This window comes from Gopherus evgoodei, chromosome 21 (assembly GCF_007399415.2).
Source record: "Gopherus evgoodei ecotype Sinaloan lineage chromosome 21, rGopEvg1_v1.p, whole genome shotgun sequence".
NCBI lineage: Eukaryota > Metazoa > Chordata > Testudines > Testudinidae > Gopherus > Gopherus evgoodei.
In genome coordinates, this window is record NC_044342.1 from 388,154 (window position 1) to 442,500 (window position 54,347).

The 54,347-nt window shown below is 46.6% G+C and overlaps 3 protein-coding genes across 4 annotated transcripts; 2 read left to right on the top strand and 1 right to left on the bottom strand.

Moving 5' to 3' along the window:
- Positions 1-6,532: 6,532 nt before the first annotated feature.
- On the top strand, positions 6,533-7,489 carry LOC115638211 (olfactory receptor 14A16-like). The gene has a single exon (XM_030539785.1). It carries the CDS (start codon positions 6,533-6,535, stop codon positions 7,487-7,489), a length of 957 nt encoding a protein of 318 aa, XP_030395645.1.
- An 8,559-nt stretch (positions 7,490-16,048) lies between these two features.
- On the top strand, positions 16,049-21,231 carry LOC115638348 (olfactory receptor 14J1-like). The gene is made up of 2 exons (XM_030539954.1): positions 16,049-16,829; positions 21,116-21,231. The coding sequence occupies exons 1-2, from the start codon at positions 16,049-16,051 to the stop codon at positions 21,229-21,231; spliced, it is 897 nt and encodes a 298-aa protein (XP_030395814.1).
- An 8,185-nt stretch (positions 21,232-29,416) lies between these two features.
- LOC115638213 (Fc receptor-like protein 5) lies at positions 29,417-47,495 on the bottom strand. 2 transcript variants are annotated; one of them, XM_030539787.1, is made up of 7 exons: positions 47,391-47,495; positions 47,250-47,288; positions 42,386-42,679; positions 34,058-34,357; positions 32,374-32,703; positions 31,829-31,930; positions 29,417-29,491 (listed from the first exon to the last, which is right to left on the bottom strand). In XM_030539787.1, the coding sequence occupies exons 1-6, from the start codon at positions 47,419-47,421 to the stop codon at positions 31,836-31,838; spliced, it is 1,089 nt and encodes a 362-aa protein (XP_030395647.1). In that variant the 5' UTR covers positions 47,422-47,495; the 3' UTR covers positions 29,417-29,491; positions 31,829-31,835. The 2 variants fall into 2 exon arrangements, with proteins under 2 accessions (XP_030395647.1, XP_030395649.1); XM_030539789.1 differs by lacking the exon at positions 42,386-42,679.
- Positions 47,496-54,347: the final 6,852 nt, after the last annotated feature.

Consider the following 54,347-nt stretch of genomic DNA (forward strand, 5'->3'; position numbering starts at 1 on the left):
CTTGGCACAAGGCAGCAAAAGGGAATTGGGGTAGACAACGACAACTCAGGAACCCCGTGGTGCAATGACCCCAGATTTGGATCACTAATGCTCCCCTATCCCATGATGAGAGACACCAAATTTGAAAACAATCCGAGTGACTGTATGGATTTTAGAGCACTTACAAGAGTTAAGCTTTAAAGCATGTAACATGGTTGGAATGGAAAGCCAGGGCCCTTTCTCTGTGCTGGTGCATATGGACTGTTCACAGGGTACCTTTCCTTAAATACAGTGCGGGACCTGAAGCCTGAGGGAATAAACTGGGCAGATTGACCCGTATCACAGTAACAGTCTGAGCTCCAGCACTGTGCACAAAAACAGCCCTAGAAACCTTTTATCTCTGCAATCCCTTAGCTTAAATTACTTTATAAAAAATTGCTTTTTTCCCCAGGACTTTTATCTATGCGACTTCTAGTTCAAAGGACCCTAAATTTGGGTCACTAACCCTACCTTGAACCCAGCTGAAGACCACCAAAGGTCAAAGCATGAAGTGAAAAGAAAGCATGTCAATGGCAGTGTTCTTAGAATGGTCCAATCTTAACCTGTAGGCATGACACAACTGTGAGTATACTGAAGCTGCTATGCCGCCATATAAAGCAGTTCATTTCCCAGCCGGGTCACATCTCACAGATTTCTGCCTATTAACCATCATCTTGGAATATAAAACAGGATTTAGGTGTTAAAGAATGAGAACTGGGATGGAGGAATAAACATCAAACGAGATTTCGCAGTTCAGATGTTCAGCTCATGTAAATGGGCCCGGCTACACAGCAGTTTGCCAATTGACACCATCTGGGGATGTGGGCTTTTATGTTTGTTGAGCCTCTCTGCCATTCCTGCAACCAGTATGAATGAAACATTTCAAAAGGTCTTGCAGCATTGCACCTGCAGCCTAATGTGCCTTCAGGATTGTCTGAGGTAAGAAAATAATGCAATTGCTGAGAAAGCAAACAAGAAAGAGAAGTTGGATCATTCATCCCAATACAAACTGAAGGTCAGATAGAGAAAATCTTAACAACACTGAATTAATTCCTCCCAAGTTCTGCCCTAGTGGGAATGAATCACGGCATAACCTTTAAAAGTTACATTCTTGTAATTAATCCCATGGGACAAAGAACTAACAATGCACAAACTGAGTAGGTACTTGTGACTCATCTTTGGTTTAAACTCACAGGCAAAGAATATGGATTTAAAACTGGGTAATGGGCCAGTTTCCCAGTTAGAGTAAATCAGCCATTGCTCCATCAGAATCAAAGGGCCAGATCCCCAGCTGGTGAAAATAGCTGTAGGTACTACGAAGATGGTGGAACTTTGTCAATACACACCAGCTGAGGATCTGGTCCTTAGTTGTTAGTATGTGCTTACGGGTTCCTCCTAATAACCTAATTCAACCAACCAGGGCAGGCAGAGCTGTGGGTTCCTCTGCTGGCTGCATCCCAAGAGCTGTTGATGCAATGCAAGGGAGCATCATCTCTGCTCCGCAAGTGGTAATGATGTGGCTATGAACAGGCTATTCCAGGACAGCTGTGTTTCTGGTGTCACTGGGCTCTGAGTTATTCCAGGTCACATGATGCAACAGTAAATATATTTTTTAATTCTGCCAACCCCTCGGAACACCCTTTGCGCCTCAGACCTGCCTTGTTTTTCACCAAGAGTCTTTCCAGGGACCCTACCACTGTGTGAGATCCAGGGCAGGTGCTGTTCCCCTCTCGGGGATTGGGCTCAGCTAGGGCCGGTTGTCAGGGTAGTTTGCTCCAGAAGTGAAAGCAGAGCTGGGTTCATAGCCCTGGAGACCATTTCAGACATTTAGCCCCAGAGGAGGGACATCCTGCGCTGTGACCATCTCTGGAGCCTGCACAAGCTGCGATCAGCTCTAGAGATAGGAGGGGCTTTCAGTCTCTCATCCTATTTAGTCCATCACCTCTCAGCCAGGAGGGCAGCAGGGAGCTCCATCTGTGGAGTGGATCCCTGTCTGCTGGGAACTGCAGAGAGTCCCAGCAACTCCAATGGAAGGACATGGAAAGGGCTGTGGGCTAATACAGTGATGGGGGCATGAGAGACAGACAGCTTAATAATGACAAACTAATCAGAACCCTGGAGAATCAAATGCTTCGCTAGCTGTGAGAAATTCCACACAAATCTGCATCGTAAGTTTGCTTTTTCAACTGAACATGTTAGTGTGTTAATATACAGGGCAGATTTAAGAACATAAATGTCCATGACAGTCGGAACTCTTGAAGACTTTTACTATCTATTTAATATGGCACCAGGCAGACTTATTTATTTGCATATTTTGCAGCAGCAAAAATATACTTTTCATCTAAATTGGGAAAACCCAAACATCTTTTGTCATTCTGGGAAGTGAGAACAAACAATTTTAGGTAAGAGCTCTTGAAAACTGAAAAGCTTTAGCCTCTGTTATCCTTGAAAAACAAAATACCTATGGAGGATAGCAGAGATTTTCCATGAACATGTGTTCAATTGAAAAACCAATTTTCCTTTGCTATAATTAAAGCAGAAGAAGTCTGATTGCCCTTAAATGGAAACTTAGATTTGTGCTAGTATGTGCAAAATTAATATTTTCAATTCATATTAAAATTTCTCCCCCAAGTCCCTCTGCCCCATCCTCTATTATTTCTGTTACAAAGGGGTAGTTGCCGGTTGGTTAATCTGAGTGAGGAGAGAAGTTGACAGCCATAATATATTTTGAACATACTAAAGCCTTGAATCGAAAACACAGAGTCAAACCTCCCAGCCAAAACCTTTCCATCTTGGCTATGCCCTAGAACATACTCACTGTATTCTCTGTCCCACACTGCAGCCAGCTGAGCGGCAGTGCTGCCAAGCCGTGCTCAGAACATACTCATAGTATGACACTGGCCATCCACCCCACAGCTCCCAGTCCGAGAAGACAAGCCAGAGAAAGGGGTGTGGGGAATCAGTGGTACAGGGAGGGGAAGTGCCTGGTCCAAGGTCACACAGCAGGTCAGTGGCAGAAACCAGAACAGAACCCAAGTCTCCTATCTGTACAGACATAAAGTCGCAGAGGGAAAGGATACAACATAGCAGGAATGGAGGGATGCTACTAGTCCGTCATCACCCAGAGATGGAAATGAAGTGGGATATGGCACCTTAAATAATAAGACCATAAGACAGCCGCCTGGCTCAGATCAATGGTCCATCTAGTCCAGTATCCTGTCCGTGACACTGGCTGGTGCCTGAAGCTTCAGAGGGAATGAAGAGAACCGAGCAATTATCAAATGGTCCGTTCCCTGTCACCCATTACCAGCTTCGGGCAAACAGAGGTTTAGGGACACCCAAAGCACGGCGTTGCATCCTGACCATCTTGGCTATTAGCCATTGATAGACCTGTCCTTCATAGACTTGTCTAGTTCCTTTTCTAACCCAGTTATACTTTCAGCCCTCACAAAATCCCCTGGAAATGAGTTCAACAAGTTGATTGTGTGGTATGTGAAGAAATTATTTTTTTGTTTGTTTTAAACCTACTTCCTACTTATTTAATTGGGCAATGCCTGGTCCTTCTGTTCCATGAAGGGGTAAATACCACTTTCCTATTCACTCTTTCCACAACATGCATGATTTTATAGACATTTATCATATTCCCCCTTAGTCAGCTCTTTTCTAAGCTATACAATACCGGTCTCTTCATATCTCCTCATATGGAAGCTGTTCCTTGCCCCTAATCATTTTTGTTGCTCTTCTCTATATCTTTTTGAATTTGAATATATCTTTTTTTTTTAGATGAGGCAACCACAACTACACATAGTATTCAAGGTCTGGATGTACCATGGATTTATATGCTGGCGTTATATTTTCAGCTTTATTATCTATCCCTTTTCTAATGGTTCTTAACATCTTGTTTGCTTTTTTCACCGCTACTGAACAACAAGCAGATGTTTTCAGACAACGAACCACAATGCCTCTGACATCTTTCTTGAGTAGTAATGGCTAAATTAGACCCCATCATTTTGTATGGATAGTTAGGATTATTTTTCCAACGTGCATTACTTTGCATTTACCCATACTGAATTCCATCTGCCCTTGGATTACCCAGTCACTCAGTTTTGTGAGATCCCTTTGTAGCTTTTCAGTGTGCTTTGGACGTAACAATCCTGAGTAATTTTGTATTGTCTGCAAATTTTGCCACCTCACTGTTCTCTCCATTTATGAATATGTTGACCAGCACAGGTCTCAGGGAAGATCCTTGGGGAACCCAAGTATTTACCTCTCTCCATTGTGAAAACTGAATATTTATTCCTACCCTTTGTTCCCGATCTTTTAGCAAGTTACTAATTCATGAGAAGACCTTCCCTCTTATCCCATGACTGCTGACTTTGTTGTAGAGCTGGTAGTGAGGGACTTTGCTGAAAGCTTTCTGGAAGTCCAAGTACCGTACATCGCCTGGTTCACGTTACAGTAGCTACTCTGCAGTCATCTGGTCCAGAGGTTGATTTAAGTGTTGGTTTATTTACCACATTTAATAGTTTTTGTGATTTCATATTTCAGTTCCTTCAGAACTCTTGGGTGACTGCAGTCTGCACCCAGAGACTTATTACTGTTTAATTTATCAGTTTGTTCCCAAACCTCCACTACTGACGCCTCAATCTGGGACAGTTCTCAGAATTGTCACCTAAAAAGAATGGCTTGTGTGTGGGAATCTCCCTCACATCCTCTGCAGCAAAGACTGATGGAAAGAATTCAATTAGCTTCTCTGCAATGGCCTTGTCTTCCCTGATTGCTCCTGTTGCAACTTGACCATCCAGCAACCGCACTCATTGTTTGGTAATATTCCTGCTGTCGAAATACTTAAGCAAAATTGCTTAGCTTTTCTGTCTTTTGTTAGTTGCTTTTCGTGTTCTTTTCTGGCCTGCCTAATTACACTTTTACACTTCTCCTACCACAAATCAATGTGTAAATCGCTAGTTGGCCATTTACATAGTCTTGGGATGGAATCATTACAGACAAGCTGCCACACAGGAGGCTGAGTGAGTCAATGTTGAACTGCGCTAGAAAGTGGGAATCACTATTTCAGAACTGCTATCAGTATTAGCCATGTTAGTATTTACATTTCATGCCCAAATTTAGAGCCTTCTGTTTCTCACAATTGAGTACCATATTGGCTAGAAATGTTGGATTTAGTTGTACTTTGTCCCAGTCTTCATACCTCACTGGCCAGATCCTTAGATGGTGTTAACTGACCCACCACCCTTAGCTTTAAAGGCTATAATCCAGTATTCACCGATGTGATAGTGCATCTCACTAATGCTCTGACTCACAGGGGTAAGGAGCACTCTCAACTTCTAGTCAATGGAAGCAACAAGAACTGTGCACCCTTGACATTCCCATCACGAGATATTACGGAGAGAGAATTAGATCATTTTCTCTGCCACTCTATGTCATAAACAGATAGTTAAGGGTTAATAGAACAGGAGTACTTCATGTCTCTTTTGCCTGTAAAGGGTTAACAAGTTCAGTGAACCTGGCTGTCACCTGACCAGAGGACCAATCAGGGAACAGGATACTTTCAAATCTTGAGGAAGGGAAGTTTTTGTGTGTGCTGTTAGATTTTGGTTGTTGTTCTCTCTGGGTTCTGAGAGTGACCAGACGTGCAACCAGGTTTCTCTCCAATCTCTCCGATATAGGCTCTTATATGTCCAGAATAGTGAATACTAGGTAGATAAGGTGAGTTAGGCTTATGTTTGTTTTCTTTATTGGCAAATGTGTATTTGGCTGGAAGGAGTCAAATTTTGTATTTTGCTGAAAGGATTTTAATTTGTACTTGTATACTTAGGCTGGGAGGGTATTCCCAGAGTCTATAGCTGAAAGACCCTGTATCATATTCCATCTTAAATTTACAAAGATAATTTTTACTGTTTTTCATTCTTTAATTAAAAGCTTTTCTTGTTTAAGAACCTGATTGGTTTTTTTTTTTTATTCTGGTGAGACCCCAGGGGACGGGGTCTGGATCCACCAGGGAACTGGTGGGGAGAAAGGAGGGAAGGGGGAGAGAGAGGCTGATTTCTCTCTGTGTCAGGGTTACTTTCTCTCTCAGGGAGAGTCTGGGAGGGGGAGAGAGAAGGAGGGAGGAAGGTGAATTTTCCTCTCTGTTTTAAGATTCAAGGAGTTTGAATCACACAGTGATCTTCCAGGGTAACCCAGGGAGGGGAAGCCTGGGAGAGGCAATGGTGAAGGAAAGGGTTTACTTTCCTTGTGTTAAGATCCAGAGGGTCTGGGTCTTGGGGGTCCCTGGGCAAGGTTTTGGGGGGACCAGAGTGTACCAGGCACTGGAATTCCTGGTTGGTGGCAGCGCTACAAGTACTAAGCTGGTAATTGAGCTGAGAGGAATTCATGCTGGTACCCCATCTTTTGGACGCTAAGGTTCAGAGTGGGGGATTTATACCATGACACTCTAATCTTGCCCATTGCCCTTGTCCTCCCATCCACAGGCAGGACACAATGTATGGAGACGGAAATGTCCAACCGAACCACCGTGACCGAGTTCCTTCTCCTGGGATTCTCTGATGTTCGGGAGCTGCAGATTTTGCACTTTGTGGTGTTTCTGGTGATTTATCTGGCAGCCTTGATGGGGAATCTTCTCATCATCATAGTTATTGTCTTTGACCACCACCTTCACACGCCCATGTACTTCTTCCTGATGAATTTGTCCATTCTAGACATCGGCTCCATTTCTGTCCCAGTCCCCAAATCCATGGCCAACTCCCTCATGAACTCTAGGTCAATTTCTTATTCTGGATGTGTCACACAAGTCTTTTTCTTTATGTTCTTTGCTGTAACCGAGTACTCCTTACTCACCATCATGGCATATGACCGATACATCGCCATCTGTCAGCCATTGCACTACGAGAGAGTGATGAACAGGAGAGCATGTATCCAAATGGCAGCCAGTGCTTGGATGAGTGTTTTTGTCTACACTGCACTGCACACCGGAAACACCTTTGCACTATCCTTCTGTGGAGGCAACATGGTGGATCAGTTTTTCTGTGAAATCCCCCAGCTTCTCAAGCTCGCCTGCTCTGACTCATACCTCCGTGAAACTTGGGCTATTGTCTTTAGTACATGCTTAATTTTCAGCTGCTTTGTTTTTATAGTTGTGTCGTATGTTCAGATCTTCACCACAGTGCTGAGAATCCCCTCTGAGCAGGGCCGGCATAAAGCTCTATCCACCTGCCTCCCTCACCTCATTGTGGTCTCCTTGTTCTTTTACACTGCAGCCTTTGCCTACCTGAAGCCCTCCTCCAGTTCAACATCAGGTCTGGATCTCATAGTGGCTGTTCTCTATTCTGTGGTGCCTCCAATGATGAATCCGATCATCTACAGCATGAGGAACAAGAAGATCAAAGCTGCCGTGAGGAAACTGATGGCGGGGAGGTTATTCACCAAAAATGAACTGTCCATCTTTTATCTTTGATTGCAATTTCTTTCTGTGTTTCTTTTTAAATATAATCAAATGAAGGCATTATTGTCTCCTTGAAAACGTATTTTGAAATCTGCTTATGCAGAAACGGGCATTGACACTGGTTAAAAATACAGAGTCATGTCAATGGACTCATTATATATTTACAACTGTATATATGTAAGATCAGAATCAATCTATCTATCTGTCTATCTATTCTGTACTGCCACCCACCATCACACCATCTCAGCACCTTCCACCTAAAATGAATAGCCATTGTTGGTGTCACTAGGCATAGATCTAGGTAGCTTGGGAGGGTGGAAGATCACGAGTGCCGATGAAGCCCTCCTGCTCAGGCCTCAATGAACCATTGTTCCTCCATGTTAAACACTTTGTGTAACCTAGTGTAACCTAATGTACTAACAGCTGCAAAAATGTAGTGTTAGCAGTTAGTTTTTGGTTGTAACAACCAGTTTTCTGCTGTAACACGCTGAAGCGAGCTCAAGGTCATTTTTGAATACTGTATACATGTCTCAGCAGCGGAGGTGGGGAGCAAGCGGGAAGACAAAAGATTGAATGAGAAAAGATACTGCAGTTGGATGAGAAAGGAGGAGGGAGTGAGAGATCAGCTAGTCAGCAAGAAAAAATTTTGTAGTAAACAACTGGGATATAAAAGGAAGAAACTGCTTGTTTTAGGTGTGCAGGATTTGAGATTGTTATTTCTCCCTTGCACCTTATTTAAGCTCAAATAAACTTGGTTGTTTTGCTTCTCCACCCTGGTGTGTTCATTGGCGCTACGCACTCTGGGCAACGAACCGCTGTTGCTTGCCTTGGGCACCCTCTGTGTCGGCAACACCATGATCAAGTTCCTAATGGACTTGACGAGGTCTCTGACCCTTTTTCCTTTTGTGGGTATAAATGCTGCATTGGATGCCATGACTTTGGTGAATTGTTTGCTTGTGTGACAGTGGGGTGCAATGGTGTCATGTTGTGAACTTTGTTGTATATGTGGAAATATTGTCAGGGTGACAGGACAAGTCTGACCTGGCTCAATGGCAGTCTATTGTGCTGCATTCCAGTCAGCTGCCCTGCCTGGGAGAGGTCTTTGATACCTCACTGAAGGACCATCATTGAGAGCCCATCACGACTAGAGTCTGGGGCCTTCGATTTTTATTGTATCTCCGCTACTTGCCTGTCCCTAGGGGAAATGATTTTTCTATACAGGGGGCCCACAGGCATGGGAGTTGGAGATGGAACTTCACAGTTTGAACCCATGGCCACGAGACTGGGGCCTACTTAACAGTGTGATGCCCCTGTTGAGGTCCCATGGGGCCATCCCTGGCCACGTGCAGTAAAGACTTTCAGGAGGAAGATGGCAGAAGAGACTCTGCCCAGCTGGAAACACAGATGAACCCTGAACTCACAGATCAGGCCGGGGAAGGGGGTGTCCCAGAACAGTCTTGTTTTACAGATCTGTGTTTGTCCAGGGCTTACGGCATAAAGTTTCCCTTTGCTACCCCCGTGTTCCTTGCCTTCCTGACATGTTCTTCTTAAAGAGATTCAGCTAGAAGCCAAAAGGGACCACAGGCTAGGTGAAGCTCTGGTGGAGTATGTGAGTGACTAGGGGCTTGGGAGAACTCAGACACTGGTTTTGAGCTCAAAGGCAGCTGGACAATGGCCTCCCACAGTCAATGGAAGGGGATCAGAGTGTTCCCTAGAGCCCCAGAGCAAGAAACACTGATGAGATTCTACCCAAACGCATTTGCCTTGGAAGTATGTGGCTCCCACTGACTGGGCCCTCTTGCAAGAAACAGGTGATTGTACAGCTGGATAAAGGGCCACGTTCCAACACCCGGCTTAGCTGCCTTTTGTTTTGTTTTATTGATCAGTTGGTCAATTTGGTTTAGTTCTTTTATTCTTTTGGGGGAGAGGGGAGGAAAATTATTGTTACATGGGGATGTCATATTTGGTCTTGTCTTTGGGAAGCCAATGTGTGAACTTTGCTGTTTGTTCTTTCTCTGAACGAGATGAAGGTTTGCTTTCCACGGTGACCAAAGGTCAGAAAGGAGCCTCTGCAGCTTTCTGGATGGCCAAGTTCCTGCTGAAAGGATTATTTGGACAGTGCTGGGGGTGCATTGAATTAGTAATGATAGGTTGGGGACCTCAAGCCTTTGATTATTTTAAACCTAAACTAAAACTCCAGCCACACTCTAATTTGTTCTTTTAGATGGAATAAATGGGCTGAAGGTGTTAATATAACCCAGTCACCATCCAACACTTAAACAGTGTTAAGTTCTGGAGCTTGGTGTCCAGAGACCTCAGCCTGCTTCACACCATGGCAAACACACCTTTAAAAATACAGTTAACCTTTCACTAACTATCCAGACAGGAAAGAAAACCACTCAGAGTATTTGAAATGTAAAGTACTAAGTCAGGCTTTCATTTTAGGGACACCCCTTGTTCCCTTTCACATTAGCTGGAGGCAGTTTTTAGAAGGAACCCCCCCGGCTGTCTGGCAGTCTCTTAGAGGTATCAGAGATGGTAATAACCCTCCTCTTGGGGAGAAGAGAAGAAGTTAGTTGAGTTGGGCTGGAGCTGTCATTGTTGCTGTTCTTTTTACTGTCCAGTCTTAGAAGCAAAATCCACCTTGTTTGTCCATCACTTCAGTGGTATCAAAGATGGAAATATCTGTGATCCCAGGTGGTAGTTGGGATTCAGCTGGGGCCAGTAGGGGTGATGATGTCATCTGGGCCCTTCTCTGTTGCCCAGGCGCAGGATGAGGAAGACGTGGGGTCCCAGGAGATGGTAGAAGTGGCAGACAGGATGGTGAAGCTCAATCCGGAAGCCTCCATCTGTTCTTTTTTTTGTTCTTTCTGTACTTTTCTCACAATATTTCTTTCAGGACCCAGAAAGGGAGTGATGGGTGGAATAGTGTGATGTAGTGGGGATTTTCCCTTGTTATGTTGTATGTGAGTCTTACTATTTTGCATGAATGCTGCATGTGCCTCAGTTTCCCTGTGTATTTCATCAGTGTCTAGGTGGTGGGAAAAGGGTGTTGTGGGGGCTGCTCCAGCTGCCTGCACGGATGCTATGGCTGTCCCTTCCTAATCTGAGACCCAGGAGGGAGATATGACCAGGTTACTGCTCAGGAAGTGAGAAAAAGCCTGGAGGAGGAGCAATGGGCAGGGCAGGTGCCAGACAGTTTGAAGCGAGTCAATGTCAGCTGGCTTGGGGTGCAGGGAGAGGGCCAGAGCCCTGGCTCTGGGCTCCCCCACAACCAGAATGAACTTGGCTGAAAGTCACTGATTTCTGTGGTAAAAAGTTTTGTCCTATGCTGTGTCCCTGTCGACTGATAAATCTTCTGTTTTACCGGCAGGCTCAGAATCACTCTGACTGTGGACTTGGGATGTAGGGCCCTCTGGCAGACTCACCGTGGGAAGTGCATGGTGTGGAAGGGGATGCTGAATGCTTCAAGGTCAGACCCAGGAAGTTCAAAGCTGTGTAAGCTCATTCCTCTGGAGCCAGGGAGTAGTTTCAGATCATCGTCCTGATGACTCCAGGACAAACAGTCCATCTCCTCATTATTTTCTCCTCCAGTTAGGCTTCTGACATACCAATTTTGGCTCATTAAGGTCTCTTTTCAAAGAGAATTGGAGTTCGTTCTTTTATACAATGTTTTTCTATTTCTATATTCAGAGGTCAAACTTCAATTCTCTTTGGCTGTCGTTTCTCCAAATCCTGATAGAAAAGTGTGTTTGTAAGCAGAAATGCCCAATCTTTGTTAAGATGTACAAGTTAAGGTGGCTTTTTACTGACATTAGAAAAGAAAGTGAAAATTTGATCAGACAATTTCCAGAGTTTTGGGAGGATAAAAATAAAAAGTGGAAAACTGAATACATTTGCTCTTTAGAGTTTGCTTTTCTTCCACGTTTTCACCACCTCTCCTTCTTTTTGCCTTAGAAAAAGGGAAGAATATAAAAATAGAGAAAATGGTGACAGAAGTAGTAAAAAAAACAAAACCAAAAAAACCCGCCAAAACTACAAGCCTAATTATTTTAGTTAAAAATGTGATGGATACTAATTTTTTTTTAGTCAGCGCAATTCGTTTGGAAACTTTTGAAATGAAAATGCTTTTGAAATAGTTTTGTAGGTTTGTGAACTATTTTGTTTTTACCAATCAGCTTTATATTTCTAAGAAGTTAAATTTGTGAGCACCTGTTAGTTAATATTAAAACCTTTACTTCTTTCTTCCTGTTCATTTGATTAATTTCTATATTAGCGATGCTTTAGAATCTTTACCTTCAGCAAAGAGTATGTGTGACAAATCAGATAAACTCAGAATGTGTAGAACATCACAGCATACACTTCTGGGAGAATATTCTTGGCAATGAGGTTTCCTTTGTCGGACAATCTATATAATAATACTGGTTTGTAACTTAGTTTGGGGGAATGAAAACTGTGCATCCCTTCCAGATGCAGGAGAGACACACATCCAGCTCTTAGTCTGTCAACAAAAGGTGCATGGTATTCTCTTATCTTCTGTATTCTCCATAGTGCTGTATTAATCTCTAATTGATAATCTTAGATTAAGTAATTCCAACTGAGCCTGTTATTTTGACAATCTTGAGTCATTAACTTAGACACACAACAAATGGCTGTTCCACTGTGAAAACAAATTAAGGGAAAAAACCCTGCTCTTACTCAATGGATCTGCAGCCTTAGGGTATCAGAAATTTTAAAAGGGACGTATGCTCCTAAAGTTTTAAGTGCTTTAGAAACTCCAGTATAGGTGGGTCTATTCTATTCTATCCTACTCCACTAGTACAGGTGTGTCTCGTCTTGTCTCGTCTCGTCTCTTCTCTTCCACTAGTACAAGCTTATCTATTCTATTCTATTCTATTCTATTAGTACAGGTGTGTCTATTCTATTTTATTCTATTCATAGCAGAAACAGGGAGATATATTCTATTCTAGGCCTAGTCAGGTCTAGTACATGAGGGTCTAGTCTAGTCTATGCTAAACTAGTATAGGTGAGTCAATTCTATTCTATTCTATTCCAGTGGTCTCCAAACTTCTTTGATCGTGCACCTCCCTCAGTAACAATTTTTTGAGCATGCACCCCCAAGATATGTATATTTATTTATGTATAAATTATATACATGTCCTACTGTACTAATATATTATGGATGTTATAAAACATACATAAATATAAATTAAAAAAGGATGAGAGAAAGATGAAATAAAGAATATTTCTTAAATATCTTTATTGTATTTTGTTTATTAACAGTACAAAAAAACCTTTTTGCTCTCACAAAAATATTAATAATAATATTTTTAGTGAGAGCAATGTGATTTAATACCCTTCATTATTTCTGAAAATCTTGGTTTAACACTTTGCGATGCAGCAATTTGAAGGTCTGGATTAGGGTTAGGGTGCGGGAGGGCGCTCCAGGTGGGGTGCAGGGTTTAGGAGGGATTTAGGGTGCTCAGGGTGCTCAGGGTGGGATGAGGGATCTGGGAGAGAGTTAGGGTGCAGGTCAGGACCCTGGGGCCCCCTTAGCCCAGGGCCCTGCAGCCCCTAAAGTCCCTGCATTCGGGGTGGCCCTGCCTGTGGGGGAGGAGAGACAGCTTCCTCACTCACTCATTCCCTCCCTTCTCCGGCTGCCCTTTCCCCACCCCCGGTGGTGCTCCTCCTGCTGCGCCCCCCCGTGGATCCTCTTGCGCACCCTCTGGGATGTGCACACCCCTCTTTGGAGACCACTGATCTATTCAACTAGTACAGGTGGGTCTACTCTATTCTGTTCTAAAGAGGTACAGGTGGAGCTATTCCAAGGTTTTCCAAAGGGATTAAAAAAACATTTCACAGGAAATTTCAGACAAATCTTTCACTAAGATCTATGGAAACTCATTAAGAGTGCAAAGAGAATTGAATCCTGGGTCATCTCAAAATAAATCGTTCATTATGAATTATTCAGCCAGCCTCAGTCATAATCCTCTAGATTTTGGCAAAGTGAGGCACAGAAAGCTGAGCTGATATAGATGCATTGCTGGGTTTAGATCACGGGAGTTCCTGGCAGCTTTCTAGATGGCTGTCTCTACTTGTTATCATTTCAGGCTGGGGTTCTCAAGGGAGTCTAAGGGAGTTAGGAGCCCAAGATGTATGTGCCTTAATCCTGTAGGCGCCTTTGCAAACCCAGCCCTCGGTTTCTGAAATTCAAGACAAGCCCAGGCCATGGAAGTTAACAATAGAAACGTGAAGCCCGGATTATAAACGAGTTTAGGAACCTACAGAAGGAGAGAGGAGCCTGTTGAGATTTACAATAGCATCTAAGCAGGTTGGGCACCTAACTCCTGCTGAATGACCATGGGATTTAGCCACTTAGCTCACTTAGGAGCACTGATAATTCCCAGTAGGTGCCTGTCTCCCTGTTTGTAATCCTGGCCCATAGATAATGCAGAAGCTGGGCTGGAATCAGGGAACCCTGGGTGAGATCACAGGCTCTGTGCTATGTGGGGGTCAGACTAGAGGACCAGAATGACCCTTTTTAGCTTTATCCCCTGGATATCTATGCACTGGCCTCTGGGCCTCTGCTGCTGAGCTGTGCAGAGCTCCAGGGAGTGAGTCCCACTAGCCCCTAGGAAACAGACCTGGATAAATCACCTTCCCCCAGCATCAGTCCTTTAATGCCAGTGCAGCTCAAAGCCAGCTCCACATGGGTATCTGCAGAGACCAACAGGTGTGAGCCCAGTTTTGTCAGTTCTCTCTCAGAGTGAGGGGTGTAGGATTCTCAGATACCTGTGCCTTCAGCTTGTAGATTCTGGGATGCCGATGGATATTGAAGGGAGAATCCTGGTGCTGGATGACTGCATGCGTCATATATAGGGGAAAAATCCACAAAGAGCAATACAGTAGGTTTGTTGTTTCAATTAAGTATATTGGGGGATCAACATAAGGGGGAAATTAAGGTGATAAATACGAATTACAATACGAACTCATTACGACTTTTCTCAGTTTGATCAATACCTACTGTTGATTGGTATTTTCCCACCCTTCAGGAAAATTTTGACTTTTCATTGAAAACCCCAAATCTTCTTTTTCCCCCATTTTTTGGCAAATGAAAACAACTTTCTGCTGAAAACTGGATTTTTTAAAATCACAAAACCCAAACTCTTTGGTTTTTGAGTTTTCGTTTCTTTTCAAAGCAAACCAAAATGTTTGAGAGAAGCAGACAGATTCTGAGATTCGTTGTTGTTTAGCAGGAAAACCAATCTCCGTTTCAAAGAATGCAGCTGAAAATTCCCAACCTGCCATACACTTTAAATAAATTGGGGGATATTATTATTGCCTGGTTAGACCTTAATTCCAAACCCATTTATTCTGTTGCAACTGGGCAATTTCTCTTTCAATGAGATAGTTGTGCAGAAGTAACGACTAAATAACCATTAAAGTTGCCAGCACACACAATGTTTTGTAGAGATTAGCCCCTTTAAACCCTGAGTTAGAGTAGAGCCGAGCAGCCAACACCTGTCTATCCTGACCCCATTCAAGGGCATAAGGGAGCTCACTGGGAATGGATCCCAGAACTACTTGTCTAGCTCCACACTGGTGCTGGCTGAGTATAAATGGAGTAAATTACACATAACAAGATATGTGGCCATGTTTTCAAGGGGATTTAGGCACCTAGTGTGATTTTCAGAAGCACCAAGGAGGCTGGGGTTGGGTGCCTAAATGGTTTTGCAAACTCCATTAGGTTTCTCAATACCTTTAAAACTGCTGCACAGCCACTTTGCAAAAGACCTTACAGCCCTAGTAGACAAGGCAGAGAAAGGGAGGGAGGGGAAACAGAGGCAGAAAGAGGGGAAATGAATGGACCAAGGTCACACAGCAGAGCCCAAGTGTCCCGGCAACAACTGCACCGCACACGTAGAGTAATCGAAACCACATAGTGGTAATGGAGTGCTGCTGCTAGCCCCTTGTTACACGCCGGCAGAAGGGCAGCTGGGAGCTGGTGCCAGAAATCAATTTGAAAGCAGGCTGAAGGCCATTCAGGCCCAGAGCTTGGGGTAGAAAAGTTACAGATGAGTTGCCACTTACGACATAGGGTGAGTCTATGCGATATTGCCCGGCAAAGTGGGAATCAGGCTGTGCTGGCATTTTAGTAGACCAGTTTTGTTGCCAAGCTGTGAGCTTGGAGAGGGACGTTCTTTGAGAGAGGAGTTGGGTTTGGATTGTGCTTTGTTCCATCCTTCGTATTGCATTTTAACAACCTGCACCCTGGGCCAAATGCTCAGGTGCGGTAAAGTGGGGAAGCTCCGTTGAGTTTAAAGGAGCTGACCCAATTCACATTAGTGTGATAACAGAACTGATGGGATCATCAGAGGCGAGGAGCATTAACAGTACCTGGTCATTGCAAGTGATGAGTGCTGAGCACCTTGACATTCATACGAAGAGATGTAAGGAGAAGGGGAATCACTGCAATTCCCTCTGTCACTCTTATCCTGGCCATTGTCCTTCTTATTCCCCCTACAGCCATCACATGGTGTTAGGAAGAAGGAAATGTTCAACCAAACGACAATGACCCAGTTCCTTCTCCTGGGATTCTCTGATATTCGGAAGCTGCAGATTTTGCACTTTGTAGTGTTCCTGGTGATTTACCTGGCAGCCTTGGTGGGAAACCTTCTCATCATCACAGTCATAGTCCTCGATCTCCAACTTCACACCCCTATGTTCTTCTTCCTGATGAATCTGTCCATCCTAGACCTTGGCTCCATCTCCGTCACCATCCCCAAATCTATGGCCAACTCCCTCATGAACACCAGGGTGATTTCTTATCCTGGATGTGTCGCCCAAGTCTTTCTCTTCTTCTTCTTTGCTTCAGCAGATTTTGCCATACTGACCATCATGGCATATGACCGATATGTGGCGATCTGCCAACCACTGCACTATGAAAGAGTGATGAACAGGAGAGCTTGTATCCAAATGGCAACCAGTGCCTGGATCTGTGGTCTTCTCTACTCTGCCCTGCACACCGGGAATACGTTTGTAATAATCTTCTGTGGAGGCAACATGGTGGATCAGTTCTTCTGTGAAATCTCCCAGCTACTCAAGCTCGCCTGCTCTGACACATACCTCAGTGAAGTTGGGGTTATTGTCTTTAGTGTGTGCTTAGTCTTCAGCTGCTTAGTTTTCATAATTGTGTCATATGTTCAGATCTTCAGATCAGTGCTAAGAATCCGCTCTGAGCAGGGCCGGCAAAAAGCCTTCTCCACCTGCCTCCCTCACCTCATTGTGGTCTCCTTGTTCCTTTGTACTGCTACCTTTGCCTACCTGAAACCTACCTCCAGCTCAACCGCAGGTCTGAATCTCATGGTGGGTGTTCTCTATTCTGTGTTGCCACCAATAATGAATCCCATCATCTATAGCATGAGAAACAAGGAGATCAAAGGTGCAGTGAGTAAATGGATAGGTTGGAGGTTACCCACTAAGAGTAAAATGTCCATATTTCTCCTTCAGTAGCAATTTCATTCTGAGTTTCCTTATGAATATAATCAGTTGATGATATTATTGCCTCCATGAGAAAATAGTGTGCAAACTGTTTATGCAGAATTGGGTATTTACACTTGTAAGAGTCCAGAAAAACAAGACTCAGGATAAAAGGATTAACTGTAGGTTTACACCAATCTAAGTAAGAGTGGAATCTGTGTATCATATCCGGCTATCCATCACCATGTTATCTTGCCTATAAAATCAGTAGCCACAGCGTAGTCCGTACTGAGGTCTCTGGCTTGTCTTATTTTGGGGGATTGAGGTGTCAATGTATTTGTTATTTGTGTTTTTGTTTGTATGTTTGCCAGATTTTTCGATTATTTTTGTTCACCTGGTTGGTTGGCGATTTGGTTTTTTCTTTGTTCCAGGAGGTCTTGGAGGTGCAAAGGGGAGATGGTGAGCTTTTGGTTAGGCAGAATTTTCAATGTTTGTGCTTTCTTGAGGTGCTCATATGTCATCTCTCTGATGATGTTTTCCGAGCGAGCTGAAGGTTTGCTCCCTGCAATGATAAAAGGGGGCAAAAGAGGTTTCTGCATGGCTCAGTTCCCACTGAAATGATTGGGTGTGTACTGGGGTATTATTGTATTATTGATGGAAAGTTAGGGACATAAGAACCTCAGCTGGGCCTCTTTTTATTATTTTAACCTAAATGAATATGTAAAAACTGTGTCATTCTTGCTATGGTGGAAAGGCTGAATTGAGGAGAAATTTTTTCCAGAGTTTTCTAAGGAAAACCTGATTCAGATAACAAGGCCAAATTGGGATTCCATGGAAATCACTGTGGTTTAGAACTTCACTTTGAGGACATCAAGATCTCGCCAGTAGCACTACGCACAATGATCCAGATTTGGCTGACAGCACCCTGGAGAAAATGAGTGTGGCAGCGAGGTAAGGGTCAGATTTCCCAACTCAGCTAGACCATCCCCAGTGCAGAGATGACCCATTGACATCACCAGTTTAATAGTGAGGACGTTCTGGCCCAAAGTCTGTGGGCTGCATTCAGTAGGGACATGAAGACCGGTGTAATTTTCTTGTTTGGGGTAATTTTGTTCTAACCTTTGTGACGGGGCAAGGCCAGGTGGCTATAGTAAAATAGTGAGGAACAGGTATCTTAGTCCCAGGCTAAACAAATCCCTGGTACCATGGTAACCAAATGGCAGTTGCTCCAGGTTAATCAAGACACCTGGGGCCAATTAAGATCCTTCTAGAAAGCAATGGCGATAACTAGGATGATTGGGACACCTGAAGCCAATCAAGGGCTGGTTGGAACTAGTTAAAAGCCTCCCAGTTGGTCAGTGAGGTGTGTGTCAGCAGCTGTAGGAGAAAGCTGCGTTGTTGGAGGAAACAAGCAGTACAAAGCCATATCAGGTGCAAGGAAGGAGGCCCTGAGGTAATGGTGAAGGAGATAGTGAGTGGGGGCTGCTGTGGGGAAGTGGCCCAGGGAATTGTACACATCCTATTTCCAAAAAGTCAGCTACCTTAGCTGCTACTATTAGGATCCCTGGGCTGGAGCCCGGAGTAGAGAGCTGGCCTGGGCTCCCCCCATCCTTGATTAATCACTGAGACTGGGAGACAACAGAGACTGTGTGAAGGAGGGTTGCTTCTCCTCACCTCCCTTGCTGGCTTATGATGAAAATGCCTCAGTAGACTGTGACCCTTGTCTCTAGAGAGAGAAGGGCTATGTGGAGGGACACAGTGAGCCTTTGAGGCTAGCGAAATCCGCCAGGAAGCACAGGGTCCACTGAGTCAAGGACAGAACTTTGTCACACCTTGATGTAAGTAGAAAAGTGCCATCACATGCACTGATCTGGTGTTCCATACGCCATCCCATGGCAATCTACTCACCTCCAAGTGAGAAAAGGTCTCAGAAGTTGGCCTGTTGTTAGTACTGGAATACCATCTTTGTGCACGGCTGTGTACACGACATGTATGACAGACAAAAGCAGAGTATGTGATTAGATAGACACAGGAGCGGCGCCAGGGTTTTTGGCGCCCTAGGCGGGGGTCCTTCCGCACTCCCAGTCGTTGGCAATTCTGCGGCTGGGGGGATCCTTCCACGCTCCCGGTCTTCGGGGCACTTTGGCGGCGGGTCCAGGAGCGAGTGAAGGACCCGCCACAGAATTGCCGACGACGACCCAGAGCGCGGAAGGACCCCCCTCCGCCGAATTGCCGCCGAGGGTGGCCTGCCCTCCCAAATCCTGGTGCCCTAGGCAACCACCTAGGTCGCCTAAATGGAAGCACTGGCCCTGGATAGACAGGAAGGACCATTCCTTGTCCTAACACCCAACCTAATTTATTCATAATGACAGATTTCTATTTGATCATGAATTATGTCAGCTAGCTAGATAATGAGTAATCTGTGGAGATGATTGTGCAGATTATTATGCTTCTTTTCCTGTTAATGATTGTCTATGTCCAGATCATAATTTTCTTATAAGTACTCCGTATTAAACATTATTTATGACTACATCTTACTCCATTGCTGATTTACAAACTGTTTATCTTTAAGTATGTGGGGTTTGAACTTCGAGCTGTTTGACTGGATACATTTTTCACATGCTCTGGTTTGTTTCTCTGAACAAATGACAGTGTCACTCTTGGTATCCTTGAAAATCAAGGGGCCAATCGTCAGCTGGTTTAAAGTGTCATAGCTCCAATAAATCTTGGAGAATTTACACCAGCTGAGGATCTGCTCCAAACACTCATGATTATGAATACAAGACTCATTTCCTTTGAATATTCTGTACAGAGGCCCTGATTCCACAGCTGCTTCAGCACATTCTTAAATTTAATCATATGAGTGGCAACACTGAAGATTTAAATTTAAATTCATGATTAAGTCCCTGTTGGAAATGGGTTAGGAATATGGATAGGGTTTAAAGCTAACACCAAACTGGTGTCAAACCCTGATACTGTCTCCATTTCTTTCCTTTTCCAGTCAAATAAAGCCCTAAAATTGATGCATGGGAATTACTCTCCCCTTCTGGGGTCCGGATTATTAACATTAAATAAAAGAACAGGAGTTCTTGTGGCACCTTAGAGACTAAAATTTATTTGGGCATAAGCTTTCGTGGGCTACAGCCCACTTCATTGGATGCACAGAATGGAACATATAGAAAGGAGATATATGTACACATACAGAGAACATGGAAAGGTGGGAGTTGCCCAACCAATTTAAAGAGGCTAATTAAGAGAAATTTTTTTTGCAGTGATAACCATGATGGCCCATTACAGACAGTTTGACAAGAAGGTGTGAGAATGGGGAAATAGCTTCAAAGTGTGTAATGGCTCAGCCATTCCCAGTCTCTATTTGCAAATCAATTTAAGCTCAGCAGTTTCTCGTTAAAGTCTGTTTTTGAAGCTTTTCTGTTGCAAAATTTAAGTCTGTTGCACCTTTAAGTCTGTTACTGAGTGACCACAGGGGTTGAAGTGTTCTCCTACTGGTTTTTGAATGTTATGATTCCTGATGTCAGATTTGTGTCCATTTATTCTTTTGCATAGAGACTTGCCAGCAATGCCCCTCTGCAGGGCGGCTCTAGGGATTTTGCCGCCCCAAGCATGTCAGGCAGGCTGCTTCCGGCGGTTTGCCTGAGGATGGTCCGCTGGTCCCGCGGACCTTCTGCAGGCAAGTTGCCGAAGGCAACCTGCCTGCCGCCCTCGCAACGCTGGTAGAGCACCCCCCGCGACTTGCTGCCCCAAGCACGCGCTTGGCATGCTGGGGCCAGGAGCCACCCCTACCCCTCTGCCATGTACATTGTCCAAACCAGATAGTCTCTTATTTTGCAATGAGCTTCTGTAGAGGCAACATGGTGGATCAGTTCTTCTGTGAAATGCCTGAGCTGCTCAAGCTTGCCTGCTCTGATATGTACCTCAGGGAAGTTGAGTTATTCATCCTGAGTGCTTGCTTAGACTTAAGCTGTTTTGTTTTTATAATTGTGACATATGTTCAGATCTTCACCACTGTGCTGAGAATCCCCCCTGAGTAGGACCAGCATAAAGCCTTCTCCACCTGCATCACTCATCTCATTGTGGTCTCCTTGTTTGTTTCCACTGGCATCTTTGTCTACCTGAAACCCACCTCCAGCTCAACATCAGTTCTGGATCTCATGGTGGCCTTTCTCTACTCTGTGCTGCCACCAGTGAGGAATCCCATCATCTACAGCATGAGGAACAAGGAGATCAAAGCTGCCCTGAGGAAACTGACTGGGTAGAGGTTATTCACCAAGAATAAAATGTCCATATTTCTCTTATAAACATCATTTTATCCATGTTTCTTTACAACTACAATCAATTGATGACATTTTCCCCAATAAGAATATGGTGTGTGATTTTTTTTTAATGCAAAATGTTATATTTAAAGTGGTAAATCCAGGGTAACTCCACAAAGTCCATGAAGTTATTCTAGGTTTACATCACTATAAGAAAGATGAATATCTATATGTTTCCTGCTTTTATACCGCCACCCCTTGCCATGCTATCTGAGTGCCTTCCACATAAAATACCCAGTGGATTTCATGCAGTGTCTGGTTCTTCTGCTTTTCTGTGGTCAACACTTTGTTTGTGGTCTGATGGCTTTTGGGTTTTCTGTTCACTTGTGTGGCAGACTGAGATTTGACAGCATCAGATCATGATCTCTGTGTTTCACTATGTGTGGAAATATTGGCACAGCGACTGCACCAGCCTGGGTTTGCTCAATAGAAGCCTATTGCTCTTTATTCATTGCAGCTCTTCTACCTGAGAAAGGTGCATGTTACCTCACTGAAGGACCATCGCTCAGAGCCATCAGGAGTGAACTTTGATTGCCTTTCACCTACATGCCCTGCTGCATGGAATAAAGGTTTTGCTGTATAGGAAGTCTGCAAGTGGGGGTTGGGGGAGCATGACTGGTGGGCCTGGAAGTCTCACTTTTAGCACATGATCCTTATACAGTGGACCAAGTTATGTGGTCAACTGACTCAGGCTCACAGAGCTCACGCTACAGGGCTAGACATTCCCACTTGGGCTCCAAAACCCGGCAAAGGGGAGATGCGTCTCCAAGCCCGACTGGGACCATCTATACTGCTATTTTTAGCCCTGTAGTGCAGACTCAGGCTAAGGTGAACAAGTTTTCTCTCTCTTCCTTATGACACCTTTTAGATACCTGAAAACTGCTATCATGTCCCCTCTCAGTCTTCTCTTTTCCAAACTAAACAAACCCAATTCTTTCAGCCTTCCTTCATAGGTCAGGTTCTCTAGACCTTTAATCATTCTTGTTGCTCTTCTCTGGACCCTCTCCTATTTCTCCACATTTTTCTTGAAATGTGGTGCCCAGAACAGGACACAATACTCCAGCTGAGGCCTAACCAGCGCAGAGTAGAGCGGAAGAAGGACTTCTCGTGTCTTGTTTACAACACACCTGTTAATGCATCCCAGAATCACGTTCACTTTTTTTTTTGCAACAGTATCACACTGTTGACTCATATTTAGCTTGTGGTCCACTATAACCCCTAGATCCCTTTCTGCCGTACTCCTTCCTAGACAGTCTCTTCCCATTCTGTATGTGTGAAACTGATTGTTCCTTCCTAAGTAGAGCACTTTGCACTTGTCTATTAAACTTCATCCAGTTTACCTCAGACTATTTCTCCAATTTGTCTAGATCATTTTGAATTATGACCCTGTCCTCCAAAGCAGTTGCAATCCCTACCAGTTTGGTATCATCTGCAAATGTAATAAGCGTACTTTCTATGCCAACATCTAAGTCGTTGATGAAGATATTGAACAAAGCTGGTCCCAAAACAGACCCCTGCAGAACCCCACTTGTTATACCTTTCCAGCAGGATTGGGAACCATTAATAACTACTCTCTGAGTATGGTTATCCAACCAGTTATGCACCCACCTTATAGTAGCCCCATCTAAGGTGTATTTGCCTAGTTTACTGATAAGAATATCATGTGAGATCAAATCAAATGCCTTACTAAAGTCTAGGTATACCACATCCACCACTTCTCCCTTATCCACAAGGCTCGTTATCCTATCAAAGAAAGCTATCAGATTGGTTTGACATGATTTGTTTTTTACAAATCCATGCTGGCTATTCCCTATCACCTTACCACCTTCCAAGTGTTTGCAGATGATTTCCTTAATTACTTGCTCCAGTATCTTCCCTGGCACAGAAGTTAAACTAACTGGTCTGTAGTTTCCTGGGTTGTTTTTATTTCCCTTTTTATAGATGGGCTCTATATTTGCCCTTTTCCAGTCTTCTGGAATCTCTCCCGTCTCCCATGACTTTCCAAAGATAATAGCTAGAGGCTCAGATACCTCCTCTATTAGCTCCTTGAGTATTGTAGGATGCATTTCATCAGGCCCTGGTGACTTGCAGGCATCTAACTTTTCTAAGTGATTTTTAACTTGTTCTTTTTCTATTTTATCCTCTAAACCTATCCCCTTCCCATAAGCATTCACTATTTCAGGCATTCCTTCTGACTTCTCGGTGAAGACCGAAACAAAGAAGTCATTAAGCATCTCTGCCATTTCCAAGTTTCCTGTTACTGTTTCTCCCTCCTCACTGAGCAGTGGGCCTACCCTGTCCTTGGTCTTCCTCTTGCTTCTAATGTATTGAGAAAAAGTCTTCTTGTTTCCCTTTATTCCCATAGCTAGTTTGAGCTCATTTTGTGCCTTTGCCTTTCTAATCTTGCCCCTGCATTCCTGTGTTGTTTGCCTATATTCATCCTTTGTAATCTGTCCTAGTTTCCATTTTTTATATGACTCATTTTTATTTTTTAGATCATGCAAGATCTCGTGGATAAGCCAAGGTGGTCTTTTGCCACATTTTCTATCTTTCCTACCCAGCAGAATAGCTTGCTCTTGGGCCCTTAATAGTGTCCCTTTGAAAAACTGCCAACTCTCCTCAGTTGTTATTCCCCTCAGTCTTGATTCTCATGGGACCTTACATATCAGTTCTGAGCTTACCAAAATTCGCCTTCCTGAAATCCATTGTCTCTACTTTGCTGGACTCCCTTCTACCATTTCTTAGAATTGCAAACTCTATGATTTCATGATCACTTTCACCCAAGCTGCCTTCTACTTTCAGATTCTCAACGAGTTCCTTCCTATTTGTTAAAATCAAGTCTAGAACAGCTTCCCCCCAGTAGCTTTTTCAATCTTCTGAAATAAAAAGTTGTCTGCAATGCAGTCCAAGAACTTATTAGATAGTCTGTGCCCCGAGGTGTTATTTTCCCAACATATATCTGGATAGCTGAAGTCCCCCATCATCACCAAATCTTGGGCTTTGGATGAGTTTGTTAGTTGTTTAAAAAAAGCCTCATTCACCTCTTCCACCTGGTTAGTGGCCTGTAGTAGACTCCTAGCATGACATCACCCTTGTTTTTTATCCCTTTTAGCCTAACCCAGAGACTCTCAGCACTTCTGTCTCCTGTGTCCATCTCCACCTCAGTCCAAGTGTGTACATTATTAATATATAAGGCAACACCTCCTCCCTTTTCCCCGCCTATCCTTCCTGAGCAAACTATACCCATCCACACCAACATTCCAATCATGTGTATTATCCCACCAAGTTTCAGTGATGCCAACAATGTCATAGTTGTATTTATTTATTAGCACTTCCAGTTCTTCCTGCTTATTACCCATACTTCTCTCATTTGTATATAGGCATCTAAGATACTGGCTTGATCTTGCATCCTAGTTTTGCCCTGACCCTCCTTTCTCTCTGCCATTATAGCCCATGCTTTTTTTTATTTCTGACCCATCTCCCAGGTCTCCATGTTCCCCACTTACCTGTGGGCTTTGCTCACCTGTCCCCGTTGAATCTAGTTTAAAGCCCTCCTCATAAGGTTAGCCACTCTGTGTCCAAATAGGGATCGTTCCCCTCCTCAAAAGGTGAATGCCATCTCTGCCTAGCAGTCCTTCCTGGAATAGCATCCAGTGGTCGAGGAAGCCAAAGCCCTCCTGGCAACACCATCTTCGCAGACAGGCATTCACATCCGTGATGCACCTGTCTCTGCCTGGGCCTCACCATTGACAGGAAGGATCAAAGAGAATACCACCTGCGCTCCAAACTCCTTCACCCGTACTCAAATGAGTTCTGCAACCGTATGTTACTAGCTTGGGACTCTCTTCTAAATTTCTTCTCATCTTGGATACATTCACAGCATTGTCCATGACCAAGCTGCGTACTAGACATTTGAATTTTTTCCCACTGTTTGTTACAGCTTTTACTGCTACTTCTTGTAAGTGTTGCCTGATTTAAGAGGTTAATAAAATAGATTTGGATAGTACAGGTTTTAGGCTCGCCAGTCTGTTTGATCAGAAGATAAAGTTCTTGTCCTGAATCAGGCTTCATAGAATTTACAAAGGACCCTCGAGGGTATGACAGGAAGCTCACACTGAGACAGATATAGCCGTAAAGACATTAAAAAAAATGAAGTAATAATTAAATGGTAAATAATTAGAGTTACAATGTTACAGTTGTATGACTGCTATTCAGAAGGTACATATGGTATTATGGTATTTGTGGAAGGGTTCGGCCAAGTTCATCCCTCTCTGGGGGGGGGGGTGTGGAACCAGACCATCTCGCTACGTCTGTCGGGTTATCTCGGGGGAACTAGCCTGGCCATGGGGTTTCACACTGCGGCAACGGTAGAGACCAACAAACAGCTCAATTCCGCAGACCTAGGCCCTAGTTCAGTGCAGGGCAGAGATTCTGGCTCAGGCCCTTATACAGGGGCTGAGCAAACAAATGGGTTCAGGAGGCCCAGGCCCTGGCTTCATAGGGCCTGGGAGAGGGGGAGACGGCTGCCCACACATTGGGTGTCAGGGGGGACGCAGGGCCTCCCACTCCACGGCGTCTCAGCCCGGGGCCCTAGCAGCGGCAGAAGACCATTCCCTGACCCCTCTGCCACTATTCTAGTTCTGTGGCATTCCCCAGCACTCTCTTGGGATGCCTTCTGCAGAGTGTATCCCCAGAGTAGCAGGTCACTCTCAGGCGCATGGCTCCTTGGGATGAACTGGTGTTGGGGCACAGATCCTTCTGTCCAGAACACAGCAGCTCCCCAACATAGTCCCAAATGAAGGACCTGGCTTGAACGCACAGCTGAGAAGTCAAATGCTGGGTTGTACACTTGCATGTACTGGAGTTGGGAATCCAATCAAGAGATTCTATCTAGAGACAGCCTCCCCCCAGCCCCGTCTCCAACACGACAAGTGAGCCCCTATTTTCCTGGAGTATGATGGGAGATGTGGTGGGACTCTAAAGCCCACCCCAACAACCCAGCTTCTCCCCCTGTCTTTAGTCGGTGCCACTCTCAGTGTTTCAGATACTCTGTGGTGGCCTTGGGGGGTCCAAACTGATCGTCAAAGACTGGGCACCAGCTGGGCACTGCTGCGGAGAAGCTCATGGTGCTGGGATCCTGGCTGGGCACTGCTGCGGGGAAGCTTACGGTGCTGGGGTCCCGGCTGGGCACTGCTGTGGAGAAGCTCACGGCGCTGGGATCCTGGCTGGGCACTGCTGCAGGGAAACTCACAGTACTGGGGTCCCGGCTGGGCGGTGCTGGGGTCCCAGCTGGGCACTGCTGGGGGAAGCTCACAGTGCAGGAGTTCCACAGTTGATTTTGAAATATATTGTCAGGACAGTAAACCCAGGCAAAGTTCCCTTTTTTGTCAGGGTACATGAACTCTGCATCCTCAGGTTCATTTGCTTTCTCGATTGGCTGGTCCCTTTACCTTAGATGCAGATGTACCGCTGAGGTTCTTGGCCTGCAGACTCGCTGTCTGGAACGGCTCATCACCATGGGTCCCTGCCTCAGGTCAGCTTGTCACAAAGAGGGCAGACACCTGTAGTGGGTTAGTGATGGGCCCTCCCCTGCTGGCTCTGTGGGAGGCCACTCCGCCTCACCACACACCCCAACTAGTGGTTGGTTCTATAATTAGATTTCACCAAGCCAGCAACCAATATGGACTCCTGGATTACTATACTAGCCTTATCATGGAGTCATAGGACACACCCCTTAGGGGCTCCAGTCTATCTTGCCAGTCAGCCAAACTGGAATTTGGTAATTACACCGAAAATGCACATCACATTCAGGTTGCTTCCAGGTCCAAGATACCAGTCACTTAACCCAGATCATACACCAAAAACAACCCCTGTAGCCAATCCTGTGATAAACTAGCTAAAGGTTTATTAACTAGGAAAAAAGAATGAGAGAGTTATTGCAAGAAAACATTTACACGCCAATGAGTTACCATCTAAACCCAAAGAGTGACAGATTGTAGTGATCTGTCAATTCAAAGGGTCTTTCAGGGCAGCCCTAGGAGACAGCCTTATAGTCCTGCACTTAGGACAGAAGAATCCCATGCACTGCTACATACTAGGGACTGAGTGGCTAGGCAGCTGTTCTGCAGAAAAGGACCTAGCGGTTACTGTGGATGAGACGCTGGACATGAGTCAACAATGTGCCCTTGTTGCCAAGAAGGCTAACAGCATTTTGGGCTGTACAAGTAGGGGCATTGCCAGCAGATCGAGGGACATGATCATTCCCCTCTATTCGATATTAGTGAGGCCTCATCTGGAGTACTGTGTCCAGTTTTGGGCCCCACACTACAAGAAAGATGTGGAAAAATTGGAAAGAGTCCAGTGGAGGGCAACAAAAATGATTAGGGGGCTGGAGCACATGACTTATGAGGAGAGGCTGAGGGAACTGGGATTGTTTAGTCTGCAGAAGAGAAGAATGAGGGGGGATTTGATAGCTGCTTTCAACGACCTGAAAGCGGGTTCCAAGGAGGATGGATCTAGGCTGTTCTCAGTGGTAGCAGGTGACAGAACAAGGCGTACTGGTCTCAAGTTGCAGTGGGGGAGGTTTAAGTTGGATATTAGGAAAAACTTTTTCCCTAGGAGGGTGGTGAAGCACTGAAATGGGTTACCTAGGGAGGTGGTAGAATCTCCTTCCTTAGAGGTTTTTAAGGTCAGGACTGACAAAGCCCTGGCTGGGATGATTTAGTTGGGAATTGGTCCTGCCCTGCTTTGAGCAGGGGGTGGGACTTGATACTTCCTGAGGTCCCTTCCAACCCTGCTATTCTATGATCTCTGGCTTCAGTTCTGAGTCTCTGGCCCTTCCGAGTTCAGACAGCTGAAAAGATGCAATTTCTTCTTGTCAGGAATTTTTATTCCCTTCCCCTAGAGTTCAAGAGGCTAGGACGAGTTCACGTGCACCTCTCTTCTTCGTGGTGTGGGGACACAATCAATAAAGTGTCCCGTCCTCTCATGTTCCACAACAGTATCCCTGGTGTCTAGGGGCCTTCTTTTGCTGCAGGAAATAACACCTCCGGTGGCAAAGTTGTATTTCAAACTTGGTCATGGCTTCTCTCCAGACTGTGTGGGCGTTTACAATTTCAGAGGAAACACTTAAATATCACCTTCTAACCACAGTTGCCAACTTTCACGTGGTAAATAAGCAACCTGACTTTCATAATAAGCCCAAAATCAAGCTAATCCCATTTCAAAACAAAGCCAAGACAGGCCAGTCGCTAAGAACCCCAACACTCTATGTGAGTAAATCCCCCGGCGTGCAGTTTGGAACGGTGGTGGGCCTGACTCGCTCCCCTCTTGCCTCTCCTTGCCCCTGCTTGCCGGGAGCTGATAAAAAAGAAGCAAAAAGCTGCAACAAGCTACAAGCAAAGAAATAGCCAACAAGCAACTCACAAGCCAAGGAGGAAAAAACAAGCCCAGTTTCTGTGGGTTTTTTTTTTGAAGGTTTGGCATGTCTGCTCCTGAGCTGCTGGTGGCTCTGTGATGGGGGAAGGTGGGTTTCAATAGCAACCAGGCTTCTTGCCAGAGAGCAAAACAAAAGCAGCTCCAGGTGATGTGGTAAATGCACTGCCCACATGAAAGGAGCCCAGGCAGCCGTGGTGACAGAAGTAATAGATCACTGAGCAGCTATAAACACGGTTGCAAGTGGTTGGTGACAGAGCGAGGAAGGAGTCCCCAAAAGAGCCCAAGAGAATAACACTCCTTTCCCACAACCAGGGATAGAACCCAGGAGTCCTGGCTCCCAACCCCCTTCCTCTAACTCAGTAGACCCCCACACCCCTTCCAGAGCTGGGGACAGAACTGGGAATCCTGGTTCCCAGCCCCCCCTTGCTTCAACTGCTAGACTCCATTCCCTTCCCAGAGCTTGGACCACACCCAGGAGTCCTGGCTGCCAGCCCTGCCTGCTCTAGCCCAATAGACCCCCTTTCTGTCACAGAACTGGAAACAGATCCCAAGTGTCTTGCCTCCTGCTCTAACTCCTGGGCGTGCAGCCTCTGAAGAACTCTTTCACCCACGGAAGGACGCAGCTGGGAGCATGGAGAATTCTTGGACCTTGGCGTTCACCAAATAAATGGACTGTATCATGGAACGGAGAGACAGAGAACGGCTGGGAGCCTTTTATTGATCAAAAATCCCCTCCCCGATCCTGCCCGGGAGCATCATGCTGATCCTGGGAACACAAACACAAGAAGCAATGAGCATTCTTTAGCCTTCTCTGCCCCATCACTCAGTGCACTTCAGCTACTGCTCTCCTGCCCCAGAGTTGGGACCTCGTAAACACCCCTCAGCTAAACACCCTCCAGCTAGAGCCACACTCAGAGGCAAAAACTTGTAGAGAGGATGGTGTGGGAGGACTCACTAGGGGTGCTCTCTTCCTTCAGTCTGTTCTGGCCCCAATTCCCCCGTGCAGCTCTAGGGGGCTGTAGCAGGGTGGACCCCTGCTCCTGCCCTGAAGGGGTTAAAAACAGCCCTGGGGTCCTTCTGGAGGGACTGTCCAGGCCCAGGGAACACGATGCAGGGAAACCCAGGGGGGCTAGGCCCACGAAGAGACGGAGAAGTGAGGAGGCAGGGAGCCTGCTGGGGCTGCCAGAAGCCAGGCCACATTAGGAGGCACTGCCCCCTCAGGAGGGTTGAGGGTTGGCCGATGGAGGTGCCTGGAGGCCCGGAAGGGGCCATGCTGGATCTGGAGTAGGTGACACAGGCTGAGGTGGAGATCATGGGGACCCCGCAGGAGGCTGGGACCCAGGCCATCACCCCGCCTGTCAGGGAGAGAGGGACCCAGACGGGATGGGCCCAACAAGTGACGGGGGCCCAGAGGGGACGTATCCAAGAAACAAAATGGACCCAGGTGGTTGTGGGACAGAGCACCAAGGGGACCCAGACCCTGAGGGAAGAGGGTCTGGGGGACTCAAATCTATGGGCACGGCTTGAGGCAGCAGAGCGGGCCCTCCGTGAGTCTGAGGCGAGTGCGGTGGACCTCGCTGAGGAGTATGGGGCCGTCATGGATGAGGAGGTCCGCCTGCAGAAGCGATTGGAGGAATCGGAAAGGAAGCACGTGGCACTGGAGGCACATGGGCGGCTGGTCCAGGCGAAGAAGCCCTCCTATCCCCAGGGGTGGGGGTTTTGAGGGGGGAGGTGTGTAGCAGGGTAGACCCCTGCTCCTGCCCTGAAGGGTTAAAAAGAGCCCTGGGAAGGGGCTGTGGCTGGAGAAAGCAACCTTTAAGCTGGGCTGATTGGGGAAGTGGCTGCAGCTGGGGCCATGCCCCGAACTGAGCAATGGGTGCTCATAAGAAGGCCAGAGGAGCTAGAAGCGGTCAGTCTCTCTCTAGCGGTAGAGGGAGCAGGGCCTGGCTGCCGGGAGCTAGAGACAAAGTACCTGAAGGGAGCAGGGCTGAGGACAACCGAGGAGCGGGGGAGCTCTAGCCTAGAAAGCCCCAGGCTGTGGCTTAGCATTAGGCTAAAAGGTACTGGTGGTTGCAGAGGGCAGCCCAGGGGTAGGCAAGGGCAGCAGGTCCAAACCGCATTGCCTATGATGAGTGGCTGATCCTGCAGTCTGCCCCAGTGAACGGGAGCTAGATGGAGACTGGGCAGTAGCCATATACTGAGGCAAAGTGGGGATAGAGGGTGGGGGTCCCCCGGGAAGGGAAAACCCTCAGAGAAAGGGGTGACTGCTTGGGGGCAGCACTCCATGTAAAAGGGCACCGGATCCAGGGAGGGACACAGGGGCCAGCAGCGGACAGGTGGATCACTGGCCTGCAGAGGGTGCTCCGGGCTCGGACTGAGCTAATTCCCAGAAGTAACCAGCAGGAGGCGCCGCAGGGGTGAGTCCGCTCGTCTACAGGGGCGCTGTGGTGCAGGGAGCAGTGTGGGACCCTCAGGAGAGGTGCTGTCCTATTTGGAGTCAGTGGTGACTCCAGTACCCCACTGACGTGCAAGTTGGTGCTATGCTGCAAGGAATGTTGGGGGCTCAGTGTGGGGTGCTATCCCAGTTGAGTCCTTCCTGACTGTAATACCCCAGTGTGCTGCTGGGGGGCGCTTCACCATGCAAAACCACCTTCACCACCACTCATGGTCATTCTGGATCCCCTGGTATTTTTCATTCACAGCTTTCATCTCCCAACAATTCTGCCTCCAGGTTCCAGTGGATGAAAGAGTCTCCACGGCCCCATCTCATGCACAGCTGTTGCATGGTCCTGCTCCGATTCCTGGCCTTGGCTCTGCCCCTTGGCCTCTGACTCCAGTTCTGACCCTTGCCTCCAATTCCTGTTGGCTGCTCTAATCACTGGCCACAACTGCCCTTGTCTCAGTCATTGGCATTAGGATTGCCTGCAGCTCAGAGGGCTGATGATGTCTCACCGGTCCCAGACTTCCCCTGTAAACCCACTGTTCTGAGCTGAAATTCTGTAGGGGTACGGGGTGGGGGCTGGGGAGGGGACATTTGAGGCCCCTAAAGGGTTATTTTCTTAGGAACAGTCCGTGAATCAGAGCTGCCACCTTAACCAGTTACCTGAGTGCTACCAGCAGCAGTGGGACATGAGGAAGATGAGGCCATTGATGATGAAGAAGGAGCCACCCACTACCAGGAACCGGAGCAGGAAAACTTTATCCGCTGCAGAGACAGTAGAGAAAAGAATTCCCCTGTGAAATGATGCAGTGAATCTTGTATTTGGTTATCAGCTGCCCCCTAATGGAGGGATTGAGACTCTGTGTGTGTGTGTGTGTGTGTGTGTGTGTGTGTGTGTGTGTGTGTGTGTGTGTGTGTGTGTGTGTGTGTGTGCTGCCCCCTGGTGGAGGAAATGCCAGCAGCTCTCCAGGTGTGTGTCTCACTCTGTCGTGTGGATGGCCACACAGAATATATAAGCATTAACGCTACTGCAGTGACTTTCGTTGTTGTACAAGGGCAGGGGTCCATGCTGTGGGATCAGTGGGGGCCGCCGAGTTCTGCCCCGATACTGCACATTTCCGAGTACGCTCATTGTGTTCTCTGCTCTCCCTTTGCATCATGGCTTTGATGGGGAAGTCTTGGTAGTTAGGAAGCAGGAGTTTCCTCACCTGTCACGGTGATGTTCACAGCCTGGCTCCTCGGGGACTGGACCCACTTCTGGCACACCTTCTCCTCATACCCGCAGGTGAATTTCCCAGTGCTGTCAGGACCAGCCCGTGGGATGCTGAGCACAGAGACATTCATAGAGCCAGACCCTGGCCCCGTGGTGTTGATCTGAGACAGTGTGTTCCCAGGGATGAACTCAACTCCATCCTTGTAGAAGTGGAACCTTCGCTCACCGGTGTCCCTAGGGGCCATGCAGGTGATCAGCAGGGGGAACCCTTCCTTAATCACTCCAGACGGGGGATCCAGGCTCAGTGCCGGTTGGGAAGGAGGATCTGAGGGGAGCAGCAAAAGGAAGGGGTTAGCAGAGGCAGGTCTCATGTGGTGTGGGACACCAGGCTAGTGGAGGAGATTAAAGAGGTGAAATGGTTTTATTCAGAGGGACTTTGGGGTATCTGGGACCCAAGAGATTGGAAGTAAATTTCAATCCCTTCCGAGTCAGTTTTTCCATTGCCACCAGCATTGCCCAACTCCCTGGTGTCCCTGGAGACCTTCATCGGTGGGAAAGCACTGAGCACGTACATAAGGCCCACTCCCTGTGGCCAGGATGACTCTCAGTTGGAAGGTCCTATTGGATTCTGCAGTGAGCTGGAGTAGCCAATAATGGCCAGGTTAGACAGACCTATCTTTGGTATTATTGGAGAGCATATTGCTAGACATTGGCCAGCATACTGATCAGCAATGTTGCTGGAAATTGGATGCCAATCTTGGGCTGCTTGGTTTTGACTACTGTCCCTTTTGTCAGCCATATTGTTGGCTGTTGGGTTGCCATGTTGGCAATTGCGTTTCCATGATACTTCACTCACATTTTGATCATTGGCCATATTGAAAGGCCATGCTAGGTAGCAACATCGGTTGTTTGGCAATCATGTTGGCAGTTGGGTTGCCATGTTGAGTGGCTTGGACCTGCCCATTGGCCATATGGAAAGGTTGTTAGGTGGTCATGTTGTCTATTCTGGGCCCAATTTGATACTGAGAGAGACTCATCAGAGAATGGAAGGAGTGGGAAAAAATCACAGATCAGGAAAGAATTCTTACCAGGTTCTGGAGAGGAAAGAGGAGAAACTCTGGAGACAGGTTAATGAGCACAAACTAGTTCGGCAGGGTCAATTTCACCCCAACAACATGATCTCACCCTCTACGGCTATGGAGATAGGCTTACTCTGCTGGATGGGACATGTCCCCAGCTTAGTAACGTTCACTCCTACAGCTGGTCAGAAGAATTCCAACTAAACAGGGGTTTCATTGGAATCTGCCAATTTGTCGCAGTTTAAATGTTTCATGCAGACGGTTAGATTTCAACCGAGTTCTGATGGAACTCGGGCCTAGTTCCATGAGAAAAACATGGCTTCCTTCCAGCTTGCTCACCCAGCATGGGCTCCAGCTTCTTGGTAAATGAGGAGCTGAGGCCTTGGAAGATATAATTCCCAGGGCTTCCGGGCTCACCCGGTGGATTGCCCCAGAGTCGCGGCTCCATTCCCTTCAAGGGAGAACTTTGAAGTTCTTGGCTTTTGTTCCAAACTGGAATGAAACCAGATTTTGAACTATGGAAATCCTCAGTGAAACAGGATCAGCTTACCCAACCCATCATCCAGCTCCATCGAAGAGCAGCATGAATGGGGGACTCACCCAGCACTGAAACAGAGACCGGTTGGCTTCCCACCGACAGTATCTCTTGCCCATTCTGTGCTTTCCAGTATTTGCATGTATATGGTCCAGCATCAGCCATGTGGAGTGCAAGGAAGACCAGTTTGGCTCCCCCGCTTGGGTCAGGGGCATAGGTGGAGATGTCCCCACTTCTTTCATTGTAGAATCTGTATCCCGTCACCTCCCCGACTTTGGGATCTATGCAGCTGACCGTTGCCTGTTCCCCCAGCAGGTACTCGAGGCAGGGGGGGTCCAGAGAGAGTGAGGGAGGTGGTGGTCGGTCTGGAATAGGAGCAGAGGGGTTAGTGAAGAGAGAGTAACTCAAAGTGATACCCAATTCACTAGCACAAACAACCCCACATTTTGGTTCCCTCCTCCTAGCCAGTGAACTATCCCCAGTGTGAAAGCTGGCTGGCCCCCCCTTGATAGTTTACAAGCCGCCAGTATGGGGGGGAGCAGTACACAGTACTGCTCAGGGACACAGTAGCCTGAACTTTTGCACTATCTATTTTCTTCTGCCTCAAAGCAGGAAAATCCTGCTCCAAACCAGTCAGTACTACCCAAATAATGAAGGCATAAAATTTTACACTTAACACTTGATTGGTAACACGCAAGGGTCTTTGTCTAAATGTATATAAAAGGTTTATAAAATTTGTGTAAAAAAAAGTCTTTTGTAGCAAAGTACAGGCTCTCCTTTTTTTCTGCAGAATAAAGCATTTTTCCTTATCCCTGTCAGGCTGTTAATTGGCTCTCAGCTAGGCAGACCCAATATTTCGGTAACACCAAGACCACCCAAAGTGGGGGCAAGTGGGGCAATTTGTTCCAGGCCCCACAGAGACCCTGCGAGCCGCTCCAGGTTTTCAGTGTATTTCGGTGGCAGGCCCTTAACTCACTCCGAGTCTTTGGCGGCGGGTCCTTCAGTGCAGCCGAAGACTTGGAGCAAGTGAAGGACCCACCACAGAAGTGCTGCCGAAACCTCGGAGCACCGCCCGGTGAGTACAAGCACCGCAAGCGGTGGGGAGGGCGGAGAAAAAAAAAGAAGCCTCCATGATCGGCAGCACTTAGACTGCTCTACCTCCCCCGCTTCATTCTTTGGCGGCTCGTCCTTCCCTCCGTGAGGGACCTGCCGCTTAATTGCCGCCAAAGACCTGGCCCTGTCCCAGGCCCTCTGAATCCTGTGGGCGGCAGTGGCTATCCCCTAAGAAACAGATCTTGTGATAGCTCAACAGGAGCTGATCTTCTCCAAGGGATGTATCTCAAGAGGAGCGGCGATGTGGGGAGCATGAAGTTGTCTCTGAAAAATGTTCATCCCCAGTTCTCATTACCAGAGCGCTCCGTCTGAGATACAGTTAGTTAACAGATAAGACACCACTAGATGGCGCTCAAGAATATGCAGCATGGTTCTTGGTAGAACATTTTCCACTTAATGGATTTTTTTTTCCATTGGAAAATGAGATTGTTGTTTTTTATATAAATGGGAAAGGAAATAATTTCCAATTATTTTTTTCAGTTTCTGAAATTATTACATAGTAAGGAAAAAAACTGGAAATAAAACCTGAGGGTTTTCCCCAAAAAATGAAAAAAATCAGGTTTAAAAACATGCAACATTTTGAAAAATGTGTGTTTCAAAACCATTGAGTTTTCCTCCACATTTTCTTAACTCTCACCACTTTGTTATCATTTTCCATTGGGCAAAAGATGGGACACAAATGAATACTCTCATTTATAAGTATGGAGCAAGAATAATAGAATCATAGGACTGGAAGAGACCTCCAGAGGTCATCTAGTCCAGTCCCCTGCACTCATGGCAGGACGAAGTATTATTTAGACTATTCCTGACAGATGTTTGTCTAACCTGCTCTTAAAAATCTCCAACGATGGAGATTCCACAACCTTCCTAGGCAATTTATTCCAGTGTTTAACCACTATGACAGGTAGGAAGTATTTCTTAATGTCCAACCTAAACCTCCCTTCCTGCAATTTAAGCCCATTGTCCTCAGAGGTTAAGAAAACCAATTTCTCTTCCTCCTCCTTTTAACAACCTTTTATATACTTGAAAACTGTTCTCGTGTTCCTCTCAATCTTCTGTTTTCCAGACTAAACAAACCCAATTTTTTCAATCTTCCCTCATAGGTCATATTTTCTAGACCTTTAATTATTTAGTCAGTCTTCTTTGGACTCTGTCCAATTTGTCCACATCCTTCCTGAAATATGGCACCCAAAACTGGACACAATACTCCAGCTGAGACGTAATCAGCATGGAGTAGAGTGGAAGAATTACTTCTCGTGTCTTGCTTACAACACTCCTAATACATCCCAGAATGATGTTCGCTTTTTTTTTGCAACGGCATTATGTTGTTGACTCATATTTATCTTGTGGTCCACTATGACACCCAGATCCCTTTCCGCAATACTCCTTCCTAGGCAGTCATTTCCCATTTCGTACGTGTGCAACTGATTGTTTCTTCCTAAATTGGGTACTTTGCATTTGTCCTTAATGAATTTTTTCCTATTTACTTCAGACAATTTCTCCAGTTTGTCCAAATCATTTTGAATTTTAATCCGGCCCTCCAAAGCACTTGCAACCCCTCCCAGCTTGGTATCATCTGCAAACTTTATAAGTGTATCCTCTGTGCCATTATTGAAATAATTGATGAAGACATTGAACAGAACCGGACCCAGGACTAACCCCTGCGGGACTCCAATTGTTATGTTCTTCCAGTGTGCTTATGAACCACTGATAACTACTCTCTGGGAACGGTTTTCCAACCAGTTTTGCACCACCTTATAGTAGCTCCATGTAGGTTGTATTTCCCTAGTTTTTTTATGAGACGGTCATGCGAGACAATATAAAAAACCTTACTAAAGTAGATGTGGTATATCTTGACTGCTTCCCCCCATCCACAAGGCTTGTTGTCCTGTCAAAGAAAGCTGTCAGGTTGACACGATTTGTTCTTGATGAATCCATGCTGACTCTTACTCATCTCATTATCTTTTAGATGTTGGCAAATTGATTGCTTAATTATTTGCTCCATTATTTTTCCGGGTACAGAAGTTAAACCGACTGGTCTGTAATTCCCTGGGTTGTCCTTATTCCTCTTTTTATAGATGGGTACTGTATTTGCCCTTTTCCAGTCTTCTGGAATCTCTCCCGTCTTCCATGACTTTTCAAAGATAATCACTAGTGGTTCAGATATCTCCTCAGCCAGCTCCTTGAGTATTCTAGGATGCATTTCATCAGGCTCTGGTTAGTTGAAGACATCTAACTTGTCTAAGCAATTTTTAATTTGTTCTTTCCCTATTTTAGTCTCTTCTGATCCTACCTCATTTTCACTGGCGTTCACTACGTTAGATGTCCAATCACCACCAACCTTCTTGGGGAAAACCAAAACAAAGAAGTCATTAAGCACCTCTGCCCTTTCCACATTCTGTTATTGTTTTTCTCCCCTCATTGAGTAACTGGCTTACCCTGTCCTTAGTCTTCCTCTTGCTTCTAATGTATTTGTAGAATGATTTCTTGTTACACTTTATGTCTCTAGCAGGTTTGAGCTCGTTTTGTGCCTTGGCCTTTCTAATTTTGTCCCTACAGACTTGTGTTTTTTGTTCATCCTTTGTAATTTGACCTAATTTCCACTTTTTGTAGGACTTTTTTTAAAATTATTTTTAGATCATTGAAGATCTCCTGGTTAAGCCAGGGTGGTCTCTTGCCATACTTCCTGTCTTTCCTACGCCGTGGGATAATTTTTTTTGTGCCTTTAATAATGTCTCTCTGAAAAACTGCCAAGTGTCTTCAATTGTGTTTTCCCCTTAGACTTGCTTCCCATGGAACCTTACCTACCAACTCCTTGAGTTTGCTAACATCTGCCTTCTTGAAACCCATTGTCATTATTTTGCTGTTCTCCCTCCTATCGTTCCTTAGAATCATTAATTCTATCACTCATGATCATTTCACCCAAGCTGCCTTCCACTTTCAAATTCTCAACCAGTTCCTCCCTATCTGTCAAAATCAAGTCTAGAACAGCCTCTCCCCTAGTAGCTTTCTCCACCTTCTGGAACAAAAAGTTGTCACCAATACATTACAAGAACTTACTGGATAATCTGTGTCCTGCTGTGTTATTTTCTCAACAGATGTCTGAGTAGTTGAAGACCCCATCACTACCAAGTCCTGTGCTTTGGATGATTTTGTTAGTTGTTTAAAGAAAGCCTCATCCACCTCTTCTTCCTGGTTCGGTGGTCTGTAGTAGACCCCTATCATGACATCACCCTTTTTTTACCCCTTTTATCCTTACCCAGAGAGTTTCAACGTCTGTCTCCTACTTCCATCTCAACCTCAGTTCCAGTGTACACATTTTTAATATATAAAGCAACTCCTCCTCCCTTTTTTCCCTGCCTGTCCGTCCTGAGCAAGCTGTACCCTTCTATACCAATATTCCAGTCATGCATATTATCCCACCAGGTCTCTGTGATGCCAACTATGTCACAGTTGTGTTTATTTACTAGCATTTTGAGCTCATCCTGCTTCTTCCTCATACTTCTTGCATTAGTAAACAGAAATCTAAGATACTGAATTGATTCTTCCCCCAGTTCTGTCTTGCATCTCCTTTATCCCTGCTATAACAGCCCATGCTCCCACCTAAATCTGAACCTTCTCTCAGGTCTCCACATTCTTAACTTACCTGTGGGTGTTGGTCATCTGCCTCCTTCGAACCTCTTTTAAAGCCCTCCTCACTAGGTTAGCCAGTCTGTACCCAAATATGCTCTTCCCCTTCCTCGATAGATGGACCCCATCTCTGCAATAGCATCCTCACAGCCAGGCTTTCATCACCTCCAAGATGCATCTGTCTCTACCTCACAGTATCATTAGTGCCCATATGGATGAGTAGCATGGGGTAGTAGTCAGAGGGCCAGATGGTCCTCGACAACTCCTCCATAAGATCTCAGATACAGGCTCCTGACAGGCAACATACCTCTTGAGATGCCATGTTGAGGCAACAGATGGGTGCCTCCATCCCTCTCAGAAGAGAGTCAGCAACCACCACTACCATGCATTTCCTCCTGGGAGTGGTGGCTGCAATTCCCCTAGCCTTGGGAGTACATTGCTTCTCCGCCTCCTCCTTTGGGGGTGATTCCTCATTGCCAGGGCGGCATATCGATTTTCCAGCACCATAGTGGATGGGTTGGGAGTAGGGGTGGAGCACTGCCTGCTGTCAGAAGTAACCAGCAGTCTGTGTCCTCCATGTGGCAGAGCCATATCCTCCTCCCCTGGTGGTGTGACAACAGTTGTCTGTAGCTGGATAGCATTCTCAGCCTTGGATGGCTCCATATGCATACTCTTGAGGAATTCCTCATGGGCACGGATGCTCCTCAGCCTAGCCACCTCTTCCTGTACCTCTCCCACCTGCTTCCTGAGAGATTCCACCATCGGGCACCTTTCATAGAATCACAGAATGTCAGGGTTGGAAAGAATCTCAGGAGGTCATCTAGTCCAACCCCCTGCTCAAAGCAGGACCAATCCCCAGAAATATTTTTGCTCCAGATTCCCTAAATGGCCCCCTCAAGGATTGAACTGACAACCCTGGGTTTAGCAAGCCAATGCTCAAACCATTCAGCTATCCCTCCTCCCTCCTCACAGTGGATGTTCCCCCCAGCCTGGGTTTCTGTGAGTGGGAAATGCAGGCCACAGTCTCTGCAAGTCCACCAGGATCTAGATAGAGGCATCCATGATCAGATTGTCTGTCTGGATACAGGCGCAGGTGCAGGAGACAGGAGCAGTGCTGGCAGTGCTGATGCAGCTCTTCCTAACCATAGCGACTACATTGCAACTCCCTCCTACAAACTCCCTCTCAAAATCCCCTGTGCGCTAGCTCCCCTTGGTTGCTTAGCCTCCAGCTTTTAAGCTTCTCTCCTAGGTCAGCCCCACCTCCTTGTTAGTCACACGGGGGCGGGGGAGGTGATCACAAGGTTGATTGAGGTTGATCAAACATGATCAAGGATGATCCAGGGAACAAAGGCTCGGACAGACCCCAGACACACACGATCCCACCTGACCCAGTAACTGAAATAACTGAAATAACCTGAAAGTGAAAGAAACACACAAGCAGTCAAACAAACTCACTCACGCCAAGGTTAGTCCTCACACCTTGTTCATTCAGCTGGGGGATCTCCTTCTCCCTCTCTCAAACTGTCCTGTTTGCGGTCCCCTGTTTGCCAGCTGAGATGGTGGGTGAGATAATGTCGTTTATTGGACCAATTGTCCGTTAGTGGAAGAGACAAAGAAGAGCTCTGTGTAGCTTGAAAGCTTGTCTCTTTCACCAACAGATGATCCAAGAAGCAATATTACTTCGCCCACCTTGTCTCTCCAATGACCTGGGATCAACGCTGCTCCAACAACACAGGTACAACTATTGAAATGAAACATTTCACAGAATCCTCTAAATGTTGAGCTGGAAGGAAACTCGAGAAGCCATAAATCCAACCTCCTGGGCTGTGGCAGGACCAAGTAAACCTAGACTATCCCAGGTGGATGTTTGTCCATCCTGTCCTTCAAAACCTCTAGTGATGGGGATTCCGCAACTATCTCTGGAAGCCGATTCCAGAGCTTAGCTCCTCTTCGAGTTAGAAACTTTCCCCTACTATTTAACCTCAATTTCCCTTGCTGCAGATTAAGCCCGTTGCTTCTTGTCCTTCCTTCACTGGACATGGAGAACAAGTGATCTCCATCTTCCTTAGCACATCCCATAATATATCTCCAGATTGTTATCTGTTTTGCAGCTATTTCCAGCCCATTCCCTCCAGTCCTCTTTTCTGAAGACTAAACATGCCCAGTTTTTTTAAAACCTTTCCTCTTAGGTCTGATTTTTCTAAACCTTTCATCATTTTTGTTGCTTTCCTCTGGACTCTTTCCAGTTTGTCCACAACTCTCCTCCAGTGTGGCGTCTAGAACTGGAGCAGTACTCCAGCTGAGGCCTCACCAGTGCCGAGCAGACCAAGACAATTACCTCCCGTGTCTTACGTACGACCTTCCTTTAATGATATTTGCCAACCTCACAATGATATAAGGCTTTTTCTCAACTGCATCACACTCTTGACTCATCTTCAGTGCGTGATCCACTATATCCCCCAGATCCTTTTCAGCAGTACTACCATCTAGCCAGTTATTCCCCATTCTGTAGTTGTGCATTTGAATTTTTTTCCTTTCCTAATGACTATCTAAGTGTTGCACTTTGCACTTGTCTTTATCGAATTTCATCTTGTGGATTTCAGGGCAATTCTCCAATTTCTCAAGGTCCTTTTTAAATATAACTTCATCAACCTACAATAAAGTTCTGTCTGCTTCCTCTTGAAACTTCTTGAGATTGGGACATTCCCACAGGGTGTTTGATTTCGACAAAACCAGATACTTCAATAAAAACAGCTCTGGTTGAAACTTTCCAGCCAGCCCTGTGAATAGCTTAGTCTTGTACATAGGAACATAAAAACGGCCAGACTGGGACAGACCAAAGGTCCATCTAGCCCAGTATCCTGTCTTCCAACAGTGGTCAATGCCAGGTGTCCCAGAGGGAATGAACAGAACAGGTAATCATCAAGTGATTGCCCAGTCCCAGCTTCTGGCAAACAGAGGCTGGGGACACCATTCCTGCCCATCCTGGCTAATAGCCATTGTTGGACCTATCCTCCAGGAACTTATCTAATTCTTTTTTGAATCCTGTTATAGTCTTGGTCTTCACAACATCCTTTGGCAAAGAGTTCCACAGGCTGACTGTGTGCTGTGTGAAAAAATACTTCCTTTTTTTGTTTTAAACCTGCTGCCTATTAATGTTATTTGGTGACCCCTGGTTCTTGTATTATGAGGAGTAAATAACACATCCTTGTTTACTTTCTCCACAGCAGTCATGATTTTATAGACCTCTATCATATCCCCCCTTAGTCATCTCTTTTCCAGGCTGAAAAGTCCCAGTCTTATTAATCGCTCCTCATATGGAAGCTGCTCCATACCCGTAATCATCACCTTTTAACATCTCCTCACTGAACTCTCTCCTTCTCCCTATTCATAGACTCATTATAAGGTCAGAATGGACCATCTGTGATCATCTACCCTGACTTCCTGTAGTATAAAGCAGGCCAGAGAGTCCCACCCAATCATTCGTCCATTGAGCCTATATCTTGTGGTTGAGATAGAGCACAAAATACTCTTCCAAGCCCCAGTGACAACTGAAATGCTAACACTTAGTCTATAAGAGCAAGGCTCTAATCACTGAGCGATGGGGCCATTGTAGCTGGAAAACTCTCCACCTGATAACATGGACTCACCGTAGACATTTAGGGTGATAGGATCACTCAGTTTGGATGGGATCTTCTGCCCGGGTGGCCAGTATTTACAGCGGTAGGACCCGGAGTCATGCACATTTAGACTAGGCAGATTGTAGGTATGGAGAAGCTGACTCTGGGTCTCTGGAGAGTCCACTTCAGCTTCATCCTTTAGAAACTGGAATTGCATGGCCTGGTGCCCTTTGGGTGTCAAGCATGTGAAGGTAACAGAATTGCCAACACGGTAGGTGGAATATTCTGGGCTTACAGTCAGCAATGGCTTCAGGGAAGCTTCATCTGGAAGCAGAAAGTGGTTTAATAATATTTCCTAGCGATTTTTATCAGTCAATCTCCAAGCATGAGGTCTGTCTCATTATCCCCACTTTACAGATGGGGGAACTGAGGCACAGGGTGTGAAAATGACTTGTCCCAGGTCATGCAGCTGGCCAGGACAGCTCTAGGCCACTATACCCACAACTGAATAAAAGCTGCAGCAAGTAGCTTGTGATAGGGGTGGCAGCGGGCTTCTAACCTCTATCACCAGGCCATCCCAAACTTGCAATCTATGGAGTCATCCCAGCCCACTTCCTAACCTGCCCAGAAACTGAATTTCTTCAGCTGACTCCAGGGCACAGTCCCATAGCAACAACAGAATTGCCACCTGGATTGGACTCCAGATCTCCCAGTGCAGTATCTCGCCTCAGACACTTTGCAGATGTTTCAGGAGAAGCTGCATGGGACCTTGCAGATGTGGAATAATCTCTCCTCTTGATCACTAAGAGTTACTGATTGGCCTAAGCCCTGAAGCATGAAGTTTAATATCCCTTCTAGTGTTTTTTGTTAGCATTATTCTAACTCCGGCTATTCTTGTTAAACATACAACCCCCTCTTTGAATCTTGCTAAACTTGTGTCCTCAGCCATGTCTTGTGGCAGTGAGTTCCAAAGCCCAGTGATCTGTTGTGTGGAAAAAAATATTTCTTTTGGCTGGTTTTGAATTTGCCACTTTTCAGTTTCACTCTTTTTATTGCGTTATGAGTGGGGCTGTTTGAAAAATGGATATTTTTTTGGTTGGAAAAGTCAAACAGAAAATGTTTTGTGTTGGACCGAACATTTCTGAAATATGTGGAGCACTGTAAAGTAACAACAGCAAAAAAATCATTTAGCATTGAAGGAACCATTTAGTTTAGACAAAATCAAAATGTCTCGTAACTTAGAGCATTTTTACACATTTCTGACATTTAAAAAAAATTAACGTGGAGAGAAATGTTGAAAGGAAACACTCTTTCATTTTGAAAATATCAAAACTCTCTATTTTGTTTCATTTCCCTAAATGAAAAATGGGATGAAATTGACACATAGTTGCAAAATGTTTTGATATCACCGAATCTGCCTTTCTGGATGAAAAAATGTTGTCTGTGGCAAATGTTTGCGCAGCCCGAGTTGTTATAGAATTGTAGGACTGGAAGGGACCTCAAAAGGTTTTCTAATCCAGTCCCCTTCGCTCAAGTCAGGACTAAATATCAGCTAGACTTTTGAGATAGGCAAAACAGAAGCTCCCAGCTGAAGAGAAAATTCCAGTCTCTTTCTCTACAATTTGATATGTCTCATTGTCAAACACACAGCTGCCTCCAAAGGCTCAGGAAAATAAGGTCAGTGGAGCTGTGAGGGTGTACTGAGCAATGGCTGGGACAGGGAACATGCGAAAGCTCTGGGATTGTGGAGAGTAATCTTTTAAACCGTGAGCTCCCCCTGCGACTCCGTGGCCAAAAGGGCTAACGTGATCTTTGGAGGCATAAATGGGAATCGTGGAAGGGACTAGAGAGGTTAGGTAGCCCCTGTAGTTGAGACTGGGGCGATGGCTGCTGGACTCCTGCATCCAGTTCTGGTGTCCCCAATTCAGGAAGAGCAGCAAACAGTCCTGTGGCACCTGATAGACTAACAGATGTATTGGAGCACAAAAGCTCATGCTCCAATACGTCTGTTAGTCTATAAGGTGCCACAGGATTCTTTGCTGCTTTTACAGATCCAGACTAACATGGCTACCCCTCTGATACAATTCAGGAAGGATGGTGCTAAATTGGAGAGGGGTCAGAGAAGAGTTACGAGTATGATTAAAGGATTAGAATGAGACACTCAATGAACTCAATCTATTAGTTTACCAACGAGCAGGATAATGGGTGAGGTCATTACAGACATCAGCACCTACAGGGGGATCAAAAATGTGATAATGGAGTGTTCACTCTAGAGTGGGGTGGGCAAACTTTTTGGCCTGAGGGCCACATCAGGTTTCATAATTGTATGGAGGGCTGGTTAGGGGAGGGGGTCGTGGCTCGGCCCCCACCTCCTATCTGCCCCCCCCAGGACTCCTGCCCCATCCAACCCCCACTGTTTCCAGACTGCCCTCCTGGGGCTCAAGCCCCATCCACACACCCCCGCTCCCTGTCCCGACTGCCCCTGGACCTCCGCCTCCCCATCCAACCCCTCCTCTCATTCCTGATGCGCCCACCAGGACCCCTGCCCCATCCAACCACCCCTTCTCCATGTCCCCTGACTGCCCCTGGAACCCCTGCCCCTGCCTTCCCCCTGGTACCCCAACCAACCCCCCCTCCTTCTTGATTGCCCCCCTGGGACCACTGCCCCCATTCGACTCCCTGTTCCCTCCGACCCCTATCCACAACCCTGCCCTCTGACCACCACTCCAAACTTCCTGCCCTCTATCCAATCCCCCCTGTTCCCTGCCCGCTTACTGCGCTGCCTGGAGCACCAGTGGCTGGTGGCACTACAGCCGCACTGCCCATGTGGAGCTGGGCCATGCTGCTGCTGCCACTGCCACGATGCAGCACAGAGACCGGGTCAGGCCAGGCTCTGCAGCTGCACTGCCCCAGGATCTCACAGTCCCACCACCCGGAGCACTGCATTGGCGGAGGAGTGAGCTGAGGTTGCGGGAGTGAGGGAACAGCGGGGGAGGGGCCGGGGGCTAGCCTCTGGGGCCAGGAGCTTGGGGGCTGGGCAGGATGGTCCTGCAGGCTTGATGTGGCCCGCGGGCTGTATTTTGCCCTCCTCTGGTCTAGGGGACTACGGTCTAAGAAGATCTAATGACATTAATCCTGATAAACCCAAATGCTCTCAAAATCCACATAAAGGTCCCTCTCCACTTTGAACCTTGTTAACTCTTGGCCTTTATGACATCTTGTGGGCAGGAGAACCGCAGTCTAACCACAAGTTTTATGTGCATGTGTTTGAGGGGGAAAGGCCCTGCCCCACTCCTGTGGCCCCTTTCTCTCAGGGCAGGGCTAAGGAAGGCGTTCCTGTCTTGTGCAGTGTATCAGATTTGTCAGTACTAGTCCTGGCCATGACTAGGAAAAATGAGGAAGATGAGTAGCGAGTGCAATGCACAAATGAGGTTTCCTCCAGGACTGCAGACCGGAGGCCGGTGGGAGCAGAAGTCTATTCATAAACCATTTTAAACGTTTCCTTTGCAGCCATGCTAGCAGCCCCTGAGGAACAGACCGTCTCCTTCCCAGGACCGGCGTCAGCTGGGTGAGCTGTCCATATGTCATCCTGCTAACATACAGAGAACCCCCCAAATTGAGCCATTACGTGACTCACTCTTCAGCCGTTGAGCATGCTTGTGTGTGGGGAAATCACAGCTACTCATTGCATGGAGGGGTGGAGAGGGTGTTCGGGGGCAAGACAGTTTTCTCAGCGTGTGAGAATTTGTGACACTTTGAAATTTTTGTCCCGTCCCAAATTGTGAAGAAAATTGAAAATCTCTCAAAGTGGGTGAATCTAAAATCTGAGCAATAGTCCAGAGGGGGGGGGTCAATGGAAATGATGGTTTTGAGAGGCCCACATTTGGTTCTTCAACACTTTCAGAGTGGAAATTTACTAACATTTCCAAAAAAAAAGGTTCACCTTGAAAAATGAAAGTTTCCGGTTCGACCATGTCAAAACTACTTTCACCCGAAATCTCAAAATTTGTTTAACCATTTTTTCCCCACAAAACTCTTGCTTTCAACAAAATGGCATTTCTCAATGAAAAAAAACAAAACAAAATGTCACTGGAGAATTCCTGACTATATCTAAATGTGAGACCCTCCAACTCACTTCCCTCAGTGGCCATCATGCAAGTCTAGACTGCAGCAGTTATATGAGACACACTAGAAGGGTAAGAGGCAAATGAGACTTTGGAACTCATTGCCATGGGATGGGGCTCCAGCTCTAACTATAAGAGGGGCTGAGACCCTCTGACTCCTGTCCCTCAGGGGCTATCATGTGAGTCTGCACTGACGCAGACAGTTTGATTTCTCATATGACACTTTGAAAGAGCAAGAGGTAAACGAGACTGTGGAACTCAATGCCACAGGATGGAGCAGTTCTGTGTGTGATATGACCCGAGAACCTTCAACTCATTTCCCCCAGAGGCCACATCCTGACTGTGGACAAAGTGGATAGTTGGCTTTCATAGAAGATGCTTTGGAAGGGGAGTAGGCAAGTGAGCCTGTGGAACTCATTGCCACCAGATGGGGCTGAGATAAAGGACTTAACAGGATTCAGAATGGGCTGGGATGTTTATCTGACTGCCACAAGCTACCAGAATTTATGCCAATGCAAATGTTGCCAGGGGGTATGAAACCTCAAGTTTCAGGCCTTAACCCAGTCTCTACCCACTAAGGATCAAGGTGAGAGATTCTTGTGAGGGTCAGATTACCCCATGCCTTTGGGCACTGGCTGCTGTCAGAGACAGGCTAGTGGAGTCAACAGACCGTGGTTCCTATGCTCCTGTGGGGCCCCTTGAGCCATGCACAGGGTGGACATGGGCTCGGGGTAGAAAACCGCTCCTTTCCCTCTAGGAGAGAGAGTTACCTGAGGGGGCCACCGGCCGGGGTACGATCTGGAGACAGGCTGAAAGAGAGAAGAGAGGGGATGAGGGCACTGGATGTGGGACCGAGGGATGCAACGAGCTCAGGACAGACAGGCAGGGTGAGGCCGAGGGAGGTCACTTACCCAGCAAGGGCAGAAGGAGAGTTAGCGCCATGCAGAGCTGGTGGCTCGGGGGCCGGGAGCTGGGTTCTTAGTTCTGCCACCAGTGCTGTCTCCAAGCTGCAAATTAGAGACTCATCCCCTCTGCACATCCCCAGTGGCAGGAAATGCAGACACCAAGCCACACCGCCAGTTTCCCCTCGGAAATGTCAAAACCCTGGGCAGGACAGCTGAAGATGTTGCACCATCTCCCACGAAGCCTTGCACTGAAGCAATGGTCTCTTCTGGTCTTAGAGACTGGAACCGGCTTTGATTCCCCCCTCACCCTCCTAGACCAGACCTGGTGCACCCTAATCTCTCACACACACACACCAAATTCGGTCAGAATCTATCAAGGTGGGGCTGGATTAGAAAAAGGAACAGATCCCATATCTCATTCCCTGAGCCAGCCAGTCCCCCACCCTGGGGGTGGATCAGAGCTGGCACCCCCCAGAGGGCAAAGGCCCTGTGCCCCTGTCATAAACAGATAAGTAAGAGTTAATAGAACAAAAGTGTTTCATATCTCTTTTGCCTGGAAAGGGTTAACAAGAACAGTGAGCCTGGCTGTCACCTGACCGGAGGACCAATCAGAGGACAGGATACTTTCAAATCTTGAGGGAGGGAAGTTTTTGTGTGTGCTGTTAGTGTTTGGTGGTTGTTCACTCTGGGGGCTCAGAGGGATCAGACGTGCAACCAGGTTTCTCTCCAATCTCTCCGATACAGGCTCTTATAAGTTCAGAATAGTAAGTGATAGGTAGATAAGGCGAGTTAGGCTTATGTTTGATTTCTTTATTTGCAAATGTGCATTTGGCTGGGAGGAGTTCAAATTTGTATTTTGCTGGAAGGATTTTAATTTGTACTTGTATACTTAGGCTGGGAGGGTATTCCCAGTGTCTATAGCTGAAAGACCCTGTACCTATTCCATTTTAAATTTACAAAGATATTTTTTACTGTTTTTCTTTCTTTAATTAAAAGCTTTTCTTGTTTAAGAACCTGATTGTTTTTTTATTCTGGTGAGACCCCAGGGGACTTGGTCTGGATTCACCAGGGAATTGGTGGGGAGAAAGGAGGGAAGGGGGGGAGAGAGAGGTTAATTTTCTCTCTGTGTTAGGGTTACTTTCTCTCTCAGGGAGAGTGTGGGAGGGGGAGAGAGAAGGAGGGGGAAAGGTGGATTTTCCTCTCTGTTTCAAGATTCAAGGAGTTTGAATCACAGTAATCTTCCAGGGTAACCCAGGGAGGGGAAGCCTGGGAGAGGCAATGCTGAGGGAAAGGTTTACTTTCCTTGTGTTAAGATCCAGAGGGACTGGGCCTTGGGGGTCCCCGGGCAAGGTTTTGGGGGGACCAGAGTGTACCAGGCACTGGAATTCCTGCTTGGTGGCAGCGCTACAAGTACTAAGCTGGTAATTGAGCTTAGAGGGGTTCATGCTGGTACCCCATCTTTTGGACGCTAAGGTTCAGAGTGGGGAATTATACTATGACAGCCCCATTCCCCACATCCCCACGCCACCCACTCCTCACAGTTGGAATCCCAGTTTCCCATGCTCTAACCAGTAGAGCACACTCCCTTCTCAGAGCCATGGCAGTTTATTGATTTAAACACCTAACCCTTTGAAGCTTAAGTATAAATCAGCCCTAGAACAGTATCGGCAGAGTTCAGCTGCTTTCCAAAGCTGTTGGTTATTTTGTCAGGAGTTATAGCTGTAATAGGCTTGTCTTTCACATAGACATGTCCCACCCTGTTTGGACTGCTGCTTTGTCCTGGGCTCAAAATGAGGTCATGTGGCAAGGAGTCCCACCGGCTAATGCCGCATTGTGTTTTTTTTTAAAATGTGACTATTTCTGTGTGTTGATGCAGACTCAGCCGGGAGATGAGGACAGCAAGTGTCAAAGTGTCTGCCAGTGTGAGGAGAGGAAAGATGTGTTTTTGTTTAAGGGATTGGAGCTTGGCTCTGGTGACCTGGGTTCATCTGCTGCTCTGCCATAGATTTCTGGTATGACCATGGGAAAAGCTACTGTTGTCAAAGTGCCTAAATCCCCCATGGAATCCAGCGGGAGTGGGGGGCTTAGCTTCTGTATGCCTCTGTTACTCCCCCTGATTCCGTTTCCCCATTTATCAACTCTGCTCTAGCTCACGAAAGAGAAAGTTTAGGGGGGACTTGATCCAAGTTTGTAAGTACTGAGACAGACCCAGGCCGGTGGGGTACAGGAGTCTGGTAGAGGGCAAATAGACTGGTCACTGGATGAGTAGTTTTCTGTTCCCTGAGTGACCAGAGCAGGGGCTGCACTAGAGTAATCAGGAACCTGCTAGTACCAATTAAGGCAGACAGGCTGATTAGATCACCTGCAGCCAATCAAGGCAGGCTAATCAGGGCACCTGGGTTTAAAAAGGAGTTCACTCCAGTCAGGTGAGGAGGAACCAGAGTGGAGGAAGTGTGTGAGGAGTTGGGAGCAAGTGGCACAAGGAGCTGAGAGTGAGAGGGTGTGCTGCTGGAGGACTAAGGAGTACAAGCGTTATCAGACACCAGGAGGAAGGTCCTGTGGTGAGGAGACAAAAGGTGTTTGGAGGAGGCCATGGGGAAGTAGCCCAGGGAGTTGTAGCTGTCATGCAGCTGTTATAGGAAGCACTCTAGACAGCTGCAATCCACAGGGCCCTGGGCTGGAACGCGGAGTAGAGGGCAGGCCCAGGTTCCCCCCAAAGCACCCAACTCCTGATCAGACACAGGAGAAGTTGACCCAGACTGTGGGGAAGATCACTGAGGTGAGCAAATCTGCCAATAAGCGCTGGACCCACCAAGGTAGAGGAGGAACTTTGTCACAGTACCTAGATGGAGACCAAATATGTGAGAATGGACTCTGCAATCTAGCTCAGAAATGTCTGACATGAGCCAATGGCTGGAAGTTGAATCTTGACAAATTTGGACCAGAAATAATGTGTACATTTGAAAGACTGAGAGTAATTAATCAATAGAACAATTCTCCAGGGGTGTGGTGGAGTTTCCGTCATTGGCTTTGTTTCAATTAAGACTCGATATTCTTCTATACAATCAACTCTAGGCTGAAGCAGGAATTCATTCAGGGTAGTTCTGTGGCCCATGTTATACAGGAAGTCAGATGAGACGGCCACTGTGGTCTCTTCTGGACTCGGAAGCCATGAATTGATGGAAATACACGTCATGTTGAGAAGGTCACAGATCCCTTGTCTGAGTGGGGATCTGTGAGGGCAAATCTCCTAAATATTTAGGAGTCATCCAGTATCTTCAGTGATGGAGACCATATCAAGACCTGGGTGGAAAGCTCAAGGAGTGGAGAACATTGAGTAGATATGCTCAGCACTCAGAGCGACGGGCTTTCTAGTCTTGGAGACGAGTGGGCCATTTTGGAAAACAAGTTGGTGATGGATCTGAGACTGTGGGCAGCTCCCTTCAGTTGATGCCATGTGACTCAGGAGATAGTTGTGTGACCTTCTCAAGTGCCCTGTTGGGATGTCTCCTCTCTATGGGCAGACTTGGGATTTGCAGTCCCCCTGCAATTTCTGGTGGTCTCAGGTCTCGTCTGAGCTCATATCCTGCAGCGCGCACTTTCCCAGGGAAAGGAACGTCGGTGAACCTTCCCCATAATGTTGGAATGAGCTCTTTGGCCCACTCCAGAGGCCAAATCACATTGACAATGTCGATGCAATAACCTCCAAGATACTGTGTTCATCACCTCCTCTTCACCTAGAAGGGTGGCAGGGTGCCCCAACTGGAGGGCTTTGTCCTATTGCATCTCCTCTTAGCATCATCGGCTCCAATCCCAACCCACTTTGACAGTAACCAAGAGTCATTCTCCCACTTCCCCGGCAGTTCTTTGGATGAACTGAATTTGCTGGCTCTTGGTCCAGTTCGATGGCTGCCCATATGGCACAAGTGCCTAACACTCACCAGCTGCCTTCCGTGACTGCTGGCTAGAATGAGCGATGGACAATGTCCTTCCTAAAGTGAACACAAGGACATCAGGTCAGTGGTCCAGCTAGCGCAGTATCCTGTCTTCCAACACTGGCTGTTCCCAGATGGTTCACTAGGAAAAGTCGGAACAGGGCAATCATTGAGTGATCCATCCTTTGTTGTCCAGTCCCAGCTTCTGCCAGTCGAAGGTTTAGGGACACCCGGAGCATGGGGTTGCATCTCTGACCATCTTTGCCAATAGCCATTGATGGACCTACTCTCCATGAACTTCTCTAATTCTTTTTTGAACCCACTTATATTTTTGGCCTTCACAATATTCCTGGGCATCGTGTTCCATGGGTCATGTTCTTACCATATCCCTCCTAGAAGGGAAGTCCTTCCAGGATGGGTGGAGGGTAGATTCAGTTATTCATGGCCTTCCCCACCCCACGCCCCCATGGCCCCATCTGTGCTGGAGGTTCCCCATTTCTCAATCCCTGTAACTCCTTCCGGCCAATGGAAAGTCTCCCCCAAGTCCCATCTGGATGTAGAGCATGAAGCTGAAGATGCAAAGGAGGGGGATGCATCAGAAGCTTGGATGACCCCCAAGATCTCAGATGGGAGAGGTCATCTTGCTGGGGTCTTGTGGCTTTCGCCTTCCTAGTGTTGGTCAATCATTCCTTCCAGGAGCGGTGGTTTCCAATGGACCCTGAGCACTCATTGGGAAGTTAGAGAAGGAGAGTACAAAGGGAAGGGAAGAGAAACACAAGGTGGAGATAGAGTCAACCTAAAGGGAAGGACAATGGGTACGTCTATCCATAGGGGCACATCTTAGAGCCCAGGTCAACTGACTCAGTCTCACAGAGATCACACTACAGGGCTAGACATTCCCACTTGGGCTCCAAAACCCGGTAAAGGGGGTTGGGTCTCCAAGCCTGACTACGACTGTCTACACTGCTATTTTTAGCCCTGTAATGCAGACCCAGATTGAGGCTCTAAGACCTCATGGGCAGTGTAAACGTACCCAGTGAGGTATTATCCTGCTCTCCCACCTATCCCCATCCTGCTCTCCCATCAGTCCCTGTCTCACTCTCCCATCAGTCCCTGCCCCACTCTCCTGTCTGTCCCCCCACTCACTCTCCTGTCAGTCTCCGCTCTGCTCTACCCACTCTCCCATCAATTCTCACCCTCCTCTCCCATATGTCCCCACCCTGCTCTCCTGTCAGTCTCCGCTCTGCTCCGCTCCACTCTCCCATCTGTCCCCGCCCTGCTCTCCCATCTGTCCCCACCCCACTTATTACCCAATAATAATCATCCATAAATGAATTTTAGGGACCGAGATTTTTTGAGAATCCCACTAGGTCCCTAAATGGTATGAAATACTATGACGTCTGTCATGATATATTTCCCTAATCTGAACCTTAGAGTCCAAAAGTTGGGATACCAGCATGAATTCCGCTAAGCTTAATTACCAGCTTAGATCTGATAGCTGCCATCAATCAGGATTTGGAGTGTCTGATACACTCTGGTCCCCCCAAAACCTTCCCTGGGGACCCCCAAGATCCAGACCCCCTGGATCTTAACACAAGGAAAGTAAACTCTTTCCTTCACCAGTGCCTCTCCTAGGCTTTCCCTCCCTGGGTTACCCTGGAAGATCACTGTGATTCAAACCCCTTCTCTCTTCTTCGCAGGCTTTCCCTCCCTGGGCTATCCTGGAGAGATAGTGAGATTCAAGCTCCATGAATCTAAAACAAAGGGATTCCCCCCTTCTCTCTCCCTGTCTCCCACCAATTCCCTGGTAAGTACAGACTCAATTCCCTTGAGCTTCAACAAGGGGAAAAAATCAAACAGGTCTTAAAAAGCAAACTTTTTAATAAAAAGAAAGAAAAAAAGTAAAAGTTGTCTCTGTAATTTAGATAGTAAAAGTTACAGGGTCTTTCCACTGATAGACACTAGAGAGAAGCCCCCCCAGCCCAGCAAAATACAGTTTAAAATACTTCCAGCAAAATACACATTTGCAAATATAGAAAACAATCAAAAGACTATAACCGCCTGTTCTACTTAATACTCACTATTCTGAATATATAAAAGACTGTAGCAGGGAGATTGGCAAGAAACCTGGTTACACGTCTGGTCCCTTTCAGGACCCAGAGAGAGCAAAGCAAAACCCAAAAACACAAACAAAGGCTTCCTTCCACCGAGATTTGAAAGTATCTTGTTTCCTGATTGGTCCTCTGGTCAGGTGTTTTTGGTTCCCTGTTTGTTAACCCTTTACAGGTAAAAGAGACATTAACCCTTAACTATCTGTTTATGACAACGTCCTTAATTTATATGCCAGCCCATGAGCCATAATTAAATATGGAATCTACCCGTCTCCTCCCTATCTGTCTCCCATCACTCTTGTACGTGGGACCCACCCAACCTTTAATGCATTCATCCTCACAGCCACCTGCCATGAGATTGGGCAGGGCTACTCCCCTCCATTTTTCAAGGGGGGAAAGTGAGGCACAGGATGTCTGTGATAGAACAGGGAATTGAACTGGGTTCTCCCACTCCTAGATGAGCATCCTAATGCCTGGTGCATTCTTCCCTGTTGTTAGTTAAAACACAAGATGTTTATCCCAGGCTCTGAGTGACCCACTTATGTTCACCACAGAATAAATGTCATTCAATTAAATCCCAGCCCTGAGAAATCCTCAGCACCGTGGGAGCTCAGCTGGCCACTGACCCCTTTCATCATCTGGGAAGCAGACCTTCAACTTTCTCCAGAGACCCTTCCCATCTTTTGCAACATGGCCAAAAAGCCAGCAAATTCATGCAATTTCAGACCAACAGGGAAAGCTAGAGTCTGAAGCAATCCTTCAGGGGATCAGTCTCAGGATCAGCTGGAAGTGGCGTGGGCCAAGGGACTTACTGGCCGCCGCTTCAGCAGCTCCCATTGGCCCGGAGCAGCGATCTGCGGCCAGTGAGAGCCGCAATCGGCCAGCCCTGCAGACGGGGCAGGTAAACACACCAGCCC

What these genes read in the sequence shown, in the direction of transcription:
- LOC115638211 (XM_030539785.1), top strand. Translation starts at nt 6,533, where the DNA reads ATGTCCAACCGAACCACCGTGACCGAGTTCCTTCTCCTGGGATTCTCT.
- LOC115638348 (XM_030539954.1), top strand. Translation starts at nt 16,049, where the DNA reads ATGACCCAGTTCCTTCTCCTGGGATTCTCTGATATTCGGAAGCTGCAG. An exon ending in TACCTCCAGCTCAACCGCAG is followed by an intron (nt 16,830 to 21,115) that starts GTCTGAATCTCA and finishes GCTCAACATCAG; the next exon opens with TTCTGGATCTCATGGTGGCC.
- LOC115638213 (XM_030539787.1), bottom strand. Translation starts at nt 47,421, where the DNA reads ATGGCGCTAACTCTCCTTCTGCCCTTGCTGG. An exon ending in TCTCCTTCTGCCCTTGCTGG is followed by an intron (nt 47,289 to 47,390) that starts GTAAGTGACCTC and finishes TCTCTCTTTCAG; the next exon opens with CCTGTCTCCAGATCGTACCC. An exon ending in TGTGAACATCACCGTGACAG is followed by an intron (nt 31,931 to 32,373) that starts GTGAGGAAACTC and finishes CTGTCTCTGCAG; the next exon opens with CGGATAAAGTTTTCCTGCTC.